The sequence below is a fragment of the Nansenia antarctica genome, assembly GCF_963989245.1.
Source record: "Nansenia antarctica genome assembly, chromosome: 18".
Classification (NCBI taxonomy): domain Eukaryota; kingdom Metazoa; phylum Chordata; class Actinopteri; order Argentiniformes; family Microstomatidae; genus Nansenia; species Nansenia antarctica.
Window position 1 is genome coordinate 15,197,998 of NC_137691.1, and position 60,948 is coordinate 15,258,945.

The following is a 60,948-nucleotide window of genomic DNA, read 5'->3' on the forward strand; positions in this document are numbered from 1 at the left end:
TGGTAGTATTGGTATCATGTAATTTCATTTGAGGCACCATAGCACAATCAACAACTTTACATTTTAATCCAGAAATAACAACTGAACCCCTCCACCGTGTAGAAGTCACACTCCCAGAACATGACAGATGAGGACTCAATGCAGTACCATTTAATTGAGCGAACATAGCTTGGATAATATATATCTTCTTCGGACCTGTTGGTTGTGACAAATGTGTAAGCCTATCAATAATAACCTTCCCCACACCGCTAGGCCTATGGTGTTTGTTAACCGCTGCTGTCAGACGTTCCAACACACCAATATCCACACCTGCATAGGAAGAATTTAAAGGAACCAGAATCGTGCTGGGCTGACAAGAAGAGCTCTGGTTCTTGCCCTGTAAAACAAATGGGGCTAAACCCTGCCAATTATAATGAAGCCATTCTGCTTTAGTTAACGGTATGGGGAAAAACATAGGAGCAGACGCACTTACAGGGACCTGTTGACAAATCCAGCAATCAGAATAATTCATTTTTGAAGCAAAATCTTTCATGATACTAGTGGCAGAATTAGGGTGGGACCGTGTCCCCAGGTGATTAGAATCATACAACAAATAATCGTCAGTAGCAACTACAATCGCCTTCGTAGGAGCCTTCACAGCAACATTTTCAACCTTTCCTGGTAACTCATCGTGAACATATTTATGCACCAATGTCTCACAGTCCGAGGTCCTATAGTGGTGTGGATAGTCAGGCCTGGTCCTACAAATATTGTCCTTGAAATTGTTGGATTTACTAGACACCGGTTCACCGATATCACGTCTAGCACACCAATACGAGCTCTCTTCCTGGTCAACATTAGTTAATGTCACACGAGTTTCTTGCATGTTGCTTGAGTACTGATCAAGTGTAATATATGTAGTATCCAATAAATACCACTCGCTCTCTTCGGCGGTATAGATCAAACAATCATCAATAGCACAACGTGAATGTGGGCAAGTAAAAGCTCTACTTGCTATGGCCATTCTTCTCTGACGTCCAGGCATAACAGTGTGTGAGTAAAGTGTAACATTGTCCAAAGAAGTCAATGGGGTAGGAACACTAAGGGGTATATCAGTCTCTGAAACGGCATGGCTTGAGTTTCCTCCTAATTGGCCTTGGTGTTTTACGGGGTCTGTCTGGTTGAGGTGTATCACTGACAGGTCTGTGTCTCTCAATGGTACCTCGGTCCGGGCATCCGCCCGGGTTGCTGACATCTCCGTCTGGAGCATTGTCAGGGTCGGAAGGGGTGACAACAGGGGCAACACCAGGCTCGGTAGAACCCCCAAGAGGGGTGTCGCAGTCACTGGATCCTTCACGGTCTCCGTTGACCCACTCATCAGTGGGCTGGACAGGGTCTGGGACGAGGCCCCCGGCATCATCTGCATCATGACGCAGATACTCACCAACATCTTCGTCAGCCTGGATGTCCAAGCTGTGGACTTCCTCGTCCCCAGGGATCTCCTCACCATCCTGCTGAGGTTCTCCCTCATCGTCCTCATTGGGCGCCTTGATGCAGTGATGAACGTGATACCAGGTGGGGGACCCCTTGATTTGGAGGGCAGTCCCAGTGCACCGAACGACCTCGTAAGGTCCTTCCCGTCGAGCCTCATGCCACTTCCGTCTGTAGACCTTCACGTAGACCTTGTCACCCGGTTGCAACGCGTCCTTCCTCTCCTGTGCGTTCACCTCCTCCTCACGTTCCTGTTTGTGGAGCACATAAGAAGAGATACTCTTTTGCCGGTTAGTCATGTACTGTACATAGGCTTTCATGTCACTCTCCAGGAGAGCCAAACTTGGCCCTTTCCCACTGGTTCGTACACAGGGAGCTGTCATTATCCTCCCCATCACCAGTTCATGGGGAGTCAAGTGCAGCCCTCGAATCTCACTGGAACGACAGGCCATCAATGCAAGAGGGAGTCCTTCCAACCAATTAAGACCTGTATGCTTACAGACCTTAGAAAGACGGTTCTTAAGGACCCCGTTCATCCTCTCTACTATCCCCTGGCTTTGAGGTGAGTAAATACACCCAAGTCTCTGCTTGATTCCCAACTTTTGTAGTATAAGCTTTACCGTCTTATCCACAAATTCCTTACCATTGTCTGACGATATCCTATCTGGAATTCCAAACCTAGGCATGACTTCCCTGCATAGGAACTTTGCTACAGACTGAGCATCCTTTCTTCGAGTGGGGCAAGCTTCTACCCATCTGCTGAACCTGTCTACTACAACTAGCATGTACCTGTATCCTGCAATAGGTTGAATCATGTCCACATAATCAATCACTAAATGTTTCATTGGCCCGTTTGGGGTAGGGATATGCCCAGTTCCCACTGGTATTCCAGGTCTGATATTGTTCTTCAAACAGACCACACATTGACCAAGGACATGGTCTATTTGTTCCAACAAATATGGAGCCCAAAAACCATATTCCTTGGTGATCTTGCGTCTTACCTCCCCCCTGGACACATGTGCTAATCCATGAGCTTCCTGTATCAGTACGCCTAATAAATCTGGGGGTGCCACAACCAGCCCCTCATGATTTCTCCATAGACCTGTGTCATCCTGACTAGCTCCTCTTGTTAACCATAAGTTTTTGTCTAGCGCATTCGCCTCACTCTGTAACATCAACAAATCCTCAAGCGTGACCATGCCCTGTAACTGTACTTCATGTGTGACCAGCAGAACTTTACCTGCTTTGTCTGCTCCTGTAATAGCTTTGGCTGCATCATCTGCAGCCCTGTTACCTTGTGTGACATGTGATGAGTCAGATCTGTGTGCGGCACACTTTACTATGGCTAATTCCCTTGGTTTCATCATGGCTTGTAACAGCTTCATGATTTGAGCGTGGTGCTGAATAGGCGAACCATCAGTTTTCTTAAAACCCCGTCCCTTCCATACAGCTCCATGTAAATGACACACATTGTGGGCATAGGCAGAGTCGGTGTATACTGTCACTCTTTGTCCGGTTCCCAAATTGCATGCTTCTGTGAGGGCAATCAATTCAGCCAACTGAGCTGAACAAGGCTGAGGAACAGCCTCGGCCTGTTCTACAATGAACTTCGAATTTTGGGATCGGACTATGGCATACCCGGCACGTAAATGTTCTCCTACCCGGTAACAAGATCCATCAGTCCAATACTCAACGTCAGCTTCCTTTAAAGGCAAAGCTAGTAGATCTGCTCTAAGCTTAGAGTACCTCGTAGCTTCCTTCACACAATCGTGTGGTTCCCCATCTTCTGGGGTTGGCAAGGTCTCTGCTGGGTTAAGTGTGTGACATCTTAGTAAGGTTACATCTTCCCTTTCCAACATCCTGTAATAATCCCTAATCCTAGGCATCGTCAAAGTGTACTTGCCTTGATTCAAGAGGTTCCTTAGACTGTGGTGGCAGAGAATGGTAATTGGGTACCCCATTGTTAAGGCTGTTGCCTTCTCGTACATAAGATAAGCCCCGGCCATTGCTCTGTAACATGGCGCGAAACCCATTTCTACCTCTGAATATGCGACAGAGTAATAGGCTATGGGCTGTGGACTAGGTCCAATGCCTGTTGGTTGCGTAAGAACAGCGCAGGCATACTTCCCCTCGGCTGAAGAAGAAACATACAATCCAAATTCTTTAGAATAATCTGGAAGCGCTAAAGCTGGCGCTTCTTGCAATTTGTGTTTAATTGTCTCAAACGCCAAATCAGCTTCCCTTGTCCAAGTAATGCAAGATTGGAGGTTATCGCTACCTGTTTCCTTAATCATCCCCCTCAATGGAGCGACTAGTCTAGAGTAATCCTCCACCCATGCTGAACTATACCCAGTAATGCCCAAAAACATCATCATTTCCCTAACCGTTCGTGGTTTTGGAGCCCTCTGAATAGCTTCCAAATGTTCATTTGTGACGCTGCGATGTCCCTGCGTAATGGATTGTCCTAAGTAAGTTACCTTTTCCTGACAATACTGTAGCTTCTTTTTAGACACCTTGTGTCCCTTCTCCGCCAAAACCTTTAACAGTTTGACGGAATCCCTGTGACATGTTTCTTCATCTGGGGCACAAAGGAGTATGTCATCCATGTACTGAATGGCAGTACTACTTATCATCTGTTCTAACCCGTCTAAGTCCTCCCTTAAGACCTGATTAAAAACATGAGGACTGTGTTTGTACCCCTGTGGCATTCTGGTATATTGATAATGCTGACCTTTGTAGGTAAACCCAAATAACCCTTGACTTTCTACACTAAGAGGTATAGAGAAGAAAGCCCCGCATAAATCAATCACTGTAAATACTTTGGCTGTAGATGGAATCTGAGTCAACAGCACATGAGGATCAGGAACTTCAGCTGGATAGCTGACGACTACCTCATTCACAGCCCGTAGGTCATGTACCAGACGATATGAACCATCAGGTTTCGTCACTGGCAGAAGAGGTGTATTGCTTAACGGATATTGAGTTATCTTCAGGACTCCTGCCTCTAACAGTCCTTTGATCTGTGGCTCAATTCCATCAATTGCTTCCTGTTTCAATGGGTATTGGTTTTTCCAAGGGGGTTCTGCACCCGGTATGAGTTCAACTCTCAATGGACGAGCTGATTTCACAAATCCAATGTCTGTACTGTTCTTTGCCCACAGGTCGGCTGGCACGTTCTGCATCATTTCTTCTCTGAGGTCTCTGTCAGCTTGTACAGGAAGGATTAGCTGATTCATTAGCTTCACAGTCTGCGGATGTCCTATTCCTTGAGCAGAGATCATCAGTTTTGTGAACTGTCCATCAATGCTCCTCCAGATAGCAGGGTTTTCTTTTGTCGTTACAAATCTGGCTTTTTCTGAGTCTGCCATCATTGCCCCTAAATGCTTCTGCTTATAGTGTTCAGATATCATAAGTGTCACATGAGGGATGCTACCCTCAATCTTATGCTCCTGATCTAGATAAGTGTCACTGTTTATCTTCATAGCCACTCCCTGAGGGCCTAGGATTATACAACTTGCACTAAGCTGTACCTGTTTTGGCTGATGCTTCAGCCACTCATCTGGGGTTGCATCTGCAACTTCTCTAAAATACTGGAGTGTACAATGCAATGGATCAGTAGGCCTTCTGGCCTCTGCCATGTGTGCCAGGATATAATTGTCCCACATCCTTGCTGGTTCCATTAGGTCTGGGCTAAGCCCTCCCACCCAATATACCATAGATGCGTTGTTGTCCATCATGACAGACAGTTGTCTGTTCTCTTGTGGCACTGTCACCTGACAGCCGTCCGGTGTGCATTTCACGGTACAATTTAACTGGCATAGTGCATCTCTCCCTAGTAGCCCTATTGGCGTGTGTTCTGATACAAGTATTGACAGATTTGCTCTCTGTCCTTTGTACTCTAAGCTTACAAGCTCAGTAGTAGGGATCAGCTGTTTAATTCCCTCGAATCCGATTGTCTTCACATATCTCCCAGACATAGGAAGGTGCGTGGCGTCTTCAGGCTTCAGACAGGTGTAGGCTGCTCCACTGTCCACCATCAATTCTAATGGACGTTGGTTGACCGACACCCATATTGTAGGTTCATCTTCAGGCCTGTTTGTCACCACCAGCTGGCACCCCCCTTTCGGATCTTCCGGGCACCCCTATAGCGCAGCTGCTGGGCCTCCATAGGGGTTCACCACTCCTGGAGCCGGTGCAGCAGGGGGCTTATTTCCTCCTTTCTGTTTCCCCCCTGCGCCCCCCTGGTTCTTCTTAAAGCAGGTACGTTTTAAGTGTCCATACTGGCCGCATACGAAACATGGTCCTAGTACCCTCCTCGGTGCTGTGGTCCATCCCTCTTGTGGTGGTCCTTGGCCAGGCTGGTTGTATGGAACCACTTGCACCCCTGGTGGCCCCTGTGGGTATGGATTCCCCCCTTGTGGCCCCTGTGGGTATGACTGGGGAGGGACAATTTGCAGTTGCTGTGGCTGAGATGGGACCTGTAGGGCTATAGTCTGCTCTCTCTCTTTGGTTTTCTTGCCTTCTTGCAATTGCACTTGAGTTAGTTTTCTGAGTGAGTCCTCGTCTTGTGCCTTCTGTGCCTGAATCTTCTTTCTAAATAATTCTACTTGGTGTGCTATGTTGTCTATATAAACAGCCTTGCTCATGTGTCGTAGGCCCACCACTTCTGCTAACTTGTTCTTAACTGGGGTAGGGAGACCTTGTTGAATCTTTTCCCTGATTATGGCTTTTTCTAACGGGTTATCTTCGGCATCCTTCCCTGTCACACTTCTCCATTGAGAGTGCACACGGGCAACGTACCCCCGGGGATTTTCATCTCCCCCCAGTGGCTTCACAATGACATTGTCTGGGTGAATGTGAGTAGGGTATGTTTCTCTGATTGCCTTCCACAGCTTGCCTCTGTTTGCTGCGAAGAGTTCTGGATCATAAACGGATGTATCGATATATCTATGAAGTCCCGCCTTCATCAATATTTCCTGCATGGTGTCCAATCCTGTAATGGTAGCTAAGAGTCTTTTCAAATCCCCCATAGCAGCGTGCGTCCCTGTCAATCTCACGTCGACTTGAGCCGTCCAAGGATGACCTCCATCTTCCAGGACTGGGAGTTTTTCGATCACTTCTGACAGATCCGTATGATTCCAAGGACGATATTCCATCTGGTTACCTCGAATCAGCACTGGGAAGTTCCCCTGAGTTTCCTCTTCTTCCGATGCTGTTTCATAATCGCTTACTTGTGGAGTTAATGGCTCCGTTTTTATTTCCCGCCTTGGTGTCGCTTCCCGCCTTGGTGTCGCTTCCCGCCTTGGTGTCGCTTCCCGCCTTGGTGTCGCTTCCCGCCTTGGTGTCGCTCCGGACCTTGGGGAGTTCAACCGGGATGCAGGTGATGCTGCCGCTTGAGATTGACGACACGTTTCTCTCTCTACGTCTAGGTCCTGCAGCTGTTGTCTGTAGTCCTCTTCGTTTCTTAGGATTTTCGCACGGAGTTTTCTTGCCCTCCTTTCTCCCTCCTCTTCATCCCTGTCTTCCTGCAGCTTCTTCTTCTTTTGCTCTAAGCTCTCTCTTCTCTTCCCTGCCTTCAGAGACTTCTGCTCATCTTCAGAACTATTTTCTTCTTTTCCCTTCTTATAGCGTATTTTCCCTCCCTGCTTTTCGGCCCTGGCTAGTAGTTTTCTTATCGGAGAACTGTAGCCTCCTTGTGCATTGCTGTCATCACTGGAATCTTTGCCATCTCCTCCACTGCCATCTTCACCGTCATCCGTCTTGTCCCTCCTGTCGTCCCCTTTTTCCCTCGGCTCCTCCTTTATTTTCGGTTTGGCACCAGACCTGTTCTCTGGTTCGAAGTCCACGGTCACTTTCGCTCTTCCCCTCTCCAGTACATTGTCATCCTTATCTTTGATAGTGAAGGTTCCACTCGTACTTAGGACAGGGACCTGAGGGTAGATCCGCTGAGAATTGTCCTCCAGTCTCTTGGCATAGGGAGGAGGACTGGAGATTGGAGCTGTGTGTGAGAATGGAATGTTCACTTTCTCTTCCATTGCTTTGGCCAATTCATCTCTTTTTTCTGGATCCATGTGAGCTGTTTTCTCTTTCCAAGCTAATGCTACTTTCTGCCCCTCTACCTTGAAGAGGTCTAAAATAGCTAACTCTAACCTGCGTTTCTCTGATCTAATCTTTCCTTTTTGATGCGCCTTATGTACATTGATAAGTATCTCCAATGTTGCAATTAATTGTAAATCAAAGGTGCCCTCTGCTGGCCATGGTTGTTCAATGTCTGCCCAACGAATATTCCATTTCGTTGATATCTCGCTAATCTCCTTAACAAGAGGATTCATTTTTTCCACTATAGCCACAGGAGATGAATTTGCTAATATTCCCTTGGCTGTATTAACAGCCCTCACAATGTTACTGGGTTTGGCTCCCATGTTTGAAGTATTTATACTGCTTAATATGCTGAAAATATGCTATAAGGTGTACTTTCCTTACAACCCACCTTCTGTTGCTGTATCTGCTAAACAGATGCTAGTCCAACTCTTAACTGTGTCAACTGTCCACACAGAACACTACAACTCCGGAACAACGGATTGTTTCAGTGGTATTGTGTATTATTGACTTAAATGTAATCTATGTGTATGCGTTTTAATCTAAATGGTTTTTTCCCTTATTATGTATGAATGTGTCACTTAATTGCTCAATCAATACTAATTATAGTTCAGGTCAACTTAATTATTAAACTACAAAGGCTGTTCAACACAATTATCAAATTACAAAAAGCAGGTCACGCTTTAAGTCCTTCTGATCCACAACCCCTTGCTTGATCAATCCTCTGATAGAAACTGTTCTGCTATTCTTTAATCAAGAACTGTGAAAAAAGAACTTAGCTTCAAATAAAAAGATGTAAAACACGAATATTAATCACAACCTGAAAAGAAATCGACTTGTCATTGGGAAGGAATAAAATGATTAATTATTCATTACAATCTGTAAGGAAATCGATTTGTTATTTGAAAGGAACAAAATGATCAATTATCAATTACAATCTGGAAGGAAATCGACCTGCTACTTGGAAGGAATGCACAATCAACTAGACTTAGTCATTTACACTTCATTGATGAAATCCTGTGGAAGAAAACGTCATCCCTAGACCACTATAAACCAATTGCTCAAAGTTTTGTGAAAACTGAAAATGAAATAATCTGAATAATTAATTAAATCAATTTGTAATTACTTAAATTAATTGAAGTAACCCTCCATTTATCATTGTAAAAGACTATATCGTCGACCTCAGGCGGATGCACTGATGGAGAACCAGTGGTCCAGTGTGATTCGTATTCCGTCCACTGGAGAGCAGCAAACAATTAAAAAGGTCTTATATTGTTTCATCCACTAGAGGGCAGTACACAATTAAAAACGTCCTGTCTTGTTTTATCCACCAGAGGGCAGTACACAATTAAAAACGTCCTGTCTTGTTTTAACCACCAGAGGGCAGTACACAATTAAAAACGTCCTGTCTTGTTCTAACCACCAGAGGGCAGTACACAATTAAAAACGTCCTGTCTTGTTCTAACCACCAGAGGGCAGTACACAATTAAAAACGTCCTATCTTGTGTCAACCACTAGATGGCAGTCAAGAATTAAAAACGTCCTATCGTGTCTCGACCAATAGAGGCCGCCACACCGAAGATGCTTTACAGAATGACTACCTTACCTAAAACTCTCAATCTTCTGATTTATTTTTACAATCTATCCCTAAATCAATTGTTTAAGTGAAATGAATGAATGATTCGTTAGAATTATTCACTATATCATCATATACATTGATTTAAAACTTATGGAATCAATCAATTGTTCTGGGAAACAGAAAATGAATGCTCTGAATAATTAATTCAACTGATAAGTAATTAATTAAATTAATTAAAGTAATTTGCTATAGGACAATCAATTAAAAACATCAATCTATGAGTGATCTCTACAGATCTCTCGTCAGCATTCTATGCAAGCAGACAGGGCCGTTTTATTGAGGTCTGTGACCCTGCTGGGATTCTGCTCAGGGAAAGCAGCCTGGTCTAGACTCACGCACAAATGCCACATATGCTTTGAATCTAACCTAAAGTCACAATCTATCTTTACTTTTAACAAACTATGACAAATATCTTTAATCTACGTTAAATCTATGTAATGCAACAATCACCCGCAACGTGTCTGTATGTTTGAACAACAGAGGAAGAAGGAAGAGAGGGAGGGCCTTTGTCCTTCTCTGTGGGGCAACCCCCGCGTGTGTATTTGAAAAAAAATGAATGTCAGGGGGAAAAAAGCCAAGACTGTAAGATTAATCTTCACAACACTGCTTTTCCACAATATTATTATTCTCCACGACACAGCAATTCTCCAGATAATCTTATTCAACTACTTCTAAAATGACACATGCTTTTTACTAGGCCTTGTGTGTCCACTAAGCCTACCTCTGTCTACACACAGGAAGAAATTGGCGCCAACTCAGACATGCATCTGCACAAAGGGAAAACTAGCGGCCTGGTTCACAGGTCTGACATGCGTTTTCAGACAAAGGAATATTATGGCGCCCTTTTCAACCAGCCACGTTTCTCCTCCGTGCTCCCCAGTAATTTAACAATGCATATCTCTAAAATAGCACGGACTCTGCTCTTTCAAACTAGGAATTCCAATTCCATTACCATTTGAATAAAGCTATTTTACACTTCACCAGACTATTGCCTGACACAAATCACAGTTATTAGCCCGCTTAGAAAAACGTCTTTCCCTAGCTTGCTAATACCCTTGTTCTTAAAACAAGGCCACAATAATAACCACACACACGATAGAAATCGTACAATTATAACACTTTTCTCAATACAGGCTTTATAACCCGGCTCACTCTGACTAATCTCGACCCAGTTATATATTAAAGAGGATCCGTTTAAAATATAGCTTACAGTCTAATTTGCACAGCTTCGCCTGTACTTACCCTGGAGAGCTGCAAAACGACCGATCCAAAGCTATTAAAAAGGGTCCCTTCGTGGTTGCCACTTATGTAGAATAATTTCTCTGTTTCAGTGATACAAGAAGGTCCAAAGTTTTAAAAGTATTTATTCAAAAAAGGTTGGGTCTTCAGATTACAGGCACACTGAACAATCACACCGTGAATCGAGATAGTCCAAAAGCAGGGCGCTCGCCCCTTTGCACAGAAGTCTTATAGTCCTCCTCCTAGGCCTCTGATTGGCCCAGACCCTCGGGGGCGTGCGTATGCGTGTGTGTGTGACTGCGCATGTGCGACAATTGAGATCGTTCGTAAATGAAATAATAAAGTATTCAATATAGTGTATTTGAGGTAATAAAAATATACGTGTAATATGTGTAAAATATACGTGAATATAAGAAGGCCATATATGTGTAAAAATATACTACAATAACTCAGAGGACAACAAAGCCAAAGAACTCTCTGTTCTGTTAGATGTTTTTGAACTTCAACAACATGTGAACCTCCCTACTCATAATCGAGGTCACACTCTGGACCTTATCATCACCAAAGGCCTAGATATTTCAAATGTTGTTGTAACTGACATTGCCCTGTCTTACCATTGTTGCATATTCTTTGACGTATCTATCTTTCCTGTTATTCAAACTATGTCTAAAACTATTTCCAAACTATATCAATGAAAAGACCAGTGCACTGTTCACACAGGCCTTTTCCCTAGCGCCCCCCCCCCCCCCCCCCCAAAACTTCTATTCCAACCTCAGTAAATGACCTTCTACACGATTTCAACTTAAAAATCACAAAAACCATTGATGATATTGCACCCATTAGATCCAAATGCATCTCTGGTAAGCAAAAAGCTCCCTGGAGAACTGCCCCATCCGTAAAGACCCAAAAAAGAGAATGTTGTAAAGCAGAGCGCAGATGGAGAAAAACAAACCTTCAAGTCCACTATGATATCTATAAAGAGAATCTTCAAAACTATAACTTAGAAATAAGAAGTGCCAGGCAATCATTTTTATCTAAGATCATAAACAATAACATCAATAATGCCCTGATCCTTTTCAGAACTGTTGACAGACTAACAAATCCCCCAACACCCATTGCTCAGGAATTTCACTCGACTAGTAAATGCAATGAGCTTGCATCCTTTTTTAACAATAAAATAGAAACCATTAGACAAGGCATTAGGTCTTCTGTGTCAGGCATGAAAAACATGTCCCCATTAACAACCCCAAATAGGGCGGACATAACAACCATGTCACAATTGAACACCATTGATTACAAGACCCTAGATAAAATCATGTCACGTCTTAAACCATCCACCTGTGCCCTTGATGTCCTGCCAACAAGCTTTTTAAAAAACATATTTAGCTGCATGGCAGGCGACACATTCACACACCAATGGCGGCAAGCTGCCATGCAAGGCGCTGGCCCGCTCACTGGGAGCAATTTTGGGGTTCAGTGTCTTGCCCAAGGACACTCCGACATGTGGCCAGCCGGGGCTCGAACCGCTGATCTGCCAACCTTGCGACTCTACCTCCTGCGCCACAGCCGCCCCGTAGCAGGGGAGGCTGGTGGAGGTAGAAATCGGAGGATGGACTCGTTGTAATGCATGGAATAGAATGAGGAATGGTATCAAGCACACCGTGCATTACAATGAGTCCATCCTCCGATTTCAACCTCCACCAGCCTCCCCTTATGTGTAGTCCCTTGTAAAACAAACCACTCACAAGTCTACTGGAGAGAGAGATATTAGAGTATTAGATTAGATTAGATTCAACTGTATTGTCATTGCAGAGTACAAGTACCAGACAACGAAATGCAGTTTAGCATCTGACCAGAAGTGCAAATAAAGTGATATAAAACATGATAGTGACAAGTGATAGGTACAGTATGGCAAGTATGGTAGTTAGAGGTATATACAAGAGATGGATAGCAGTAAGCTATGTACAGTATGGTGTATACAGATGTATAAATGAGTGGCTATATCAAAAAAGAGGTATGTACAAATGTGTGTGTGTGGGGGGGGGGGGGGGGGGGGGGTTGTTCAACAGAGTGTGTGTGGGGGGAGGATTGTTTATCAGAATGAATGAGCTTGTGAAAGAAGCTGTACTGTAGCCTGCTGGTACGGGACTTGAATACTTCCTGAGTCTCTTAGAGGGTAGGGGGTCAAACAGACCGTGGCTGGGATGCGGGTGTCCTTAACGATGCCTACCGCCTTCCACTGTTACCGGTCTGCCTGGAGGGACTCGATGGTCGGGGGTTTGGTGCCCTTGTTGCGCTGGACGCTTTTCACCACCCGTTGCAGGGCCTTCCGGTCGGACACAGTGCAGTCGCCGTACCACACTGTGACGCAGTTGGTTAGGATGAGTGCATGATTCTCACCATCTCACTCAGAGGTATGGCATCCAGGGCGGGACTTCCTTTCTCTTGGCCCCCCTCACAGCCAATCACCTTTGGCCCCTGGGTTATTGACAGCTCCTGGTTCTTTACGTCACCAGAGTCCATATCCCTCAGACAGTCCTGTATCCTGCTCTGAGGACCTGAGGGGGACCAACAACACAAGCTTTATCTCTGCATCTCTTCATTCATCTATACATCATCAACAAGAGCTATATAATTTACTCTCACCATAGCTCTTATTTACCTCACACACTCGCACACTCTCATTTATCTCACCAAAGCATGATTCTCGATGGTGCAGCGAGGGGAAATTGGCCAGTATCCTGGGAGACAGCTGGGCTTTCTTCAATCTCCTCAGGAAGTAAAAGGCACCACTACGCTTTGTTGACCAGAGAGGAGTTGAGGGTCCAAGAGAGGTCCTCCTCGGGGATGTGGACACCCAGGAACTTGAAGCCGGGGACACACTCCACCTCCATCTCGTTGATGTAGATGGGGGGGGTGTACACAGCCCCTAGTTTTCCTGATGTCCACAATGATTTCCTTGGTCTTCATGGTGTTGAGGGCCAGGTTGTTGTCAGCACGCCACACCGCCAGTTGCTGGTGTACTCAGGAATACTCAGACTGCCTCTACTTCCAGACCAGGGATATCTTTTCATGACCCACATGTTTGAGGACAAGGGAACTCCACCACCGGCAGTCAGCCATGTCACAGCAACGATAACAACCAGTAATAGAAACCCCTTCATGGTGTTACACACCTCATAAAAAGCTGATCTTTTTGGCTACGAGTATAATTGTTAAGTGTCACACAGGGGGCACTTGGAGGATTTCAGTCACTGGTAATTTTCATATTGAATTACAGGACTTAACTTTCTGTTATTATTACTGTACCCTCTTATAAGAGACATGAAACGACAATATTATTGAAATCTGATAAGACCTTTAGACACCCAGGCAATAAGTCAAACATGAACATTTCAGATATTATACCGCCCACAGTGTTTCTCTAGCAGGGTCGCTCGAAAGCAGGGTACATTATTTCAACAGGAGGTTAAGAGATGGCTTAGTCTAAACAAATATTGTCTGACATATCAGGCTGCCGAGGTCCATGATGGTCCAGTTCTACACGGCCATCATAGAATCCATCCTCACCCACTCCATCATCACCTGGTTCCCTGCTGCAACGACCAAGGACAAGGCCAAGTTGCAGCGGGTGCGACGTTCAGCAGAGAGGGTGATCGGCTGTCCCTTGCCCTCCCTCAACTCCCTGCACGACACCAGGGCTCTGAGGAGGGCAAGGAAGATCATGGCTGACCCCTTCCACCCCGGCCACGGCCTCCTCACCCTGCTTCCCTCTGGAAGAAGGTTGCGGCTGCCTAAGGCACTTAAGGCCCGCCACAGGCTCAGCTTCTACCCCTCAGCCGCCAGGCTGTTAAATGACTCTGGCTTCCCCCCCCCCCCCGCCCCCAAGTCTGCCCAGGACTGAACTGGACTCTGTAAAAAAAAACTCTGCACTGCACTTTACTTTATACCGCACTATCCAATGCACTGTTGTCTGTCCTGTGTTGTTGTTGTGTTGTCCTGTTTTTTGATATGTGAAAAAAGTATAAACGCACTTGCTGTGGTGACGAAGCAAATTCCTATATGTGTAACGCATAGTGGCAATAAACGTTATCTCAATCTCAATCTCAATCTCTCAAACATATTATGCTTTGCTCTACACTGTGATCAGATCTGTCAGAAGGGGAAGTGTACGTGTGTGTGTGTGCGTGTGTGTGCGTGCGTGTTTGTGTGTGTATGTATGGCGTAGAGGGTGTAGGGTTAGTACAGATGCTGCCAGTATCACTCACACACAAAGACACACACACACACACACCACTTCCACCTCAGCTCCACCTACAGTCCCAGTCCTACTCCTAGTCCCACCTACACCTCAGTCCTAGCTCTAATCCCACCCGCAGCCCAAGTGCCCCCCCCCCCCTGTGTCCTCCTCCAGACAGGCTTGTTAGCATGTCTACAGCTCTCCAACCGTCAATCAACAGAGTTCATTGGCTCTCATTGAAACCAGCTCCCTACGATGTGATACTTGGTGCTTCCCAGAGGGGAGAGAGGGTAGAGGGTCTCACCGCAGAAGCAGGAAACGACACATGGCTGTAGAATTGCTGAATGTTTTTCTCGTTTGCACGGCAAAGACTGTGGGCTAGTGGGTAATTATGGATAATGTGTAAATAGCTGCATTTTTTATTATGTATCTTATCTCCTAAGTGTTGAATACCACAACACACACACACACACACACACACACACACACACACACACACACACACGCACACACTCACTCACTCATGCACACACTCACGCACACACACACACACACACACACACACACACACAAAAACACACTCTCTAAGAAGCACGTCTGTGTCCAATCAAGATAAGGAAAATAGGAAACACATTGTCTATTGTTGGATGAGCTATTATGTCAACATGTACAAGACACATTCATCAACTCATTAACTCTTGACAACATGACAACACCATTATGCTTAAATAATAGTTAGATGGGCAAAACAAAGACATGGATATATTAAATAAGTCAAACTACCTCATTCCCAGCCTCATCACCAGTATGGGAAGGTGGGGGCCATTTTGTGAGATTTACAGTAGTAAATGCAAGCAACCTGGTGTGGACGTCTGCCAGTGTCTGTCTGCCACTGAACCAGAATGGAACAGAACTCCTATGAGCCCAGCCTCAGGCAGGTGGAGGGTGACATCTAGTGGACAAAAAAGAAACTGCAGCTCAACACAACTCTTATTATTGACACTTCACTATGATGGTGAGATGTGAAATGAGATCATGTGAAATGTCTTGAAGTAGATGAGTCTTTTTTTCTCAGGACTGCCTGAGTAGCTCAGTGTGTTAAGTCTCAGTCTGTCTTTTTAACGCTGAAGGCCAGGGTTCAAATCCAATGACCTATTGACTTTTTCTAGACTGTGTCTGCTGCTGCTGCTGCCTGTATGACAGACAGTGTGATTGATTCTATCAGATATGATTACATGACTACATGACTACATGATGATACACATGATCAGATAGATAGACAGAGAGACAGAGGACAGAGATTCTACACTGATCAGAGCCTTGTGAACAAATGTGGGACTGAATTTCTTCAAGTAGGTGTTTTTTTTTTTCCTTCTCCCAGCTCTGTCACAGTGGCTCAGTGTGTTAAGTCTCCTGTCTATTAGACCGAGAGGCTGGGGTTCAAATCCCCTGTCCAGTGTTTTAGTATCTCTTGATTTGTTCCAAGTATGTGACTACTCATGCCTGAACACACACACACACACACACACACACACACACACACAGACAGCTCATTCAACCTGCACAGAGGAATTGAAGAATATCATTATGGTCTGTATCTGACAATGACCTTTCATGACTGGCACGGTGGGTCAGTGTGTTAAGTCTCCCGGCTGGCAACATTTTGCCGGGGGGGGGGGGGGGCATCAAATCATACTCTCACCTAGAGCCGGACCTGGTTGTGAGAGACGCCACTGCAGTCTTCCCAAGGTAAAATAGACACTGAAAGTACAGTAGCCTACCCAGCAAGCACCGACGGACCTGGACGAATTCGGACCAGCCCGATAACGGCCAGACCACGTAATATCACAACTAGTTAGTATCTGGCCCAGAATATCACCCTATTTCAACTAAAATATTTTTTTATTTTTTTATATTTGTCGGGAGAAAATACCCAAATGTGAAATCCCAGCAACAACCCGTCAACTCTGGTGTGAAGTCATCTCTGTTGTGACAGACAGACATCAAAGTGGTTTTGATTTTTTTAAAAAGGGCCGATTGCGTCACAGTGATGAGCGTGACGTCACGGGAAAAGCACCCTGGCCTTACCCCCTCCGTCCACTCTCCCCTCCATAGGGGGAATGATTTTCTCTCATTTTGCGTGTCTGTCTGTACGCACATAGCCACACAATAAAACCCGCTATCAATTGGAGATCACCTGCTCTTGTCTTCACTGGTAACATAAGCAGTTATGGAACTAAGTAGGAATTAGAAGGGTAAAAGAGAACTGATAAAATATGAATAAATCATTAATAGAATGTAATAAAGATAATTTAAAAAAATATATAATAATACATTATGACATCACAAAGACATGTGACAGGTATCTTGAGCATGATTTGTCCAAAACAAACCCAACCAATTGAAACTCTGTCAATGACAATAAAGTTCAATCTAATCTAATCTAATGTAATCTAATCTAAATGAAAGAGCGGATGAATAGATGAGAGAGGAAGTACGAAACAATTAGGAGGTTATTCTGTGTGGGTTATACTGAGTGGTTAGTCGAATGTATCGATTGCAAGTCGCTTTGGAATAAGGCGTCTGCTACATTGTGACATAAAACCAGTAGTGAGATTAACTGTAGTGTTTTCTTTTATTAAATGAATTACACGTCAGCATATTGTGTTACATGAAACACGTAGTTGGTTAATATAATGTGATGTACAACATCTCAGTCTTCCAGCTGAAACGTTAGGAGGATTTATTGCAAACATAACAACATACCAGTATTCAGTCACACTCGGCTTCTAAACACCAAGGCCACATTTGGGTGGAAGGGGCGGTGACATGATGCAGGAGGGGACAAGGACATCTCAACTCCTACGACCTCGATTCCTCCTTCACTCTCCAGGAGGGAGAGGATGGGAGGAGAGGAGGGGAGGAGAGGAAAGGAGGAGACAGGAGGAAGAGATGAGGGAGAAGAGGAGGGTATGAGAAGAGGACAGGAGGATTTGAGAGAAGATGATCTAGAAAAGGCTCATGTCATGACACAACCTTCTCCCTGATCCGATCAACAAGCACATGAACATACAGTAGATGATGGTGGAGCCAGCAGACCCCCCCTTCTTCTTTAGGGCTCCTGTCTCCTTTAAACACCTCCCACACTGGGAGCAGTCGTGTTAACTAGTGTGTGTGTTCTCTGGTGTTTCTTTAGGTTTCCTGCCTGACTGAAACTCTTCCCACACTGGGAGCAGCAGAATGGCTTCTCTCCTGTGTGTATTCTCTGGTGTGTCTTTAGGTTTTCTGCCTGACTGAAACTCTGCCCACACTGGGAGCAGGAATATGGCCTCTCTCCTGTGTGTATTCTCTGGTGTGTCTTTAGGTTTCTTGCCTCACTGAAAATCTTCCCACACTGGGAGCAGCAGAACGGCTTCTCTCCTGTGTGTATTCTCTGGTGTGTCTTTAGGTTTCCTGCCAAACTGAAACTCTGCCCACACTGGGAGCAGCAGAACGGCTTCTCTCCTGTGTATTCTCTGGTGTGTCTTTAGGTTTCCTGCCACACTGAAACTCTTCCCACACTGGGAGCAGCAGAACGGCTTCTCTCCTGTGTGTATTCTCTGATGTCTCTTTAGGGATCCTGCCACACTGAAACTCTGCCCACACTGGGAGCAGTAGAACGGCTTCTCTCCTGTGTGTATTCTCTGATGGCTCTTTAGGTGTCCTGCCTCACTGAAACTCTTCCCACACTGGGAGCAGCAGAATGGCTTCTCTCCTGTGTGTATTCTCTGGTGTCTCTTTAGGTGTCCTGCCTCACTGAAACTCTTCCCACACTGGGAGCAGCAGAATGGCTTCTCTCCTGTGTGTATTCTCTGGTGTTTCTTTAGGTGTCCTGCCACACTGAAACTCTTCCCACACTGGGAGCAGCAGAACGGCTTCTCTCCTGTGTGTATTCTCTGGTGTCTCTTTAGGTCACCTGCCAGACTGAAACTCTTCCCACACTGGGAGCAGCAGAACGGCTTCTCTCCTGTGTGTATTCTCTGGTGTCTCTTTAGGTCACCTGCCAGACTGAAACTCTTCCCACACTGGGAGCAGCAGAACGGCTTCTCTCCTGTGTGTATTCTCTGGTGTCTCTTTAGGTCACCTGCCTGACTGAAACCCTTCCCACACTGGGAGCAGCAGAATGGCTTCTCTCCTGTGTGTATTCTCTGGTGTCTCTTTAGATCGCTCATATGACCAAATCTCTTTCCATACTGAAGACAAGAGTGAGTCTTCTGTCCTCCTTGAGTCTGTGGTTGTGATTTAAGGTGAGTTGGACAAATGAAACTCCGAATTCCTCCTTATGGTTGACTGACCTTATGCTTCACTTGAAACTTGAAAAGATTAAATATACACTTAGGGGGTCCAAAGACCGCTTTTATTTCACCTGGAACCCAATAATATCCTATTTCAACAAACTAAAAACCCTCCCTGACAATGCAAGTGCGCTGGATGCTGAGTGATGACATATGTTGTGAATCTATTTATCAGGATAAACCCCTAGAGATACATCATCTCGTTCTAGAGAGGGACATATTACAATCATAACAGACATGGTATCACAGACCAACACGACCATCTCATCTATCCTCACTTACAAATGAATTGCACTTTATTTCTCTTTATCTCTTTGATTACTTACCTGTACTGTCTTCATTACCTATCACCACTGTTATTATTATTATTATTATTTATTGTTGTTTATTTATATCCTTCGTCCTGGGATGCACCACTTGGGATTTTGTGGGGGGGGGGGGGGGGGGGGGGGAGGGTTGGGACATGTTTGTGTTTTGTGTAAAAACAAACCAAAACTGAAAAGTATTATTTTTGTATATCTGTAACATCTCAATAAAAAGAAAGTAAAAAAATTATTTAAAAAAATAAAATAGAAACCATTAGACAAGGCGTTTTCAAGGCAAGCTCTTCTGTGTCAGGCAATTTAGAATGTTGAAGTTTTTCCAATTGTCCCATTGTGATGCAATAAGAAACTATTACAACATTTGCAACATTTGACAGTGCTACAAAAACACTGTGTGCATTGGCCATTGAGATAATATAGAGATATTGAGATATTGAAAGTACTGGGATTCATCTTAATTATGTATTTTCCAGTTTTGGATATACTGCCAATGCTGAGGTAGGTGTGGGATGCATTAAATGCTAATCAAATGTTGGTGGAACAACAGTCACAGTCACTTTCTGTAAGATTTCCCAAACATCAATACCTATGTTGTGTGTGCGTGTGCGTGCATATGTGCATGTGTGTTTATGTAACAGGGAGACTGAGGACCTGGACCTGAACATCCAGTGTGAGGCCTTTGAGGATTCCATGGCCGAGGATGCGGAGGAGATGGAGAGGGTGTACGGAGGCATCGACATGAGCAGTCACCAGGAGGTCTTCACCTCCCTCCTCACCAAAGTGAGCAGCTCCCCAGCCTCTGTCCAGCTGCTGTCCATCCTGCAGGCTCTGCTGCTGGTGGCTCCAGGACGGGGAGACGTGTGGCTGACCCTGGAGGCCCTGGCTGTCCGTGCCACTCTGCTGGCCCACGACTCACAAATGGACTCCGCTGAACGTTTGATGGAGCGCCTGCTCTCTTCCAAGAGACAACAGATCTCAGCCAGTCCCAAGACCAAGACCACCAACAGGGCAATCCAGACAGACTTGCTCGGCAGCACAACCAACCAATCAGACATGGCTTCCGTAACTCCCCCTCCTCCCCCTCCTCCCCCTCCACTTCCTGCTGCTACCCCAAACCCTCCTCCTCCCCCACCCCCACCCCTGCCAGGCACCACTTATGGTGCACCCCCACCACCTCCTCCTTTACCTGGGATGCCACCTCCTCCTCCACCACCTCTACCAGGGATGGGGCAGGGAGGTCCACCTCCTCCCCCTCCCCTGCCTGGTATGGGCCCCCCACCTCCCCCTCCCCTGCCTGGTATGGGCCCCCCACCTCCCCCTCCCCTGCCTGGTATGGGCCCCCCTCCCCCACCACCCCCTCCCCCAGGTATTGGAGGAGGTATTATTGTGCCCCAGAACGCTCCTCTCCCCAAGGCCAGCCGCTGTCCCACACTGCGCATGAAGAAGCTCAACTGGCAGAAGCTGCCCTCCAGAGTGGTGTCTGAAAGCCAATCCATGTGGTCGTCAGTGCAGTCTGATTCCCTGGAACCTGACTACTCCAGCATTGAGGAGCTCTTCTGTCTGCCAGTGACTGACTCAAAGGCCAAAAGTACCAACACTACGGTCAAACGAGAGCCCAAAGAGATATCCTTCATTGATGCCAAGAAAAATCTAGATTTGAACATATTCTTGAAGCAGTTCAGATGCTCACATAAAGACTTTGTAGCTATGATCCAAAATGGGGACCGTTCCAAGTTTGACGTCGAGGTGCTGAAACAGATGCAGACGTTACTGCCGGAGAAACATGAGATTGAGAACCTCAAGTCATACCAAGGGGAGATAGAGAAGCTGGCCGGTGTGGATCGGTTCTACCTCGAGCTCCTATCAGTTTCATGCTACACCATGAGGATCGAGTGCATGCTTCTCTGTGAGGAGACCCCTTCTGTGTTAAAGATGCTGCAACCCAAAGCTGAGCTGCTGGACGCAGCCTGTGAGAGTTTGAAGGAGAGCACCCGCCTTCCAAGTTTCTGCAAGCTCATACTTGACATTGGAAACTTCCTCAACTATGGGAGTCACATAGGCAATGCAGATGGCTTCAAGATCAGCACCTTGCTGAAGCTCACAGATACCAAAGCCAACAAGTCCCGTATCACATTGCTCCATCACATCCTGGAGGAGGCGGAGAAAACCCATGCTGACTTGCTGAACCTTCCGGATGATCTAGAGATCTGTGAAAAGGCTGCTAGAATAAATGTGGATTCTATTCAGGCAGAGTCGAGCTCACTGGTCAAACGGTTGAAGGGTTCTGAGAAAAAAGTGTCCTCTTCTTCTCAGGAGGATATCAAGCAGCAGTATCTCACTGCTATGAAGGGGAACCTGGAGGCCTGTGAGAAGCTGCAGGAGCTCTTTGCCTCCATCAAAAAGAAGAAGGAAGAGCTAGCAGAGTATCTGTGTGAGGACACGTCCCGCCTCTCACTAGAGGAGCTGTTCAACACCATCAAGACCTTCAGAGGACTCTTCCTTAAAGCAATCAAGGAAAACCAGACCTGGAGAGAGCAGGCCATCAAGGCAGAGAAGAGGAAGAAACAGCAAGAGGAGGATGACGCCAAGAGACCGAGGGGGGAGAACGGAAAAATAATTCGTAAAGCCCCCCCAGTCCAGGAGGAGGGCTGCATCATGTTGGACCACCTGTTGGCTATGATGAAGGGCAATGCACTAAGGAAGACCACCAGGGCCCAGGCAGACAGGGGCAGCCTGCCCTCTAATGACAAGAAAAGGGATAGCACCCAGCCTGAACATGCCAAGCTTGAGCGATCATCAGCCGTAGATACCCAATATGGCATAGAAGTGGACAAGGTGGCATCAACCATTCAGCAAGGATCGCAGGACAGACTGCCACACACAGGGGAGTCCACATCAGGCCTTCCAACAGGACTCAAACTGGATTAATCAGAGACCATCGCCCCCCTCAATCCTGGATTGGATCCCCTGCTCAAGGAGGGATCTTCAGAGAGAGATGAGGGCATCAGTGGCGGCTCCTGCCAAATCTCTCAGGGGGGGCAATTGTTGCGTTGATGGTTAAGGTGACACGTTCAAGGGTAAATTCACCTAAATCAGCGGGCTTAAATAAATTGACTCTCACAGCCAAAAAATAAATAATAAAAATAAAAAAAAGCTCTTTGGTCTTGCCCATTGTGGAGAGGTTGGGGTCTGATTGATTGAGTGTGTGGAGTGTGTCTTTTATAAAGGTAACGAGTTCAAACTGGTGCAGTTAATACAGGTAATGAGTGGAGAATAGGAGGGCTTCTTAAAGAAAAACTAACAGGTCTGTGAGAGCTGGAATTATTACTGGTTGGTAGGTGATCAAATACTTATTTCATACAATAAAATGCAAATTAATTATTTAAAAGTCATACAATGTGATTTTCTGGATTTTTGTTTTAGATTCCGTCTCTCACAGTTGAAGTGTACCTATGATAAAAATTACAGACCTCTACATTCTTTCTAAGTGGGAAAACCTGCAAAATCAGCAGTGTATCAAATACTTGTTCTCCCCACTGTAGTTACCGAAATAAAACACAGATCAAAAGATTTAATGTACGATTCAAGTAGCCGATGTCCTTGACAACTGGTAAATGTGGTGGAGCAGGATTTAGCTTCTCTGAGGAGTTAAGTAGAGAGAGCAGCCTGTGGCTGTGGAAAGGATTGGGCTTAAATTGAGGATACACTAAAACGTGAAACTGACAAGCGCCAAAAAAGCTCCCCTGCCAGTTCCTGCCAACAGAGACTTGTTGAGACCAGCGTGCAGGGGGTTGGCACGGGTTCACACCGAGGCTGGTTGAGGCAGAAATCGAAGGACGTCGTGTGTTTTTATATTCCTCATTCGATTCCATGCATTACAATAAGCCTGTCCACCGATTTTCTACCTCCATGGTTGGAACCACGAGACTAGACACTACATGGTCATGGATGTGCCTAGGGACATAGGCGGATCATGAAAAAATGGGCCCCTGGGCCTGGACGTGTAGAAAGGCCCCCCCCCCTCCCCAGCGCAAACACATTTTTTTTTTTTTTTTTTTTTTGAGCGCAAGTAAACACAATGCCAACAGCATATAAGACAGCCTACGTTCACCTGCATCTCAACAGGTTTTACAGCGGAGGAACACTCAAAGCCAACAGCACAATAACTAGAAAAAATTCACCTGTATTTCAACGACACAGGATTTACAACAAAGGCATGCCACACTCAATTGAAGCCAACAACAGTACATGTACAGTAACAAAATACACCGCTTTCAAACAAAAACAATTGGCAACACTATGGTGTCATATATAGCAACCACAGGATGGCTTTATAAGACTAAATTAATCCTAAAATAGTCTTACCTTATGCAATGCATTTTTTCCTGGCTCTGCTTCGTGCAAAATCATCCACGATATCATCAAAGTCCAGTGATTTGGTCAGTTCGCTCTCAATTGCCATGAGAGAAAGAGCCTTGAGACGGTGTTGCGTCATTTTAGTCCGCAGTTCGTTTTTAATCCTGGACAGCACAGAGAATGACCGCTCCCCTTCGCAATTGGTTACAGGCAGAGTAAAAAATAGCTGCAGCGCAACATAAACATTTGGAAACATAGATTGCAGGCCACGATCGATAATTACGCGGAGTAGTCCTTGTGGGCTTTTATCCTCTTCAGCCTTAATAAAAGATCTGAGCTGAATTAGTTCATCGGCTAAACTGACATCTAGGTCAGATGGGTATGCAGATGCCAGAACTTTTGCCTTCTCAATGAGTGAGGCATTGGACTCATTGGATTTGACATAGAAAAGCACATTGAACAAACTGCACAGGTGTCCGTAGGCCTCCAGACGGTGTCCGAGGCTCTGAATAAGCGTGTCGATGGCAACATTGAAGGTCTCTATCTGAAACTTGCGTCTTCCATCAAGCTCAATATCCTGCTCTCCATTCTCGTCAGCAAAAGTCTTGCGTCTCTTTCTGCGATGGCTATCATGTCTGTAAGTCTGGCTGACACCCGGTATACTCAGAGCTGCGCTTTCAAAACTGTCAAAAAGGTCTCTTTGTGCAGCCACAAAATCACGCAACGATTCAAGTGCCCTAACTGCGGTTAAAAGGGCTATATTTCTTTGCTGCAAAATAGCGCTGGTTGCTTGAAATCTTGATAATATGGTATCCCAAAACTTGGCCAAGAACGCCATTTCCAACCTATCCAATTGCGCACAGAGCCCAGCTGCTTCAGAGCGCGTGGCCCTATTTTCCATCTGATCCGTAGACAAAGTCCGAAGCTTCTCTTGTATCTTTTCATAATTTTGCCACAGTGCTTTCGTTGAGTCAGCACGGCAACTCCAGCGTGTAGAGGAGAGAGATTTAAGTGTTAAACTTATGGGCATATTTGAATCCCCAAATACTGTGGCCCAGCGATGTGTGGAGGCGGAGGTGAACGCATATAGAGACTGCAACAAGTCAAAATATTTGCCAACTAGATCGCTACAGGCATCAATACTGTTGACACCGACCAGATTCAAAGAATGGGCAGCACAGGGGACATAGTGAATAAGTGGATTCCTCTTCTTTAGATGTGCCTGCAATCCATTGTATTTTCCAGACATATTACTGGCATTATCATACGACTGTCCACGGCAGTTTTCTATATCAAGTCCAAGATCGTGCACCATTGAGACAACACAGTGTGCTAAGCTTTCCCCTGTGTGACTGGTGATGGGTTCAAATCCTAGAAAGCGTTCCACTACATGGCCTGTTTTGCTCACAAATCTGAATATAAAGGTAAGCTGATCTACATGGGATAAATCGGGCGTCGAGTCGACTATTACAGAGAAATACTTAGCATCATGTAATTCCTTTGTAATGGCTTGTTTAGTTTTCTCTCCCATTAGTTCTATAAATTGTTCGCAAATTGTTGAGGATAAATATGAAACACTGCCCCTTCCCTTTTGTCCAAACTTTCTTATATGCTCAGCCAAGAACGGGTCATATTGTGACAACAATTCTAAGATGCCCAAGTAGTTTCCATTGTGTGGGGAATCTAGCAATTCATCATGCCCCCTAAATGCGTGACCCCTCTCCCCTAAGAACTTGATGACGGAGACAACTCTCCTAAGCACCTCTCTCCAATATTGCCTCTCTCCATCGATTTGCTTCATAAGGTCGGCGTCCACGGTGGCACATGTGATTCTCTGATGCAGGGCAAGCATGCAGGCATGATGTTCTTCACTTCTCTCGTGCTCGCCGATTCGCTCTGGGTGTTTCCAGTCACAATAGCCAGTAACGAATGCATGTGACTTAGTGGACAACAGCTTGCATGCAAAACAATAAATATTTCCTGTGGATGGGGAATACGTAATCCACTCTCTATCAACCACTTGGCCATTGGGCAAAATGCATTTCAGCTGTTCATTTGTTAAAACTCTGGATTTGCCACCAATCCCACTATCCCTTACAGACGCTAGATAATGTGCACGCCGATTCTGGAACACTTTAACTCCTCTGTCAATTAGAACCGCCTTGGCCCGCTTACTTTGAGTGATCTCCCACAAAGCTGGGTCAGTTACGGTTTCAAACCAAGCCTCGCTCTCCTCTCTTTGAGTAGTCTGTAACTGATCCTCCGTGTTAGCAGGCGGCGGAGGCGACACGCGTTGCCGTTTGGCCTCTTGAGCACCGGCCTGCTCCTCTTCCTCACTCGCCAGCACCAACAGTTGCCCTGGTGGTGCAGCATTCGCACTAGCACTAGCAGTGCTGCTGACTGGCTCTGGCTGTTGCTCATCTCCCACGGTGGGCTCGTCAGCCTCCCCCGCAACCCTAATGTTGTTCTCTTCATTTGTTGTAATACTCTTGAAAAAATTTGAAATTCGAGGAACATGATGTAAAATATCAGATTGTTTTGCTTCTTTTGCTTTTTTTATCTTTCGTTTAGCTGCTCCACTTAATGTGTGACGGTGCTCCATTTTACCTGTGCGTTGTCAGTCTCAAGTTCTTTGTTAATGACATTGACCTCGTGACCACGTGACATTGACCTCGTGACCTGTCCCCCAGTACACAAAGTGACAGCGCCCTCTAGTGTCTAGTTTCTATAGCCTACTCATTAATCCAATGGGAATGTAGCCTGTATTCGCATTAGAATCTGAGTAGGCTATAGAAACTATGTAGCCCACACAAGCTTCTCTTTTTTTTGCAAGACGTGGGCCCCTATAAAATTGTTCAAAATAGTATATTCAAAAGTATATTCAAAATATTTTTTTTACGTTCATATAAGGAATCTCATTTGTCCCAGTTACAGTAGGACATTTTCTACCGGCATCCCTGCGACAAGAAATGCAAAGGGCCCCCTGATCTCTGGGGCCCCTGGGCCTGGGCCCGTTCAGTAATATGTCTTTGCCTAGGGACACAGCAAGCATGACCAGGGAAAGTTGTCTCCACAGGACCTGAAGCACAAAGCACCAATTCAGTTCAAGAAAAGAGAAAGAGTAGAGAAATGTATGCTTGTTACACAGAAAGTGTTAAAAAATAAAACTGACGTCATAATCTGCCCTCTAGGGCCAGCATCAGGTGCAGATCAAGCGTCAAGGGGGTTACTATCGTTGAACAGAGAATAGTGGCTTTAAGATGGCACAGACAAGGCTCGTCTGAAAGTAAAACATCAAAATATCGAGGGCATTAGTTATAAGTTACCCCTAATGGGCCAGCATCAGGTGCAAATGAAAAGTAACATTATTTTAAAAAAAATATTGACATACGGTCACTGAGTACTGCAGAGTACTATTTTTGTTGCTTTAATAAAGGCTGGCAGTCTTTAATTTAACTGTTGTTGGTGTGGACTATATACTGGGGAGGTATTTGAATGAATGAATGAATGAATGGTCTTTATTGTCATTGCTACAGTACAGGTACCAAACAACGAAATTTAGGAGGGGTGGCTCCCCTGGTGTTAGGAAAATAAATAAATAAATATATATATAATATTCAGGGATCAAAAAATGTATACAAATATCGGATCGGTATCGGTATCGCCGATACCCGAAGCCCAGGTATCGGTATCGGTATCGGTAGTGAAAAAGTGGGATCGGGACATCCCTAGCTAAAATGTTGTCAGCGTTCATGGACCAAATTGGATGTGTCGATCCATGGCGCTTCCAATTTCCTCACGATAAAAAATTCTCATTTTTTTCACACGTCCACCATTCGTATAGCAGAATTGATTACTTCTTTATAGACAGAACACTACTTCCCTTTGTCAAAAACGTAGAATATTCAACCATAATTGAATCTGACCATGCCCCAGTACTATTGGATCTGTCCTTCCCACTTAACTACTCTGACCGCGCTCCATGGAGACTTGATACCACACTACTAACAGATAAAGAATTCTGCCAAATGATTTCAACTGCCATAGACAATTTCTTGGAAACCAATAGGGACGACACTGTTTCTCCCTCCCTGCTCTGGCAGACCCTTAAAGTAGTAATAAGGGGGGACATTATTGCATACACATCTAGGCTGAACAAAGCTAGGAGGCAAGAACAGGAGCAACTTCTCAACTCAATGATTGACATAGATCATCAATACTCTGACTCTCCCACCCCGGAGCTTTACAAAAATAAGCTGAATCTCAAAGCCAAATACGAGTTATTAACATCCGATAAGACAGAACGTATGCTGCTGAAATCACGAGGCTTTGTTTATGAGCATGGGGAAAAGGCTGGTAGAATGTTAGCGCATCAATTAAAATGTAAATCCTCTGACCAACAGATTCCACAAATTAAAAGAGAAAATGGGGAGCTTACAACTGACCCCCTCGAAATCAATGAGACTTTTAGGGCATTTTATTCCAAATTGTACACTTCTGAGGCACCCAATGATGATACCAATATGCAACATTTCTTCACAAATTTAAATGCCCCTGTTATCAACCCTGTTCATAAAGCAGAACTTGAACTACCCTTCCAAGACACCGACATTTATAATGCAATCACAGCTATGCAAAGTAGTAAGGCCCCGGGCCCTGATGGATACCCCATCGAATTCTACAAAAAATTCTCAACCAAATTAACTCCGCTCATCTTAGAAATGTTCAATGACTCAATGGATAATGAGGCCCTGCCACAGACGCTAACAGAGGCATTCATAACCCTTTTACCGAAACCAGGGAAAGACAGAACGGAGTGTGGTTCACATCGCCCCATCTCGCTGCTCAACAGCGATGTCAAGATATTAGCTAAAGCACTATCCCGGCGTCTAGAGTCCGTCACAGACGAGGTGATCTCCCCTGATCAAACTGGCTTCATGCTGGGCCGCCACTCATTCTCTAACATCCGAAACCTTCTAAATGTCGTACATTCTCCTACGTCCGAGGAGGTACCTGAGGTGGTTATCTCCCTGGATGCGGAGAAGGCTTTTGACAGAGTGGAGTGGGCGTACTTATTTGAATGTCTGAAAGCTTTTGGCTTTGGACCCACTTTTATTGCATGGATCAGACTACTATACTCATCTCCTAAGGCAGGGGTCGGCAATTAGGTTTGGCCTCGGGCCAAAAATTTTTTGAGCCACTAGATGGCGGGCCCGAACATAATCAAAGGCTAATTTAAGTAATTGATTGTTTTAAAATGTGACACGTTCTAATGCTTTGACTTTTCTTTCGACTGTACACATCGCTAGTCAACTAACACAGCTTGTTTTGTGAACCTGCTAACAATGTAAAGTAGTGTTCTAGTTAACTAGGTAGCTGTCCAATCCATTATGTTGCAGTATTTTGGCTTGATTAGCGAGTTTGTGTTGTGATTCTCAACAACGTTGAAACGTAGTTTCACACTTTTCCATATTTTTGAATAATAAATGTGTGGACTGACGATGTAGCGTAGCCTAACTTATTCTAATAATTATGTAACAGTTTCATTCTGATAATTATTCCCCCCTCCTCCCAGACAAGGTCACATTATTATTATTGGATTGGTTGTTTGCGTGCCGGGTGAAGTTAGCCAAACATTTAACCTGCTAGCAAGAGAAACATAATGTCACTCTCCAAAGGTCTAAAGAGGAAAGTTGACGGTGGAAACAGGGCATTTAAAGAGGAATGGACAGCGAACTATACGTTCATCCTACCTGGTTTCATCAATGCAAAGCCGTTGTGAGAGACATTTTCCGTGCTCACAATGTTCCCTTTCTATACGCGAGTCGTCCTTTTCGTCAATGAATGCGATAAAGACGCACGAGAGGAATCGATGGATGCATAAAAACCTTGAGAACTGCCTGTGGATTAAAGTGACGTCAATATCACCAGATATCAAGCAAATACTGACCGATGGGAGATGCTTTTTGTTTGCGCCGATTTTGTTTTCAATGTTTTTCAGAAAATTAAACAGAATTTGCGTTGTTACTGTTCATATGTGTGTTGCAGTCACATATACGTAAACATTACGTTTGAATGGCTTACTGAGCTCGTGTTATTTTGTTCAAACCACACACGGTATGTCGGCTATTTCAGCACCGTGACGCGTTGTCCACCTGCTTATGATTCACTCTGAGGGGTTCAGCGTCAGTGCGCTTCGGTGCACCTTGCTGCCTGATTGTCTGTCCCTGTGTCATTCACTCTCAACATGGATAAAAGTACAATAAGCATTATTCAGGTGGAGTTCGATTCTCTATTCGGACATTATAGGCGCTATATGTGGGACTGTCGGTCCGATATTATTATAAAAAAATAAAAAAAATAAAAAATAAAAAGTGGATTCTCAAAATAATCTGCTGGGCCAAATATTATTGGTGACGGGCCAGCAATGGCCCACGGGCCGCCTATTGCCGACCCCTGTCCTAAGGCATCGGTAGTTACGAACGGGAAACGCTCCACATTTTTCTCATTGTCGAGAGGGACACGCCAGGGGTGCCCGCTGAGCCCACTCCTATTCTCATTCGCCATCGAACCTCTGTCTATCATGTTAAAATCTTCTCCAATAATAAATGGAATTTCTAGATGGGGGAAGGAACACAAGGTGGCGCTATATGCCGACGACTTACTGTTGTATGTATCTGAACCGGTGCAATGCATTTCCCATATAGTTCAGATGCTGCATAGATTTGGTAGCTTTTCGGGATACAAGATCAACCTCACTAAGAGCGAATGTTTTCCAGTGAACAACCTAGATCTCGCAATCCCACAATGTGACTTGCCCTTCCATTTGTCTAAATCTGGCTTCAAATATTTGGGAATTAATATTACACGGTCCTTCTCTAAACTACATGAAAAAAACTTCACGCCCCTTGTTAATAAATTAAAAGATGATTTACAGAAATGGAGGTCCATTAATTTATCACTGGCAGGGAAGATCAACTGTATTAAGCATTAAGATGAACGTTCTACCCCGATTCCTCTACCTTTTCCAATGTCTCCCTATATTCCTCCCAAAGTCCTTCTTCTCGTCCATAGATAAGTCCATATCATCTTTCATTTGGGGGGGGTAAAGTCCCTAGAATACAGAAAAGACTTCTACAGCGACATCGGTCCCAGGGCGGACTGGGCCTACCAAATTTGCTTTATTATCACTGGGCTGCCAATATTCAGAAAATCATATACTGGGTCCATTCACCACAGCCGTCTTGGTGCTTAATAGAAAATGAGTCATGTCTTTCAACATCCCTCTCCGCCTTGATTACCTCCAAACTCCCTCTATCTGCCCCACACTACACCTCTAACCCTGTTGTTGTTAATACATTACGAATATGGTCACAATTTCGACGCCACTTTGGTTTAAAAGATTTCTCCAACCTAGCCCCTATCTGCAATAACCACCTTTTTGTCCCCGCCAGAATAGACAATGCTTTCGCCTTATGGAAAAGACTCGGTCTCTCCAAATTTAAAGATCTCTATACTGAGGGCGTCTTCTCGACCTTTAATCACCTCTCTCAAAAATTCAACCTTCCCCGCTCAAGTTATTTTCGATACCTCCAGGTCCGACATTTCATTAAAAGTTTGGATCCAAACTTCCCAAATGCACCACAACCTTCTGCTATAGATGATATCCTCCAAATTCCTCCCAATCTAAAAGGCCTAATATCAAGTATTTACTCTAGCATATCATCCCTCGGAGACACTTCCCTCCACAAAATTAAAGAGAAATGGCAGGAGGAGCTAGGGGACGTAATACCCGATGACTCCTGGACTGAGGCTCTGACGAGAGTTAACGGGAGCACATCATGTGCTAGACTAGGCGTAATCCAATTTAAGGTCTTGCACCGAATTCACCTTTCCAAATCTAGGCTAGCCAGAATCTATCCTGACGTGGATGAGAATTGTAGCAGATGTCATAACGCTCCGGCAACGCTAACACACATGTTTTGGTCATGTCCCTTATTATTTGATTATTGGTCAGCAGTTTTCAGGACCCTCTCACAGGCACTAGATCTGAACCTGCAACCTAACGCCTACTCAGCTATCTTTGGCATAGCGCCAACTGACCAACAGATTATTAACAAGCATAAAGACATTGTGGCATTTGCCACTCTACTTGCTCGACGGAGGATTTTGCTTTTTTGGACATCCCCCAAACCACCGAATTCCTCCTTATGGTTGACTGACCTTATGCTTCACTTGAAACTTGAAAAGATTAAATATACACTTAGGGGGTCCAAAGACCGCTTTTATTTCACCTGGAACCCAATAATATCCTATTTCAACAAACTAAAAACCCTCCCTGACAATGCAAGTGCGCTGGATGCTGAGTGATGACATATGTTGTGAATCTATTTATCAGGATAAACCCCTAGAGATACATCATCTCGTTCTAGAGAGGGACATATTACAATCATAACAGACATGGTATCACAGACCAACACGACCATCTCATCTATCCTCACTTACAAATGAATTGCACTTTATTTCTCTTTATCTCTTTGATTACTTACCTGTACTGTCTTCATTACCTATCACCACTGTTATTATTATTATTATTATTTATTGTTGTTTATTTATATCCTTCGTCCTGGGATGCACCACTTGGGATTTTGTGGGGGGGGGGGGGGGGGGGGGGAGGGTTGGGACATGTTTGTGTTTTGTGTAAAAACAAACCAAAACTGAAAAGTATTATTTTTGTATATCTGTAACATCTCAATAAAAAGAAAGTAAAAAAATTATTTAAAAAAATAAAATAGAAACCATTAGACAAGGCGTTTTCAAGGCAAGCTCTTCTGTGTCAGGCAATTTAGAATGTTGAAGTTTTTCCAATTGTCCCATTGTGATGCAATAAGAAACTATTACAACATTTGCAACATTTGACAGTGCTACAAAAACACTGTGTGCATTGGCCATTGAGATAATATAGAGATATTGAGATATTGAAAGTACTGGGATTCATCTTAATTATGTATTTTCCAGTTTTGGATATACTGCCAATGCTGAGGTAGGTGTGGGATGCATTAAATGCTAATCAAATGTTGGTGGAACAACAGTCACAGTCACTTTCTGTAAGATTTCCCAAACATCAATACCTATGTTGTGTGTGCGTGTGCGTGCATATGTGCATGTGTGTTTATGTAACAGGGAGACTGAGGACCTGGACCTGAACATCCAGTGTGAGGCCTTTGAGGATTCCATGGCCGAGGATGCGGAGGAGATGGAGAGGGTGTACGGAGGCATCGACATGAGCAGTCACCAGGAGGTCTTCACCTCCCTCCTCACCAAAGTGAGCAGCTCCCCAGCCTCTGTCCAGCTGCTGTCCATCCTGCAGGCTCTGCTGCTGGTGGCTCCAGGACGGGGAGACGTGTGGCTGACCCTGGAGGCCCTGGCTGTCCGTGCCACTCTGCTGGCCCACGACTCACAAATGGACTCCGCTGAACGTTTGATGGAGCGCCTGCTCTCTTCCAAGAGACAACAGATCTCAGCCAGTCCCAAGACCAAGACCACCAACAGGGCAATCCAGACAGACTTGCTCGGCAGCACAACCAACCAATCAGACATGGCTTCCGTAACTCCCCCTCCTCCCCCTCCTCCCCCTCCACTTCCTGCTGCTACCCCAAACCCTCCTCCTCCCCCACCCCCACCCCTGCCAGGCACCACTTATGGTGCACCCCCACCACCTCCTCCTTTACCTGGGATGCCACCTCCTCCTCCACCACCTCTACCAGGGATGGGGCAGGGAGGTCCACCTCCTCCCCCTCCCCTGCCTGGTATGGGCCCCCCACCTCCCCCTCCCCTGCCTGGTATGGGCCCCCCACCTCCCCCTCCCCTGCCTGGTATGGGCCCCCCTCCCCCACCACCCCCTCCCCCAGGTATTGGAGGAGGTATTATTGTGCCCCAGAACGCTCCTCTCCCCAAGGCCAGCCGCTGTCCCACACTGCGCATGAAGAAGCTCAACTGGCAGAAGCTGCCCTCCAGAGTGGTGTCTGAAAGCCAATCCATGTGGTCGTCAGTGCAGTCTGATTCCCTGGAACCTGACTACTCCAGCATTGAGGAGCTCTTCTGTCTGCCAGTGACTGACTCAAAGGCCAAAAGTACCAACACTACGGTCAAACGAGAGCCCAAAGAGATATCCTTCATTGATGCCAAGAAAAATCTAGATTTGAACATATTCTTGAAGCAGTTCAGATGCTCACATAAAGACTTTGTAGCTATGATCCAAAATGGGGACCGTTCCAAGTTTGACGTCGAGGTGCTGAAACAGATGCAGACGTTACTGCCGGAGAAACATGAGATTGAGAACCTCAAGTCATACCAAGGGGAGATAGAGAAGCTGGCCGGTGTGGATCGGTTCTACCTCGAGCTCCTATCAGTTTCATGCTACACCATGAGGATCGAGTGCATGCTTCTCTGTGAGGAGACCCCTTCTGTGTTAAAGATGCTGCAACCCAAAGCTGAGCTGCTGGACGCAGCCTGTGAGAGTTTGAAGGAGAGCACCCGCCTTCCAAGTTTCTGCAAGCTCATACTTGACATTGGAAACTTCCTCAACTATGGGAGTCACATAGGCAATGCAGATGGCTTCAAGATCAGCACCTTGCTGAAGCTCACAGATACCAAAGCCAACAAGTCCCGTATCACATTGCTCCATCACATCCTGGAGGAGGCGGAGAAAACCCATGCTGACTTGCTGAACCTTCCGGATGATCTAGAGATCTGTGAAAAGGCTGCTAGAATAAATGTGGATTCTATTCAGGCAGAGTCGAGCTCACTGGTCAAACGGTTGAAGGGTTCTGAGAAAAAAGTGTCCTCTTCTTCTCAGGAGGATATCAAGCAGCAGTATCTCACTGCTATGAAGGGGAACCTGGAGGCCTGTGAGAAGCTGCAGGAGCTCTTTGCCTCCATCAAAAAGAAGAAGGAAGAGCTAGCAGAGTATCTGTGTGAGGACACGTCCCGCCTCTCACTAGAGGAGCTGTTCAACACCATCAAGACCTTCAGAGGACTCTTCCTTAAAGCAATCAAGGAAAACCAGACCTGGAGAGAGCAGGCCATCAAGGCAGAGAAGAGGAAGAAACAGCAAGAGGAGGATGACGCCAAGAGACCGAGGGGGGAGAACGGAAAAATAATTCGTAAAGCCCCCCCAGTCCAGGAGGAGGGCTGCATCATGTTGGACCACCTGTTGGCTATGATGAAGGGCAATGCACTAAGGAAGACCACCAGGGCCCAGGCAGACAGGGGCAGCCTGCCCTCTAATGACAAGAAAAGGGATAGCACCCAGCCTGAACATGCCAAGCTTGAGCGATCATCAGCCGTAGATACCCAATATGGCATAGAAGTGGACAAGGTGGCATCAACCATTCAGCAAGGATCGCAGGACAGACTGCCACACACAGGGGAGTCCACATCAGGCCTTCCAACAGGACTCAAACTGGATTAATCAGAGACCATCGCCCCCCTCAATCCTGGATTGGATCCCCTGCTCAAGGAGGGATCTTCAGAGAGAGATGAGGGCATCAGTGGCGGCTCCTGCCAAATCTCTCAGGGGGGGCAATTGTTGCGTTGATGGTTAAGGTGACACGTTCAAGGGTAAATTCACCTAAATCAGCGGGCTTAAATAAATTGACTCTCACAGCCAAAAAATAAATAATAAAAATAAAAAAAAGCTCTTTGGTCTTGCCCATTGTGGAGAGGTTGGGGTCTGATTGATTGAGTGTGTGGAGTGTGTCTTTTATAAAGGTAACGAGTTCAAACTGGTGCAGTTAATACAGGTAATGAGTGGAGAATAGGAGGGCTTCTTAAAGAAAAACTAACAGGTCTGTGAGAGCTGGAATTATTACTGGTTGGTAGGTGATCAAATACTTATTTCATACAATAAAATGCAAATTAATTATTTAAAAGTCATACAATGTGATTTTCTGGATTTTTGTTTTAGATTCCGTCTCTCACAGTTGAAGTGTACCTATGATAAAAATTACAGACCTCTACATTCTTTCTAAGTGGGAAAACCTGCAAAATCAGCAGTGTATCAAATACTTGTTCTCCCCACTGTAGTTACCGAAATAAAACACAGATCAAAAGATTTAATGTACGATTCAAGTAGCCGATGTCCTTGACAACTGGTAAATGTGGTGGAGCAGGATTTAGCTTCTCTGAGGAGTTAAGTAGAGAGAGCAGCCTGTGGCTGTGGAAAGGATTGGGCTTAAATTGAGGATACACTAAAACGTGAAACTGACAAGCGCCAAAAAAGCTCCCCTGCCAGTTCCTGCCAACAGAGACTTGTTGAGACCAGCGTGCAGGGGGTTGGCACGGGTTCACACCGAGGCTGGTTGAGGCAGAAATCGAAGGACGTCGTGTGTTTTTATATTCCTCATTCGATTCCATGCATTACAATAAGCCTGTCCACCGATTTTCTACCTCCATGGTTGGAACCACGAGACTAGACACTACATGGTCATGGATGTGCCTAGGGACACAGCAAGCATGACCAGGGAAAGTTGTCTCCACAGGACCTGAAGCACAAAGCACCAATTCAGTTCAAGAAAAGAGAAAGAGTAGAGAAATGTATGCTTGTTACACAGAAAGTGTTAAAAAATAAAACTGACGTCATAATCTGCCCTCTAGGGCCAGCATCAGGTGCAGATCAAGCGTCAAGGGGGTTACTATCGTTGAACAGAGAATAGTGGCTTTAAGATGGCACAGACAAGGCTCGTCTGAAAGTAAAACATCAAAATATCGAGGGCATTAGTTATAAGTTACCCCTAATGGGCCAGCATCAGGTGCAAATGAAAAGTAACATTATTTTAAAAAAAATATTGACATACGGTCACTGAGTACTGCAGAGTACTATTTTTGTTGCTTTAATAAAGGCTGGCAGTCTTTAATTTAACTGTTGTTGGTGTGGACTATATACTGGGGAGGTATTTGAATGAATGAATGAATGAATGGTCTTTATTGTCATTGCTACAGTACAGGTACCAAACAACGAAATTTAGGAGGGGTGGCTCCCCTGGTGTTAGGAAAATAAATAAATAAATATATATATAATATTCAGGGGTCAAAAAATGTATACAAATATCGGATCGGTATCGGTATCGCCGATACCCGAAGCCCAGGTATCGGTATCGGTATCGGTAGTGAAAAAGTGGGATCGGGACATCCCTAGCTAAAATGTTGTCAGCGTTCATGGACCAAATTGGATGTGTCGATCCATGGCGCTTCCAATTTCCTCACGATAAAAAATTCTCATTTTTTTCACACGTCCACCATTCGTATAGCAGAATTGATTACTTCTTTATAGACAGAACACTACTTCCCTTTGTCAAAAACGTAGAATATTCAACCATAATTGAATCTGACCATGCCCCAGTACTATTGGATCTGTCCTTCCCACTTAACTACTCTGACCGCGCTCCATGGAGACTTGATACCACACTACTAACAGATAAAGAATTCTGCCAAATGATTTCAACTGCCATAGACAATTTCTTGGAAACCAATAGGGACGACACTGTTTCTCCCTCCCTGCTCTGGCAGACCCTTAAAGTAGTAATAAGGGGGGACATTATTGCATACACATCTAGGCTGAACAAAGCTAGGAGGCAAGAACAGGAGCAACTTCTCAACTCAATGATTGACATAGATCATCAATACTCTGACTCTCCCACCCCGGAGCTTTACAAAAATAAGCTGAATCTCAAAGCCAAATACGAGTTATTAACATCCGATAAGACAGAACGTATGCTGCTGAAATCACGAGGCTTTGTTTATGAGCATGGGGAAAAGGCTGGTAGAATGTTAGCGCATCAATTAAAATGTAAATCCTCTGACCAACAGATTCCACAAATTAAAAGAGAAAATGGGGAGCTTACAACTGACCCCCTCGAAATCAATGAGACTTTTAGGGCATTTTATTCCAAATTGTACACTTCTGAGGCACCCAATGATGATACCAATATGCAACATTTCTTCACAAATTTAAATGCCCCTGTTATCAACCCTGTTCATAAAGCAGAACTTGAACTACCCTTCCAAGACACCGACATTTATAATGCAATCACAGCTATGCAAAGTAGTAAGGCCCCGGGCCCTGATGGATACCCCATCGAATTCTACAAAAAATTCTCAACCAAATTAACTCCGCTCATCTTAGAAATGTTCAATGACTCAATGGATAATGAGGCCCTGCCACAGACGCTAACAGAGGCATTCATAACCCTTTTACCGAAACCAGGGAAAGACAGAACGGAGTGTGGTTCACATCGCCCCATCTCGCTGCTCAACAGCGATGTCAAGATATTAGCTAAAGCACTATCCCGGCGTCTAGAGTCCGTCACAGACGAGGTGATCTCCCCTGATCAAACTGGCTTCATGCTGGGCCGCCACTCATTCTCTAACATCCGAAACCTTCTAAATGTCGTACATTCTCCTACGTCCGAGGAGGTACCTGAGGTGGTTATCTCCCTGGATGCGGAGAAGGCTTTTGACAGAGTGGAGTGGGCGTACTTATTTGAATGTCTGAAAGCTTTTGGCTTTGGACCCACTTTTATTGCATGGATCAGACTACTATACTCATCTCCTAAGGCAGGGGTCGGCAATTAGGTTTGGCCTCGGGCCAAAAAAATTTTGAGCCACTAGATGGCGGGCCCGAACATAATCAAAGGCTAATTTAAGTAATTGATTGTTTTAAAATGTGACACGTTCTAATGCTTTGACTTTTCTTTCGACTGTACACATCGCTAGTCAACTAACACAGCTTGTTTTGTGAACCTGCTAACAATGTAAAGTAGTGTTCTAGTTAACTAGGTAGCTGTCCAATCCATTATGTTGCAGTATTTTGGCTTGATTAGCGAGTTTGTGTTGTGATTCTCAACAACGTTGAAACGTAGTTTCACACTTTTCCATATTTTTGAATAATAAATGTGTGGACTGACGATGTAGCGTAGCCTAACTTATTCTAATAATTATGTAACAGTTTCATTCTGATAATTATTCCCCCCTCCTCCCAGACAAGGTCACATTATTATTATTGGATTGGTTGTTTGCGTGCCGGGTGAAGTTAGCCAAACATTTAACCTGCTAGCAAGAGAAACATAATGTCACTCTCCAAAGGTCTAAAGAGGAAAGTTGACGGTGGAAACAGGGCATTTAAAGAGGAATGGACAGCGAACTATACGTTCATCCTACCTGGTTTCATCAATGCAAAGCCGTTGTGAGAGACATTTTCCGTGCTCACAATGTTCCCTTTCTATACGCGAGTCGTCCTTTTCGTCAATGAATGCGATAAAGACGCACGAGAGGAATCGATGGATGCATAAAAACCTTGAGAACTGCCTGTGGATTAAAGTGACGTCAATATCACCAGATATCAAGCAAATACTGACCGATGGGAGATGCTTTTTGTTTGCGCCGATTTTGTTTTCAATGTTTTTCAGAAAATTAAACAGAATTTGCGTTGTTACTGTTCATATGTGTGTTGCAGTCACATATACGTAAACATTACGTTTGAATGGCTTACTGAGCTCGTGTTATTTTGTTCAAACCACACACGGTATGTCGGCTATTTCAGCACCGTGACGCGTTGTCCACCTGCTTATGATTCACTCTGAGGGGTTCAGCGTCAGTGCGCTTCGGTGCACCTTGCTGCCTGATTGTCTGTCCCTGTGTCATTCACTCTCAACATGGATAAAAGTACAATAAGCATTATTCAGGTGGAGTTCGATTCTCTATTCGGACATTATAGGCGCTATATGTGGGACTGTCGGTCCGATATTATTATAAAAAAATAAAAAAAATAAAAAATAAAAAGTGGATTCTCAAAATAATCTGCTGGGCCAAATAGTATTGGTGACGGGCCAGCAATGGCCCACGGGCCGCCTATTGCCGACCCCTGTCCTAAGGCATCGGTAGTTACGAACGGGAAACGCTCCACATTTTTCTCATTGTCGAGAGGGACACGCCAGGGGTGCCCGCTGAGCCCACTCCTATTCTCATTCGCCATCGAACCTCTGTCTATCATGTTAAAATCTTCTCCAATAATAAATGGAATTTCTAGATGGGGGAAGGAACACAAGGTGGCGCTATATGCCGACGACTTACTGTTGTATGTATCTGAACCGGTGCAATGCATTTCCCATATAGTTCAGATGCTGCATAGATTTGGTAGCTTTTCGGGATACAAGATCAACCTCACTAAGAGCGAATGTTTTCCAGTGAACAACCTAGATCTCGCAATCCCACAATGTGACTTGCCCTTCCATTTGTCTAAATCTGGCTTCAAATATTTGGGAATTAATATTACACGGTCCTTCTCTAAACTACATGAAAAAAACTTCACGCCCCTTGTTAATAAATTAAAAGATGATTTACAGAAATGGAGGTCCATTAATTTATCACTGGCAGGGAAGATCAACTGTATTAAGCATTAAGATGAACGTTCTACCCCGATTCCTCTACCTTTTCCAATGTCTCCCTATATTCCTCCCAAAGTCCTTCTTCTCGTCCATAGATAAGTCCATATCATCTTTCATTTGGGGGGGGTAAAGTCCCTAGAATACAGAAAAGACTTCTACAGCGACATCGGTCCCAGGGCGGACTGGGCCTACCAAATTTGCTTTATTATCACTGGGCTGCCAATATTCAGAAAATCATATACTGGGTCCATTCACCACAGCCGTCTTGGTGCTTAATAGAAAATGAGTCATGTCTTTCAACATCCCTCTCCGCCTTGATTACCTCCAAACTCCCTCTATCTGCCCCACACTACACCTCTAACCCTGTTGTTGTTAATACATTACGAATATGGTCACAATTTCGACGCCACTTTGGTTTAAAAGATTTCTCCAACCTAGCCCCTATCTGCAATAACCACCTTTTTGTCCCCGCCAGAATAGACAATGCTTTCGCCTTATGGAAAAGACTCGGTCTCTCCAAATTTAAAGATCTCTATACTGAGGGCGTCTTCTCGACCTTTAATCACCTCTCTCAAAAATTCAACCTTCCCCGCTCAAGTTATTTTCGATACCTCCAGGTCCGACATTTCATTAAAAGTTTGGATCCAAACTTCCCAAATGCACCACAACCTTCTGCTATAGATGATATCCTCCAAATTCCTCCCAATCTAAAAGGCCTAATATCAAGTATTTACTCTAGCATATCATCCCTCGGAGACACTTCCCTCCACAAAATTAAAGAGAAATGGCAGGAGGAGCTAGGGGACGTAATACCCGATGACTCCTGGACTGAGGCTCTGACGAGAGTTAACGGGAGCACATCATGTGCTAGACTAGGCGTAATCCAATTTAAGGTCTTGCACCGAATTCACCTTTCCAAATCTAGGCTAGCCAGAATCTATCCTGACGTGGATGAGAATTGTAGCAGATGTCATAACGCTCCGGCAACGCTAACACACATGTTTTGGTCATGTCCCTTATTATTTGATTATTGGTCAGCAGTTTTCAGGACCCTCTCACAGGCACTAGATCTGAACCTGCAACCTAACGCCTACTCAGCTATCTTTGGCATAGCGCCAACTGACCAACAGATTATTAACAAGCATAAAGACATTGTGGCATTTGCCACTCTACTTGCTCGACGGAGGATTTTGCTTTTTTGGACATCCCCCAAACCACCGAATTCCTCCTTATGGTTGACTGACCTTATGCTTCACTTGAAACTTGAAAAGATTAAATATACACTTAGGGGGTCCAAAGACCGCTTTTATTTCACCTGGAACCCAATAATATCCTATTTCAACAAACTAAAAACCCTCCCTGACAATGCAAGTGCGCTGGATGCTGAGTGATGACATATGTTGTGAATCTATTTATCAGGATAAACCCCTAGAGATACATCATCTCGTTCTAGAGAGGGACATATTACAATCATAACAGACATGGTATCACAGACCAACACGACCATCTCATCTATCCTCACTTACAAATGAATTGCACTTTATTTCTCTTTATCTCTTTGATTACTTACCTGTACTGTCTTCATTACCTATCACCACTGTTATTATTATTATTATTATTTATTGTTGTTTATTTATATCCTTCGTCCTGGGATGCACCACTTGGGATTTTGTGGGGGGGGGGGGGGGGGGGGGGGGGAGGGTTGGGACATGTTTGTGTTTTGTGTAAAAACAAACCAAAACTGAAAAGTATTATTTTTGTATATCTGTAACATCTCAATAAAAAGAAAGTAAAAAAATAATTTAAAAAAATAAAATAGAAACCATTAGACAAGGCGTTTTCAAGGCAAGCTCTTCTGTGTCAGGCAATTTAGAATGTTGAAGTTTTTCCAATTGTCCCATTGTGATGCAATAAGAAACTATTACAACATTTGCAACATTTGACAGTGCTACAAAAACACTGTGTGCATTGGCCATTGAGATAATATAGAGATATTGAGATATTGAAAGTACTGGGATTCATCTTAATTATGTATTTTCCAGTTTTGGATATACTGCCAATGCTGAGGTAGGTGTGGGATGCATTAAATGCTAATCAAATGTTGGTGGAACAACAGTCACAGTCACTTTCTGTAAGATTTCCCAAACATCAATACCTATGTTGTGTGTGCGTGTGCGTGCATATGTGCATGTGTGTTTATGTAACAGGGAGACTGAGGACCTGGACCTGAACATCCAGTGTGAGGCCTTTGAGGATTCCATGGCCGAGGATGCGGAGGAGATGGAGAGGGTGTACGGAGGCATCGACATGAGCAGTCACCAGGAGGTCTTCACCTCCCTCCTCACCAAAGTGAGCAGCTCCCCAGCCTCTGTCCAGCTGCTGTCCATCCTGCAGGCTCTGCTGCTGGTGGCTCCAGGACGGGGAGACGTGTGGCTGACCCTGGAGGCCCTGGCTGTCCGTGCCACTCTGCTGGCCCACGACTCACAAATGGACTCCGCTGAACGTTTGATGGAGCGCCTGCTCTCTTCCAAGAGACAACAGATCTCAGCCAGTCCCAAGACCAAGACCACCAACAGGGCAATCCAGACAGACTTGCTCGGCAGCACAACCAACCAATCAGACATGGCTTCCGTAACTCCCCCTCCTCCCCCTCCTCCCCCTCCACTTCCTGCTGCTACCCCAAACCCTCCTCCTCCCCCACCCCCACCCCTGCCAGGCACCACTTATGGTGCACCCCCACCACCTCCTCCTTTACCTGGGATGCCACCTCCTCCTCCACCACCTCTACCAGGGATGGGGCAGGGAGGTCCACCTCCTCCCCCTCCCCTGCCTGGTATGGGCCCCCCACCTCCCCCTCCCCTGCCTGGTATGGGCCCCCCACCTCCCCCTCCCCTGCCTGGTATGGGCCCCCCTCCCCCACCACCCCCTCCCCCAGGTATTGGAGGAGGTATTATTGTGCCCCAGAACGCTCCTCTCCCCAAGGCCAGCCGCTGTCCCACACTGCGCATGAAGAAGCTCAACTGGCAGAAGCTGCCCTCCAGAGTGGTGTCTGAAAGCCAATCCATGTGGTCGTCAGTGCAGTCTGATTCCCTGGAACCTGACTACTCCAGCATTGAGGAGCTCTTCTGTCTGCCAGTGACTGACTCAAAGGCCAAAAGTACCAACACTACGGTCAAACGAGAGCCCAAAGAGATATCCTTCATTGATGCCAAGAAAAATCTAGATTTGAACATATTCTTGAAGCAGTTCAGATGCTCACATAAAGACTTTGTAGCTATGATCCAAAATGGGGACCGTTCCAAGTTTGACGTCGAGGTGCTGAAACAGATGCAGACGTTACTGCCGGAGAAACATGAGATTGAGAACCTCAAGTCATACCAAGGGGAGATAGAGAAGCTGGCCGGTGTGGATCGGTTCTACCTCGAGCTCCTATCAGTTTCATGCTACACCATGAGGATCGAGTGCATGCTTCTCTGTGAGGAGACCCCTTCTGTGTTAAAGATGCTGCAACCCAAAGCTGAGCTGCTGGACGCAGCCTGTGAGAGTTTGAAGGAGAGCACCCGCCTTCCAAGTTTCTGCAAGCTCATACTTGACATTGGAAACTTCCTCAACTATGGGAGTCACATAGGCAATGCAGATGGCTTCAAGATCAGCACCTTGCTGAAGCTCACAGATACCAAAGCCAACAAGTCCCGTATCACATTGCTCCATCACATCCTGGAGGAGGCGGAGAAAACCCATGCTGACTTGCTGAACCTTCCGGATGATCTAGAGATCTGTGAAAAGGCTGCTAGAATAAATGTGGATTCTATTCAGGCAGAGTCGAGCTCACTGGTCAAACGGTTGAAGGGTTCTGAGAAAAAAGTGTCCTCTTCTTCTCAGGAGGATATCAAGCAGCAGTATCTCACTGCTATGAAGGGGAACCTGGAGGCCTGTGAGAAGCTGCAGGAGCTCTTTGCCTCCATCAAAAAGAAGAAGGAAGAGCTAGCAGAGTATCTGTGTGAGGACACGTCCCGCCTCTCACTAGAGGAGCTGTTCAACACCATCAAGACCTTCAGAGGACTCTTCCTTAAAGCAATCAAGGAAAACCAGACCTGGAGAGAGCAGGCCATCAAGGCAGAGAAGAGGAAGAAACAGCAAGAGGAGGATGACGCCAAGAGACCGAGGGGGGAGAACGGAAAAATAATTTGTAAAGCCCCCCCAGTCCAGGAGGAGGGCTGCATCATGTTGGACCACCTGTTGGCTATGATGAAGGGCAATGCACTAAGGAAGACCACCAGGGCCCAGGCAGACAGGGGCAGCCTGCCCTCTAATGACAAGAAAAGGGATAGCACCCAGCCTGAACATGCCAAGCTTGAGCGATCATCAGCCGTAGATACCCAATATGGCATAGAAGTGGACAAGGTGGCATCAACCATTCAGCAAGGATCGCAGGACAGACTGCCACACACAGGGGAGTCCACATCAGGCCTTCCAACAGGACTCAAACTGGATTAATCAGAGACCATCGCCCCCCTCAATCCTGGATTGGATCCCCTGCTCAAGGAGGGATCTTCAGAGAGAGATGAGGGCATCAGTGGCGGCTCCTGCCAAATCTCTCAGGGGGGGCAATTGTTGCGTTGATGGTTAAGGTGACACGTTCAAGGGTAAATTCACCTAAATCAGCGGGCTTAAATAAATTGACTCTCACAGCCAAAAAATAAATAATAAAAATAAAAAAAAGCTCTTTGGTCTTGCCCATTGTGGAGAGGTTGGGGTCTGATTGATTGAGTGTGTGGAGTGTGTCTTTTATAAAGGTAACGAGTTCAAACTGGTGCAGTTAATACAGGTAATGAGTGGAGAATAGGAGGGCTTCTTAAAGAAAAACTAACAGGTCTGTGAGAGCTGGAATTATTACTGGTTGGTAGGTGATCAAATACTTATTTCATACAATAAAATGCAAATTAATTATTTAAAAGTCATACAATGTGATTTTCTGGATTTTTGTTTTAGATTCCGTCTCTCACAGTTGAAGTGTACCTATGATAAAAATTACAGACCTCTACATTCTTTCTAAGTGGGAAAACCTGCAAAATCAGCAGTGTATCAAATACTTGTTCTCCCCACTGTAGTTACCGAAATAAAACACAGATCAAAAGATTTAATGTACGATTCAAGTAGCCGATGTCCTTGACAACTGGTAAATGTGGTGGAGCAGGATTTAGCTTCTCTGAGGAGTTAAGTAGAGAGAGCAGCCTGTGGCTGTGGAAAGGATTGGGCTTAAATTGAGGATACACTAAAACGTGAAACTGACAAGCGCCAAAAAAGCTCCCCTGCCAGTTCCTGCCAACAGAGACTTGTTGAGACCAGCGTGCAGGGGGTTGGCACGGGTTCACACCGAGGCTGGTTGAGGCAGAAATCGAAGGACGTCGTGTGTTTTTATATTCCTCATTCGATTCCATGCATTACAATAAGCCTGTCCACCGATTTTCTACCTCCATGGTTGGAACCACGAGACTAGACACTACATGGTCATGGATGTGCCTAGGGACACAGCAAGCATGACCAGGGAAAGTTGTCTCCACAGGACCTGAAGCACAAAGCACCAATTCAGTTCAAGAAAAGAGAAAGAGTAGAGAAATGTATGCTTGTTACACAGAAAGTGTTAAAAAATAAAACTGACGTCATAATCTGCCCTCTAGGGCCAGCATCAGGTGCAGATCAAGCGTCAAGGGGGTTACTATCGTTGAACAGAGAATAGTGGCTTTAAGATGGCACAGACAAGGCTCGTCTGAAAGTAAAACATCAAAATATCGAGGGCATTAGTTATAAGTTACCCCTAATGGGCCAGCATCAGGTGCAAATGAAAAGTAACATTATTTTAAAAAAAATATTGACATACGGTCACTGAGTACTGCAGAGTACTATTTTTGTTGCTTTAATAAAGGCTGGCAGTCTTTAATTTAACTGTTGTTGGTGTGGACTATATACTGGGGAGGTATTTGAATGAATGAATGAATGAATGGTCTTTATTGTCATTGCTACAGTACAGGTACCAAACAACGAAATTTAGGAGGGGTGGCTCCCCTGGTGTTAGGAAAAAAAATAAATAAATATATATATAATATTCAGGGGTCAAAAAATGTATACAAATATCGGATCGGTATCGGTATCGCCGATACCCGAAGCCCAGGTATCGGTATCGGTATCGGTAGTGAAAAAGTGGGATCGGGACATCCCTAGCTAAAATGTTGTCAGCGTTCATGGACCAAATTGGATGTGTCGATCCATGGCGCTTCCAATTTCCTCACGATAAAAAATTCTCATTTTTTTCACACGTCCACCATTCGTATAGCAGAATTGATTACTTCTTTATAGACAGAACACTACTTCCCTTTGTCAAAAACGTAGAATATTCAACCATAATTGAATCTGACCATGCCCCAGTACTATTGGATCTGTCCTTCCCACTTAACTACTCTGACCGCGCTCCATGGAGACTTGATACCACACTACTAACAGATAAAGAATTCTGCCAAATGATTTCAACTGCCATAGACAATTTCTTGGAAACCAATAGGGACGACACTGTTTCTCCCTCCCTGCTCTGGCAGACCCTTAAAGTAGTAATAAGGGGGGACATTATTGCATACACATCTAGGCTGAACAAAGCTAGGAGGCAAGAACAGGAGCAACTTCTCAACTCAATGATTGACATAGATCATCAATACTCTGACTCTCCCACCCCGGAGCTTTACAAAAATAAGCTGAATCTCAAAGCCAAATACGAGTTATTAACATCCGATAAGACAGAACGTATGCTGCTGAAATCACGAGGCTTTGTTTATGAGCATGGGGAAAAGGCTGGTAGAATGTTAGCGCATCAATTAAAATGTAAATCCTCTGACCAACAGATTCCACAAATTAAAAGAGAAAATGGGGAGCTTACAACTGACCCCCTCGAAATCAATGAGACTTTTAGGGCATTTTATTCCAAATTGTACACTTCTGAGGCACCCAATGATGATACCAATATGCAACATTTCTTCACAAATTTAAATGCCCCTGTTATCAACCCTGTTCATAAAGCAGAACTTGAACTACCCTTCCAAGACACCGACATTTATAATGCAATCACAGCTATGCAAAGTAGTAAGGCCCCGGGCCCTGATGGATACCCCATCGAATTCTACAAAAAATTCTCAACCAAATTAACTCCGCTCATCTTAGAAATGTTCAATGACTCAATGGATAATGAGGCCCTGCCACAGACGCTAACAGAGGCATTCATAACCCTTTTACCGAAACCAGGGAAAGACAGAACGGAGTGTGGTTCACATCGCCCCATCTCGCTGCTCAACAGCGATGTCAAGATATTAGCTAAAGCACTATCCCGGCGTCTAGAGTCCGTCACAGACGAGGTGATCTCCCCTGATCAAACTGGCTTCATGCTGGGCCGCCACTCATTCTCTAACATCCGAAACCTTCTAAATGTCGTACATTCTCCTACGTCCGAGGAGGTACCTGAGGTGGTTATCTCCCTGGATGCGGAGAAGGCTTTTGACAGAGTGGAGTGGGCGTACTTATTTGAATGTCTGAAAGCTTTTGGCTTTGGACCCACTTTTATTGCATGGATCAGACTACTATACTCATCTCCTAAGGCAGGGGTCGGCAATTAGGTTTGGCCTCGGGCCAAAAATTTTTTGAGCCACTAGATGGCGGGCCCGAACATAATCAAAGGCTAATTTAAGTAATTGATTGTTTTAAAATGTGACACGTTCTAATGCTTTGACTTTTCTTTCGACTGTACACATCGCTAGTCAACTAACACAGCTTGTTTTGTGAACCTGCTAACAATGTAAAGTAGTGTTCTAGTTAACTAGGTAGCTGTCCAATCCATTATGTTGCAGTATTTTGGCTTGATTAGCGAGTTTGTGTTGTGATTCTCAACAACGTTGAAACGTAGTTTCACACTTTTCCATATTTTTGAATAATAAATGTGTGGACTGACGATGTAGCGTAGCCTAACTTATTCTAATAATTATGTAACAGTTTCATTCTGATAATTATTCCCCCCTCCTCCCAGACAAGGTCACATTATTATTATTGGATTGGTTGTTTGCGTGCCGGGTGAAGTTAGCCAAACATTTAACCTGCTAGCAAGAGAAACATAATGTCACTCTCCAAAGGTCTAAAGAGGAAAGTTGACGGTGGAAACAGGGCATTTAAAGAGGAATGGACAGCGAACTATACGTTCATCCTACCTGGTTTCATCAATGCAAAGCCGTTGTGAGAGACATTTTCCGTGCTCACAATGTTCCCTTTCTATACGCGAGTCGTCCTTTTCGTCAATGAATGCGATAAAGACGCACGAGAGGAATCGATGGATGCATAAAAACCTTGAGAACTGCCTGTGGATTAAAGTGACGTCAATATCACCAGATATCAAGCAAATACTGACCGATGGGAGATGCTTTTTGTTTGCGCCGATTTTGTTTTCAATGTTTTTCAGAAAATTAAACAGAATTTGCGTTGTTACTGTTCATATGTGTGTTGCAGTCACATATACGTAAACATTACGTTTGAATGGCTTACTGAGCTCGTGTTATTTTGTTCAAACCACACACGGTATGTCGGCTATTTCAGCACCGTGACGCGTTGTCCACCTGCTTATGATTCACTCTGAGGGGTTCAGCGTCAGTGCGCTTCGGTGCACCTTGCTGCCTGATTGTCTGTCCCTGTGTCATTCACTCTCAACATGGATAAAAGTACAATAAGCATTATTCAGGTGGAGTTCGATTCTCTATTCGGACATTATAGGCGCTATATGTGGGACTGTCGGTCCGATATTATTATAAAAAAATAAAAAAAATAAAAAATAAAAAGTGGATTCTCAAAATAATCTGCTGGGCCAAATATTATTGGTGACGGGCCAGCAATGGCCCACGGGCCGCCTATTGCCGACCCCTGTCCTAAGGCATCGGTAGTTACGAACGGGAAACGCTCCACATTTTTCTCATTGTCGAGAGGGACACGCCAGGGGTGCCCGCTGAGCCCACTCCTATTCTCATTCGCCATCGAACCTCTGTCTATCATGTTAAAATCTTCTCCAATAATAAATGGAATTTCTAGATGGGGGAAGGAACACAAGGTGGCGCTATATGCCGACGACTTACTGTTGTATGTATCTGAACCGGTGCAACGCATTTCCCATATAGTTCAGATGCTGCATAGATTTGGTAGCTTTTCGGGATACAAGATCAACCTCACTAAGAGCGAATGTTTTCCAGTGAACAACCTAGATCTCGCAATCCCACAATGTGACTTGCCCTTCCATTTGTCTAAATCTGGCTTCAAATATTTGGGAATTAATATTACACGGTCCTTCTCTAAACTACATGAAAAAAACTTCACGCCCCTTGTTAATAAATTAAAAGATGATTTACAGAAATGGAGGTCCATTAATTTATCACTGGCAGGGAAGATCAACTGTATTAAGCATTAAGATGAACGTTCTACCCCGATTCCTCTACCTTTTCCAATGTCTCCCTATATTCCTCCCAAAGTCCTTCTTCTCGTCCATAGATAAGTCCATATCATCTTTCATTTGGGGGGGGTAAAGTCCCTAGAATACAGAAAAGACTTCTACAGCGACATCGGTCCCAGGGCGGACTGGGCCTACCAAATTTGCTTTATTATCACTGGGCTGCCAATATTCAGAAAATCATATACTGGGTCCATTCACCACAGCCGTCTTGGTGCTTAATAGAAAATGAGTCATGTCTTTCAACATCCCTCTCCGCCTTGATTACCTCCAAACTCCCTCTATCTGCCCCACACTACACCTCTAACCCTGTTGTTGTTAATACATTACGAATATGGTCACAATTTCGACGCCACTTTGGTTTAAAAGATTTCTCCAACCTAGCCCCTATCTGCAATAACCACCTTTTTGTCCCCGCCAGAATAGACAATGCTTTCGCCTTATGGAAAAGACTCGGTCTCTCCAAATTTAAAGATCTCTATACTGAGGGCGTCTTCTCGACCTTTAATCACCTCTCTCAAAAATTCAACCTTCCCCGCTCAAGTTATTTTCGATACCTCCAGGTCCGACATTTCATTAAAAGTTTGGATCCAAACTTCCCAAATGCACCACAACCTTCTGCTATAGATGATATCCTCCAAATTCCTCCCAATCTAAAAGGCCTAATATCAAGTATTTACTCTAGCATATCATCCCTCGGAGACACTTCCCTCCACAAAATTAAAGAGAAATGGCAGGAGGAGCTAGGGGACGTAATACCCGATGACTCCTGGACTGAGGCTCTGACGAGAGTTAACGGGAGCACATCATGTGCTAGACTAGGCGTAATCCAATTTAAGGTCTTGCACCGAATTCACCTTTCCAAATCTAGGCTAGCCAGAATCTATCCTGACGTGGATGAGAATTGTAGCAGATGTCATAACGCTCCGGCAACGCTAACACACATGTTTTGGTCATGTCCCTTATTATTTGATTATTGGTCAGCAGTTTTCAGGACCCTCTCACAGGCACTAGATCTGAACCTGCAACCTAACGCCTACTCAGCTATCTTTGGCATAGCGCCAACTGACCAACAGATTATTAACAAGCATAAAGACATTGTGGCATTTGCCACTCTACTTGCTCGACGGAGGATTTTGCTTTTTTGGACATCCCCCAAACCACCGAATTCCTCCTTATGGTTGACTGACCTTATGCTTCACTTGAAACTTGAAAAGATTAAATATACACTTAGGGGGTCCAAAGACCGCTTTTATTTCACCTGGAACCCAATAATATCCTATTTCAACAAACTAAAAACCCTCCCTGACAATGCAAGTGCGCTGGATGCTGAGTGATGACATATGTTGTGAATCTATTTATCAGGATAAACCCCTAGAGATACATCATCTCGTTCTAGAGAGGGACATATTACAATCATAACAGACATGGTATCACAGACCAACACGACCATCTCATCTATCCTCACTTACAAATGAATTGCACTTTATTTCTCTTTATCTCTTTGATTACTTACCTGTACTGTCTTCATTACCTATCACCACTGTTATTATTATTATTATTATTTATTGTTGTTTATTTATATCCTTCGTCCTGGGATGCACCACTTGGGATTTTGTGGGGGGGGGGGGGGGGGGGGGGGAGGGTTGGGACATGTTTGTGTTTTGTGTAAAAACAAACCAAAACTGAAAAGTATTATTTTTGTATATCTGTAACATCTCAATAAAAAGAAAGTAAAAAAATTATTTAAAAAAATAAAATAGAAACCATTAGACAAGGCGTTTTCAAGGCAAGCTCTTCTGTGTCAGGCAATTTAGAATGTTGAAGTTTTTCCAATTGTCCCATTGTGATGCAATAAGAAACTATTACAACATTTGCAACATTTGACAGTGCTACAAAAACACTGTGTGCATTGGCCATTGAGATAATATAGAGATATTGAGATATTGAAAGTACTGGGATTCATCTTAATTATGTATTTTCCAGTTTTGGATATACTGCCAATGCTGAGGTAGGTGTGGGATGCATTAAATGCTAATCAAATGTTGGTGGAACAACAGTCACAGTCACTTTCTGTAAGATTTCCCAAACATCAATACCTATGTTGTGTGTGCGTGTGCGTGCATATGTGCATGTGTGTTTATGTAACAGGGAGACTGAGGACCTGGACCTGAACATCCAGTGTGAGGCCTTTGAGGATTCCATGGCCGAGGATGCGGAGGAGATGGAGAGGGTGTACGGAGGCATCGACATGAGCAGTCACCAGGAGGTCTTCACCTCCCTCCTCACCAAAGTGAGCAGCTCCCCAGCCTCTGTCCAGCTGCTGTCCATCCTGCAGGCTCTGCTGCTGGTGGCTCCAGGACGGGGAGACGTGTGGCTGACCCTGGAGGCCCTGGCTGTCCGTGCCACTCTGCTGGCCCACGACTCACAAATGGACTCCGCTGAACGTTTGATGGAGCGCCTGCTCTCTTCCAAGAGACAACAGATCTCAGCCAGTCCCAAGACCAAGACCACCAACAGGGCAATCCAGACAGACTTGCTCGGCAGCACAACCAACCAATCAGACATGGCTTCCGTAACTCCCCCTCCTCCCCCTCCTCCCCCTCCACTTCCTGCTGCTACCCCAAACCCTCCTCCTCCCCCACCCCCACCCCTGCCAGGCACCACTTATGGTGCACCCCCACCACCTCCTCCTTTACCTGGGATGCCACCTCCTCCTCCACCACCTCTACCAGGGATGGGGCAGGGAGGTCCACCTCCTCCCCCTCCCCTGCCTGGTATGGGCCCCCCACCTCCCCCTCCCCTGCCTGGTATGGGCCCCCCACCTCCCCCTCCCCTGCCTGGTATGGGCCCCCCTCCCCCACCACCCCCTCCCCCAGGTATTGGAGGAGGTATTATTGTGCCCCAGAACGCTCCTCTCCCCAAGGCCAGCCGCTGTCCCACACTGCGCATGAAGAAGCTCAACTGGCAGAAGCTGCCCTCCAGAGTGGTGTCTGAAAGCCAATCCATGTGGTCGTCAGTGCAGTCTGATTCCCTGGAACCTGACTACTCCAGCATTGAGGAGCTCTTCTGTCTGCCAGTGACTGACTCAAAGGCCAAAAGTACCAACACTACGGTCAAACGAGAGCCCAAAGAGATATCCTTCATTGATGCCAAGAAAAATCTAGATTTGAACATATTCTTGAAGCAGTTCAGATGCTCACATAAAGACTTTGTAGCTATGATCCAAAATGGGGACCGTTCCAAGTTTGACGTCGAGGTGCTGAAACAGATGCAGACGTTACTGCCGGAGAAACATGAGATTGAGAACCTCAAGTCATACCAAGGGGAGATAGAGAAGCTGGCCGGTGTGGATCGGTTCTACCTCGAGCTCCTATCAGTTTCATGCTACACCATGAGGATCGAGTGCATGCTTCTCTGTGAGGAGACCCCTTCTGTGTTAAAGATGCTGCAACCCAAAGCTGAGCTGCTGGACGCAGCCTGTGAGAGTTTGAAGGAGAGCACCCGCCTTCCAAGTTTCTGCAAGCTCATACTTGACATTGGAAACTTCCTCAACTATGGGAGTCACATAGGCAATGCAGATGGCTTCAAGATCAGCACCTTGCTGAAGCTCACAGATACCAAAGCCAACAAGTCCCGTATCACATTGCTCCATCACATCCTGGAGGAGGCGGAGAAAACCCATGCTGACTTGCTGAACCTTCCGGATGATCTAGAGATCTGTGAAAAGGCTGCTAGAATAAATGTGGATTCTATTCAGGCAGAGTCGAGCTCACTGGTCAAACGGTTGAAGGGTTCTGAGAAAAAAGTGTCCTCTTCTTCTCAGGAGGATATCAAGCAGCAGTATCTCACTGCTATGAAGGGGAACCTGGAGGCCTGTGAGAAGCTGCAGGAGCTCTTTGCCTCCATCAAAAAGAAGAAGGAAGAGCTAGCAGAGTATCTGTGTGAGGACACGTCCCGCCTCTCACTAGAGGAGCTGTTCAACACCATCAAGACCTTCAGAGGACTCTTCCTTAAAGCAATCAAGGAAAACCAGACCTGGAGAGAGCAGGCCATCAAGGCAGAGAAGAGGAAGAAACAGCAAGAGGAGGATGACGCCAAGAGACCGAGGGGGGAGAACGGAAAAATAATTCGTAAAGCCCCCCCAGTCCAGGAGGAGGGCTGCATCATGTTGGACCACCTGTTGGCTATGATGAAGGGCAATGCACTAAGGAAGACCACCAGGGCCCAGGCAGACAGGGGCAGCCTGCCCTCTAATGACAAGAAAAGGGATAGCACCCAGCCTGAACATGCCAAGCTTGAGCGATCATCAGCCGTAGATACCCAATATGGCATAGAAGTGGACAAGGTGGCATCAACCATTCAGCAAGGATCGCAGGACAGACTGCCACACACAGGGGAGTCCACATCAGGCCTTCCAACAGGACTCAAACTGGATTAATCAGAGACCATCGCCCCCCTCAATCCTGGATTGGATCCCCTGCTCAAGGAGGGATCTTCAGAGAGAGATGAGGGCATCAGTGGCGGCTCCTGCCAAATCTCTCAGGGGGGGCAATTGTTGCGTTGATGGTTAAGGTGACACGTTCAAGGGTAAATTCACCTAAATCAGCGGGCTTAAATAAATTGACTCTCACAGCCAAAAAATAAATAATCAAAATAAAAAAAAGCTCTTTGGTCTTGCCCATTGTGGAGAGGTTGGGGTCTGATTGATTGAGTGTGTGGAGTGTGTCTTTTATAAAGGTAACGAGTTCAAACTGGTGCAGTTAATACAGGTAATGAGTGGAGAATAGGAGGGCTTCTTAAAGAAAAACTAACAGGTCTGTGAGAGCTGGAATTATTACTGGTTGGTAGGTGATCAAATACTTATTTCATACAATAAAATGCAAATTAATTATTTAAAAGTCATACAATGTGATTTTCTGGATTTTTGTTTTAGATTCCGTCTCTCACAGTTGAAGTGTACCTATGATAAAAATTACAGACCTCTACATTCTTTCTAAGTGGGAAAACCTGCAAAATCAGCAGTGTATCAAATACTTGTTCTCCCCACTGTAGTTACCGAAATAAAACACAGATCAAAAGATTTAATGTACGATTCAAGTAGCCGATGTCCTTGACAACTGGTAAATGTGGTGGAGCAGGATTTAGCTTCTCTGAGGAGTTAAGTAGAGAGAGCAGCCTGTGGCTGTGGAAAGGATTGGGCTTAAATTGAGGATACACTAAAACGTGAAACTGACAAGCGCCAAAAAAGCTCCCCTGCCAGTTCCTGCCAACAGAGACTTGTTGAGACCAGCGTGCAGGGGGTTGGCACGGGTTCACACCGAGGCTGGTTGAGGCAGAAATCGAAGGACGTCGTGTGTTTTTATATTCCTCATTCGATTCCATGCATTACAATAAGCCTGTCCACCGATTTTCTACCTCCATGGTTGGAACCACGAGACTAGACACTACATGGTCATGGATGTGCCTAGGGACACAGCAAGCATGACCAGGGAAAGTTGTCTCCACAGGACCTGAAGCACAAAGCACCAATTCAGTTCAAGAAAAGAGAAAGAGTAGAGAAATGTATGCTTGTTACACAGAAAGTGTTAAAAAATAAAACTGACGTCATAATCTGCCCTCTAGGGCCAGCATCAGGTGCAGATCAAGCGTCAAGGGGGTTACTATCGTTGAACAGAGAATAGTGGCTTTAAGATGGCACAGACAAGGCTCGTCTGAAAGTAAAACATCAAAATATCGAGGGCATTAGTTATAAGTTACCCCTAATGGGCCAGCATCAGGTGCAAATGAAAAGTAACATTATTTAAAAAAAAATATTGACATACGGTCACTGAGTACTGCAGAGTACTATTTTTGTTGCTTTAATAAAGGCTGGCAGTCTTTAATTTAACTGTTGTTGGTGTGGACTATATACTGGGGAGGTATTTGAATGAATGAATGAATGAATGGTCTTTATTGTCATTGCTACAGTACAGGTACCAAACAACGAAATTTAGGAGGGGTGGCTCCCCTGGTGTTAGGAAAAAAAAAAAAAAAATATATATATAATATTCAGGGGTCAAAAAATGTATACAAATATCGGATCGGTATCGGTATCGCCGATACCCGAAGCCCAGGTATCGGTATCGGTATCGGTAGTGAAAAAGTGGGATCGGGACATCCCTAGCTAAAATGTTGTCAGCGTTCATGGACCAAATTGGATGTGTCGATCCATGGCGCTTCCAATTTCCTCACGATAAAAAATTCTCATTTTTTTCACACGTCCACCATTCGTATAGCAGAATTGATTACTTCTTTATAGACAGAACACTACTTCCCTTTGTCAAAAACGTAGAATATTCAACCATAATTGAATCTGACCATGCCCCAGTACTATTGGATCTGTCCTTCCCACTTAACTACTCTGACCGCGCTCCATGGAGACTTGATACCACACTACTAACAGATAAAGAATTCTGCCAAATGATTTCAACTGCCATAGACAATTTCTTGGAAACCAATAGGGACGACACTGTTTCTCCCTCCCTGCTCTGGCAGACCCTTAAAGTAGTAATAAGGGGGGACATTATTGCATACACATCTAGGCTGAACAAAGCTAGGAGGCAAGAACAGGAGCAACTTCTCAACTCAATGATTGACATAGATCATCAATACTCTGACTCTCCCACCCCGGAGCTTTACAAAAATAAGCTGAATCTCAAAGCCAAATACGAGTTATTAACATCCGATAAGACAGAACGTATGCTGCTGAAATCACGAGGCTTTGTTTATGAGCATGGGGAAAAGGCTGGTAGAATGTTAGCGCATCAATTAAAATGTAAATCCTCTGACCAACAGATTCCACAAATTAAAAGAGAAAATGGGGAGCTTACAACTGACCCCCTCGAAATCAATGAGACTTTTAGGGCATTTTATTCCAAATTGTACACTTCTGAGGCACCCAATGATGATACCAATATGCAACATTTCTTCACAAATTTAAATGCCCCTGTTATCAACCCTGTTCATAAAGCAGAACTTGAACTACCCTTCCAAGACACCGACATTTATAATGCAATCACAGCTATGCAAAGTAGTAAGGCCCCGGGCCCTGATGGATACCCCATCGAATTCTACAAAAAATTCTCAACCAAATTAACTCCGCTCATCTTAGAAATGTTCAATGACTCAATGGATAATGAGGCCCTGCCACAGACGCTAACAGAGGCATTCATAACCCTTTTACCGAAACCAGGGAAAGACAGAACGGAGTGTGGTTCACATCGCCCCATCTCGCTGCTCAACAGCGATGTCAAGATATTAGCTAAAGCACTATCCCGGCGTCTAGAGTCCGTCACAGACGAGGTGATCTCCCCTGATCAAACTGGCTTCATGCTGGGCCGCCACTCATTCTCTAACATCCGAAACCTTCTAAATGTCGTACATTCTCCTACGTCCGAGGAGGTACCTGAGGTGGTTATCTCCCTGGATGCGGAGAAGGCTTTTGACAGAGTGGAGTGGGCGTACTTATTTGAATGTCTGAAAGCTTTTGGCTTTGGACCCACTTTTATTGCATGGATCAGACTACTATACTCATCTCCTAAGGCAGGGGTCGGCAATTAGGTTTGGCCTCGGGCCAAAATTTTTTTGAGCCACTAGATGGCGGGCCCGAACATAATCAAAGGCTAATTTAAGTAATTGATTGTTTTAAAATGTGACACGTTCTAATGCTTTGACTTTTCTTTCGACTGTACACATCGCTAGTCAACTAACACAGCTTGTTTTGTGAACCTGCTAACAATGTAAAGTAGTGTTCTAGTTAACTAGGTAGCTGTCCAATCCATTATGTTGCAGTATTTTGGCTTGATTAGCGAGTTTGTGTTGTGATTCTCAACAACGTTGAAACGTAGTTTCACACTTTTCCATATTTTTGAATAATAAATGTGTGGACTGACGATGTAGCGTAGCCTAACTTATTCTAATAATTATGTAACAGTTTCATTCTGATAATTATTCCCCCCTCCTCCCAGACAAGGTCACATTATTATTATTGGATTGGTTGTTTGCGTGCCGGGTGAAGTTAGCCAAACATTTAACCTGCTAGCAAGAGAAACATAATGTCACTCTCCAAAGGTCTAAAGAGGAAAGTTGACGGTGGAAACAGGGCATTTAAAGAGGAATGGACAGCGAACTATACGTTCATCCTACCTGGTTTCATCAATGCAAAGCCGTTGTGAGAGACATTTTCCGTGCTCACAATGTTCCCTTTCTATACGCGAGTCGTCCTTTTCGTCAATGAATGCGATAAAGACGCACGAGAGGAATCGATGGATGCATAAAAACCTTGAGAACTGCCTGTGGATTAAAGTGACGTCAATATCACCAGATATCAAGCAAATACTGACCGATGGGAGATGCTTTTTGTTTGCGCCGATTTTGTTTTCAATGTTTTTCAGAAAATTAAACAGAATTTGCGTTGTTACTGTTCATATGTGTGTTGCAGTCACATATACGTAAACATTACGTTTGAATGGCTTACTGAGCTCGTGTTATTTTGTTCAAACCACACACGGTATGTCGGCTATTTCAGCACCGTGACGCGTTGTCCACCTGCTTATGATTCACTCTGAGGGGTTCAGCGTCAGTGCGCTTCGGTGCACCTTGCTGCCTGATTGTCTGTCCCTGTGTCATTCACTCTCAACATGGATAAAAGTACAATAAGCATTATTCAGGTGGAGTTCGATTCTCTATTCGGACATTATAGGCGCTATATGTGGGACTGTCGGTCCGATATTATTATAAAAAAATAAAAAAAATAAAAAATAAAAAGTGGATTCTCAAAATAATCTGCTGGGCCAAATATTATTGGTGACGGGCCAGCAATGGCCCACGGGCCGCCTATTGCCGACCCCTGTCCTAAGGCATCGGTAGTTACGAACGGGAAACGCTCCACATTTTTCTCATTGTCGAGAGGGACACGCCAGGGGTGCCCGCTGAGCCCACTCCTATTCTCATTCGCCATCGAACCTCTGTCTATCATGTTAAAATCTTCTCCAATAATAAATGGAATTTCTAGATGGGGGAAGGAACACAAGGTGGCGCTATATGCCGACGACTTACTGTTGTATGTATCTGAACCGGTGCAATGCATTTCCCATATAGTTCAGATGCTGCATAGATTTGGTAGCTTTTCGGGATACAAGATCAACCTCACTAAGAGCGAATGTTTTCCAGTGAACAACCTAGATCTCGCAATCCCACAATGTGACTTGCCCTTCCATTTGTCTAAATCTGGCTTCAAATATTTGGGAATTAATATTACACGGTCCTTCTCTAAACTACATGAAAAAAACTTCACGCCCCTTGTTAATAAATTAAAAGATGATTTACAGAAATGGAGGTCCATTAATTTATCACTGGCAGGGAAGATCAACTGTATTAAGCATTAAGATGAACGTTCTACCCCGATTCCTCTACCTTTTCCAATGTCTCCCTATATTCCTCCCAAAGTCCTTCTTCTCGTCCATAGATAAGTCCATATCATCTTTCATTTGGGGGGGGTAAAGTCCCTAGAATACAGAAAAGACTTCTACAGCGACATCGGTCCCAGGGCGGACTGGGCCTACCAAATTTGCTTTATTATCACTGGGCTGCCAATATTCAGAAAATCATATACTGGGTCCATTCACCACAGCCGTCTTGGTGCTTAATAGAAAATGAGTCATGTCTTTCAACATCCCTCTCCGCCTTGATTACCTCCAAACTCCCTCTATCTGCCCCACACTACACCTCTAACCCTGTTGTTGTTAATACATTACGAATATGGTCACAATTTCGACGCCACTTTGGTTTAAAAGATTTCTCCAACCTAGCCCCTATCTGCAATAACCACCTTTTTGTCCCCGCCAGAATAGACAATGCTTTCGCCTTATGGAAAAGACTCGGTCTCTCCAAATTTAAAGATCTCTATACTGAGGGCGTCTTCTCGACCTTTAATCACCTCTCTCAAAAATTCAACCTTCCCCGCTCAAGTTATTTTCGATACCTCCAGGTCCGACATTTCATTAAAAGTTTGGATCCAAACTTCCCAAATGCACCACAACCTTCTGCTATAGATGATATCCTCCAAATTCCTCCCAATCTAAAAGGCCTAATATCAAGTATTTACTCTAGCATATCATCCCTCGGAGACACTTCCCTCCACAAAATTAAAGAGAAATGGCAGGAGGAGCTAGGGGACGTAATACCCGATGACTCCTGGACTGAGGCTCTGACGAGAGTTAACGGGAGCACATCATGTGCTAGACTAGGCGTAATCCAATTTAAGGTCTTGCACCGAATTCACCTTTCCAAATCTAGGCTAGCCAGAATCTATCCTGACGTGGATGAGAATTGTAGCAGATGTCATAACGCTCCGGCAACGCTAACACACATGTTTTGGTCATGTCCCTTATTATTTGATTATTGGTCAGCAGTTTTCAGGACCCTCTCACAGGCACTAGATCTGAACCTGCAACCTAACGCCTACTCAGCTATCTTTGGCATAGCGCCAACTGACCAACAGATTATTAACAAGCATAAAGACATTGTGGCATTTGCCACTCTACTTGCTCGACGGAGGATTTTGCTTTTTTGGACATCCCCCAAACCACCGAATTCCTCCTTATGGTTGACTGACCTTATGCTTCACTTGAAACTTGAAAAGATTAAATATACACTTAGGGGGTCCAAAGACCGCTTTTATTTCACCTGGAACCCAATAATATCCTATTTCAACAAACTAAAAACCCTCCCTGACAATGCAAGTGCGCTGGATGCTGAGTGATGACATATGTTGTGAATCTATTTATCAGGATAAACCCCTAGAGATACATCATCTCGTTCTAGAGAGGGACATATTACAATCATAACAGACATGGTATCACAGACCAACACGACCATCTCATCTATCCTCACTTACAAATGAATTGCACTTTATTTCTCTTTATCTCTTTGATTACTTACCTGTACTGTCTTCATTACCTATCACCACTGTTATTATTATTATTATTATTTATTGTTGTTTATTTATATCCTTCGTCCTGGGATGCACCACTTGGGATTTTGTGGGGGGGGGGGGGGGGGGGGGGGAGGGTTGGGACATGTTTGTGTTTTGTGTAAAAACAAACCAAAACTGAAAAGTATTATTTTTGTATATCTGTAACATCTCAATAAAAAGAAAGTAAAAAAATTATTTAAAAAAATAAAATAGAAACCATTAGACAAGGCGTTTTCAAGGCAAGCTCTTCTGTGTCAGGCAAT

The 60,948-nt window shown here is 44.8% G+C and overlaps 3 protein-coding genes across 3 annotated transcripts; all 3 read left to right on the forward strand.

The window, feature by feature from the left end:
- Window positions 1-19,986: 19,986 nt before the first annotated feature.
- Window positions 19,987-26,402, forward strand: LOC308173003 (inverted formin-2-like; the record flags this gene model as incomplete). Its single annotated transcript, XM_080547970.1, has 3 exons — window positions 19,987-20,307; window positions 20,419-22,062; window positions 26,391-26,402. Exons 1-3 carry the CDS (start codon window positions 20,035-20,037, stop codon window positions 26,400-26,402), a joined length of 1,929 nt encoding a protein of 642 aa, XP_080404096.1. The 5' UTR covers window positions 19,987-20,034.
- A 2,034-nt stretch (window positions 26,403-28,436) lies between these two features.
- Window positions 28,437-36,405, forward strand: LOC308173004 (inverted formin-2-like; the record flags this gene model as incomplete). The annotated part of the gene is made up of 4 exons (XM_080547971.1): window positions 28,437-28,762; window positions 32,884-33,166; window positions 33,320-34,963; window positions 36,358-36,405. 4 exons carry the CDS (start codon window positions 28,437-28,439, stop codon window positions 36,403-36,405), a joined length of 2,301 nt encoding a protein of 766 aa, XP_080404097.1.
- Window positions 36,406-37,902: 1,497 nt separating this feature from the next.
- On the forward strand, window positions 37,903-55,341 carry LOC308173005 (inverted formin-2-like; the record flags this gene model as incomplete). Its single annotated transcript, XM_080547972.1, has 4 exons — window positions 37,903-38,228; window positions 42,353-42,978; window positions 52,329-53,815; window positions 55,294-55,341. The coding sequence occupies 4 exons, from the start codon at window positions 37,903-37,905 to the stop codon at window positions 55,339-55,341; spliced, it is 2,487 nt and encodes an 828-aa protein (XP_080404098.1).
- Between the last annotated feature and the right edge of the window lie 5,607 nt (window positions 55,342-60,948).